General features: G+C 41.3%; 1 protein-coding gene across 9 annotated transcripts; it reads right to left on the bottom strand.

Moving 5' to 3' along the window:
• Nucleotides 1-22,924: 22,924 nt before the first annotated feature.
• Nucleotides 22,925-65,497, bottom strand: YTHDC2 (YTH N6-methyladenosine RNA binding protein C2). Of its 9 annotated transcripts, none has more exons than XM_052776644.1 (30): nt 65,211-65,497; nt 64,758-64,848; nt 59,576-59,772; nt 57,733-57,932; nt 56,953-57,119; nt 47,107-47,209; nt 45,750-45,906; nt 43,373-43,480; nt 42,125-42,273; nt 41,598-41,733; nt 41,107-41,233; nt 39,982-40,047; nt 38,841-39,019; nt 38,570-38,666; nt 38,397-38,484; nt 38,211-38,291; nt 37,181-37,260; nt 36,025-36,130; nt 35,771-35,890; nt 35,151-35,423; nt 34,486-34,612; nt 33,772-33,977; nt 33,030-33,225; nt 31,670-31,779; nt 30,258-30,550; nt 29,656-29,830; nt 28,405-28,608; nt 24,893-25,075; nt 23,571-23,674; nt 22,925-23,411 (listed from the first exon to the last, which is right to left on the bottom strand). In XM_052776644.1, the coding sequence occupies exons 1-29, from the start codon at nt 65,416-65,418 to the stop codon at nt 23,594-23,596; spliced, it is 4,308 nt and encodes a 1,435-aa protein (XP_052632604.1). In that variant the 5' UTR covers nt 65,419-65,497; the 3' UTR covers nt 22,925-23,411; nt 23,571-23,593. The 9 variants fall into 9 exon arrangements, with proteins under 9 accessions (XP_052632604.1, XP_052632601.1, XP_052632602.1 ...); XM_052776641.1 differs by having other exon boundaries at nt 37,181-37,263; nt 65,211-65,496; XM_052776642.1 differs by having other exon boundaries at nt 23,585-23,674; nt 37,181-37,263; nt 65,211-65,496.
• Between the last annotated feature and the right edge of the window lie 6,592 nt (nt 65,498-72,089).

Genomic DNA, 72,089 nt, shown 5'->3' with positions numbered 1-72,089 from the left:
TAGGCATTGTATTTTAATATACATGTACTACCAGGAGTTTGTGGTTTACATGAAAACAGGCTGCAGTAAGCGAGAAGAGCAAGACGACTATAGGAGATTAAATGGGAAGCATACTAATTAAGAACAGGACACAGTTACATAGGCTAGGTTTGTAAGTTATCAGTTTCAGTTCAGGTTTTTCCAGAACAGCAGAATAAAAATACAACAAATTAATCCAAGATGAAGATGGTCCTTTTTGGCTTCCTGACTACAATACCATCAACAACATTCGCTATTACACTTCCTTACAATAGCCCATTACAGCTCTGCTGTGTGTTTATATCACTTTCATAGTACAAAATTAATTCTAGTCCAATGCCTATGGCCAATATGAATTATAAAATTATTACTATTACATTATACCTATAAAGCCTTAAAATTGTGATCTTGCCTGGGCATATTGGGTCTCGTATGCTGGTAGATAAACTTGGAGTGTGAGTACAGGAAAATACGGAAAACTAGACTTGGAGTAAACAAGTCATATTTGGTAGGGAAAGAGAAAGGAAGAAGAAAAGTTTCATTTCGAATCAACCCAAACCACAATGATTTCTCTAGGGTTCCCTTAATTTTCTTGTTCTCTGGGATCAACTTCCAAATAAAGCCACCATTTTCAACTAAAAGAATAAACCTTTAGTTTTCAAAAATTTCTGACAAGAACTTTGCTTGGGTAAATACAAAACAACTTTGCCATACTACTTCTTGCTCCAAAACACCTAAGTTTACTCTTAGACATTAGCATTTTGCTTACCTATAGTCAAAATAAACCCTTAAAATAAATGTACCTATTTTCTTCTCAGTAATGATATAGTAGTTTTATACATAGTTAGAAAGTTCAGCAGCAACCCCTTTATAAGTGTCCTTAAATATCTGTAAATCAGGAGGATAGCAAAGTGACAGAGCTAAGGAAGTGATTGTCTGCCACGAGAGACACCCCGTAGTAACCGGGTCCCCTTTTGCCCCTGCAAGCCTGGTTCAGAGCTGCCTGAGCAAGTACCACGTCTGCAGAAATGCAGATCTGCCTCCCATGGTGCGTGGTGCTGCCAGCTGCGTACCACAGGCTGAAGGGGACAAGGGAGAAGGGGCTTTTTTCTTGTGGCATCTTTTGCCTGGAACTAAAAAAATCTGCAAATTAACTCCAATTGCCAAACCACAGTCCTTATGGAAAAAAGCCTGTTACTGGAGTCTGGAGGAAACATGACTACTATCTCTAACAGCATGATAAGCCTTCAGGTACAAGATAGATTTATGCACATTCTTCTCTGCTAGGTGAGATTTAACGGTCTGTGTTGTACAGGAGGTCAAACTACACAATTTAATGGCTGTTTCTGTCTTTAAAGATTGCATAAAATCTGGGAGCATCCTGAGCAGAATAAACTGGCAGTCTCCCACAGGAAATAGCAGAGAGAAAGCAGCCTTGTGAAGAGCCAGGAATTATCTGAGCCTCGGCTGAAACCCAGAGAAAGGAGGAGGGTCAGGGAGAGGCAGTAATGCATGAGTTCCTCTCCTTTCCCTACCTCAACATTTTTTTCACTAGCCTTAAAAATTCTGTGTACTCACCTTGCTCAAGATGTACACAATCAGATACTATTTAACTGGCTTTTGAAGCCTTTGGGTTATGGTAAGAGCATGCAATACCTGTCACAGGCAGAACAAACAAAACAGAAGCTAGAAGCTTCTGGCAATAAGAAAAAAAATCACTTCTTTGCAAATGGAAAAAGCAATGCACAAGATTTATAACCAAACATTCAAATAAAATATGTGGAAAACACAAAATAATCCTGGCAAGCAACAGCCAGGACCTAATTGTTTGGACTAGCTTCTAGACATCACTCCCCAGTTGTATCTTGGCATATGCACCCTTTTCTTCCCCTGGTACAAGCCTAAGGAACTTCAACCAGATATTTTCTAAGCTTTCACCAAACTTCTTTAGGAAGGTCTATTTGTTTTTCCTACCACAGTAGGCTTCCTCCCACATTACACTTCAATTAGGTCTAGAATCACCACCAAAGGAGCGAGGTTAAATGGCTGGTTTTTTTCCTCTGATTTTGGCATCTCCAGAAGCAGAGCATCAGCCAGATTCATGCCTGCCTGTATTTGGTACTAATTACTTGCAATCCAGCCAAAACGGATTCCCCTGCAGAGCATGAAAGAAAACCAGCTGCAGCAGGATTCACAGACTACGTGTAAGTAAAGGAAAGAGAGAGGCATCTGTTTTAATAAACACAGCAAAGCAGAAAGCACTATGAAACTCCCCACCTCTCCAGCACGGCGTTGGAGCTTAGCTCCATGCTGTACTTGTCTTCACCTGACCTTAAAGCAAGTGCAGTTGACAGGGATCCTTCTGGTGGTGCCTCCAAATTCAGAGATACTATTTTGTTCTACCTCTGCTACTCAGCACCTTCTCTCCATCAGTAAATGCAAACCAAACCCAAACTTTTACGGTTCCCTTAAACAGTAAATAGGTACATCCTAGTTGCCCCACAGGCCCCTGAGACAATGCTCCAGAACACTGCAGAACAATTTGCCGGAGAGCCATCTCAGGCCAGATCAATATGAAAGCTTTTATGTATTGCTTCATTACACAATGCTTCATACAGCTTCCACTTTGACAGCACAAAGACAAAGAAGAAAAAAAAAAAGAAAAAAAGAAAGAAAAGAAAGAGGCTGGAGGTTAGAGAAAGATACCAGTCCACAAAATCTGCAGTTCGTGCCAAGCACAGAGTACATTGCACAATGGGAACACTCAGAGGCTGAAAACTTAGTACAAATTTTCTCTCTCCCTTCAATACATCAGCCAGTGTCAGACCTAGGAAGGAAAAGGCACATTCCACCTTCTACTCTTACAACGAAAGAAATTCATTTCTTAGGGCATAGGGGTCCTTGTAATCACATTTCCTCCAAATGCCACATTAATGAACAGGAACAACCACTTTCATCACACAGAGGGAAAGGGTTGCAGTAGGAGGGAACATGACTAGCACCTTAGTTTTACACAACCAAACTGTAAGTCCAACATAAGCTCAGTCTCCTGGCTCACAGTGTATAAAGCACATGTTTGTAAGAAGGATAACAATTCCTTCCTCTGGTTTCAATGTTAGAGCTGATGCATTTCAGCAAAATCATAGGGAAAAGAGTTGCCACCCTCAGTCCCCATTTCAGGGGGAAGATCCTCCTCACCATATATCCTGCAGTCAGATCCAGATAAAATCACAAGTTACCCAAGATAATCATAGAATCATAGAATCATTTAGGCTGGAAAAGACCTTCAGATCATCGAGTCCAACCATCAACCATGCCCACTAAACCATGTCCTGAAGTACCCCATCTACGTGCTTTTTGAATACATCCAGGGATGGGGACTCAACCACTTCCCTGGGCAGCCTATTCCAGTGTCTGAGAACCCTCTCAGTAAAGAAATTTTTCCTAATATCTAACTTAAATCTCCCTTGCCTCAACTTGAGGCCATTTCCTCTCGTCCTATCTCCAGCCACCTGACAGAAGAGACCAGCACCCATGAAGAAGGGACAGAGACAAATAACGTAGTAGCACAAAAGATAGTAACAGCAAAGCCTTTTTTTAAAATAAATGCCAAAAAACATTCTCCATATAACGAGCTGCCATTTCCCTCCCATCCCAATTCAGGGAATGAGAAGGCTTCAGAAATGCCAGTCAGAAACAGCTCCAGTGCCTCCTCTCCATCCCAATACATAGCATGGTTTTTCTTAATTACTGTTCTGCAGATGTCACTTCGTGGTTTTCCCTGATGATAGGGATCATTATTCAACTTTCCTTTAAAAAAAGAGAAGAGGAAATCTTTGGAGAGTCAAACTGCTTCTGCCCTTAGAGATGACAGGGTGACAGATGGTGTCATTTTGAATATTCATCAAAAGCCAAAAGCAATTGCATGTCCAGTGAAGTGGCAAAACGAATGATGGAGGTCAAGGTTTCTGAGTCTTCAGAAGCAGCAGGGGAAGAGGGCAAATCAGGAGTCCACAATGGAGATGTTCAGTTGTCATTTCCCTTCATTGTGTAGTAGCTGTTTTCTTCACCTGTAGAGCAAGACTTGCACACTAGAAACTGTCTACTTTTTGAACACATCTGATACCAAAAACCCAGTCGAAGAAACTCTGTAAGACTTGTTTTGGAGTTTTAGAAAGCAGGCATTCTTTATTGCAGTGCTGGATGCACGGGGGATAATTCCACCTAGTGTGCATACCACAGCTTTAGCACGAACAGGTTATATAGAATAATGAATTACATATTCATCAGATTAGTATAGATATACATAAAAATGGTTATAACTGATTATCATAGTACTGCCTACATCCAATCATGCACAATGAAGGATCCATTTGAGTCGAAGGGCTGCTTTTACGACCACCAACCCATTTGAAGTTCTTGTTGGCTGTCCCTGAAGTCTTTATTCTTGTCCTTGTTCTTTGACCTTGAAGCTTAATGCAGTTTCAATCACATGTGGTCAGTTTCAACTTGGCTCTCATCTAGCGTACAGGAACATCTAGTCATAAGAGCAAAGAACTGCAAAACTTACGAATAATTACTAGTTAATCACTTGACTACACTTTTGTAATTATCTCCCCAGCTACCCTTTGTCTATTGTTTCAACCATAATGTTAATATATGATCTTTTGTCAAATCTCACTTATACAGCTATCTAGCAGCAAATCAGTTCTCATAGAAGGTACAAAATATTAAAACCATAAACATTTGAGCAAACCACATGAAATATATGGACATATGCTATCACATCCACACCCAAAGTGAAGCAACAGAGGACGGCTGAACCCTTCTGAGCTTTCACAATTCATGGGAATTCATAAAATGCACACTGTCAGGTGTCCTCTATGGCTCACATTAAACACAGTTCAAGCGTGAGTCAAAATAATGAAGAGGTTATGAGCAGTCCTGGCAAGACTACAGCAGTGGAGAACCTATATATTTTTATCTGTGCACAAAATTCAGAAATATTTAATATGATAACTGTCAAAAATGCGTTCAGTTGATTTCCTGTAATCTTTTTTAAATAAATTTATCACAAAGTCTTTTTTGCACTCTCACTTATGCTAAAAACTAATACAAAAATTTTTATTCTTAGTACTTACCGCAAAATTTGGGGGCAGAATAGCAGGTCAGATACCTAACTTGGTGATTTGTTTTTAGTTTTCCTACAGAAATTTTGTACACATCCAATTAAAAGGTTTTTTTTTTTTAGCCTGCTATGTTGGAGTTTCTACTAAGTAAATGCATTCTTTTTCCCTTCTTGATCTGGGGGCTCTTGTCTTCATTTCTCATTCACATTTGATACTCCCCATTTTTTACTTCCAGCATTCTCAACAACTAACTCGCATAAAACCCTCTGTTAAAGAAAACTGACAGAAGATATTCTCACTGAGAGTGCCAGTTTTCCTACAGCTGATTTCAAGAGAGAACGGTTGCAGTGCAGCTAAAAACTGCCTTTGACTTCCAGCTGTCTGCTGCCTCAACCAGCCAGTGAATTCGAGTAGAACCTGCAAGGCACAGCTTCTTCTTGGGAATGTCTGTTTCTGAAAGGATTGCACCTTGATTGGCAGAGAGAAGTAGTAACATACCAAGAATTTTGTTGCTGTCCGAGTACAGGGCTCTTGCAGGCTATCTTCACCATTTTTATATAAATTGAGTGCTAAAGTTGTAATAAATCTGTCCCAAGGAAAAAAAATAGGAGACAAGGATGGATTTTAAACAGCACTATGTGGTGCAAATGACTATTCAGTTCTGGATTCAAGATTAAAACATGTATAAATTCTTTAAAAAAATTTTCTCTTTTTTTCTTCAATGCTTAAAACTTCCTTTTCTTTTAGATCTTTAGATATCTTCTTCCTCTCCTTCTTTCTGATTCAGTGAGCCATTCATATCCTTGGTAGCCTTTTTAGTGACTGCACCAGGTCCTGCAGTAGCCTGTTTTAGGTCTAACCTAACTTTCTAATGATGCTGTGCCAGAGTTAAGGCCCAAAAAGAAACACCCAGTGGTGTTGGTCTGGAGCCTTTAGAGTTGTGCACTATACTTTTTTTGTTGTTCCTGTTTTAACATTACTGCAAATAGTACCAGCATATACTATTGCAAAGTCTCAAGCAAGTACAAGACTACTGAACTTTCTTGTCTCTCTTCTGCCTGTTTATAGTCGTCACTGAGAGCAGAAATGCGGATAGCTTTCCAATGCACACAGAACTGATCTTACCTCTTCTTAAAAATCTACTTACTAACACCCTACAGAAGTAACACAAAAAAAAGAGAAGTGAGAAAATCATAGAATAATAGAATATCTTGAGTTGGAAGGGACCCATAAGGATCCCAAGTCCAACTCCCTGCTCCTCGCAGAGACTACCTAAAACTAAACCATATGACTAAGAGCATCATCCAGATGCTCCCTGCACTCGGACAGGCTTGGTGCAGTGACCGCTTCCCTGGGCAGCCTGTTCCAGTGACACACCACCCTCTCAGTGAAGAACCTTTTCCTAATGACCAATCGGAATTCCCCTGATGCAGCTTCATTCCATCTCCTCGCGTCCTATCGCTGGTCACCACAGAGGGGAGATCAGCACCTGCCCTCCGCTGCCCCCCTTGAGGACGTTGTAGACTGCGAGGAGGTCACCCCTCAGCCTTCTCTTCTCCAGGCTGAACAAGCCAGGTGACCTCAGCCGCTCCTCCTGTCTTGCCCTCGAGGCCTTTCTCCATCTTGGTCGCCCTCCTCTGGACACTGATATCTCAATGTCCTTCCGATATTGTGGCGCCCCAAACTGCACACAGGACTCGAGGTGGGGCTGCACCAGTGCAGCGCAGAGTGGGACAATCACCTCCCCCGACCGGCTGGCTGGGCTGTGCTTGATGCACCCCAGGACACAGTCGGCCCTTTTGCCTGCCAGGGTGCACTCTTGACTCATATGCAACTTGCCATCAACCCATAACCTGCTCTCCAGCCTCTCGTCCCCCAATTTGTACATATAACCAGGATTACCTCATCCCAGGTGGAGAATCTGGCACTTGCTCTTGTTAAAGTTCATACAGTTGGTGATTGCCCAGCTCTGTAGTCTACCCAGATCTCTCTGTAAGGCCTCTCTACCCTCGAGGGAGTCCACAGCTCCCCTTTAGTTTAGTATTGTCAGCAAACTTACTTAATGTACACTTGATTCCTGTATCCAGATCATTTATAGAAACATTAAAGGGCACTGGCCCTAAAATTGAGCCCCGCGGAACCCCACTGGTGACTGGCCACCAGCCTGATATCACCCCATTTACTATAACCCTTTGAGCCTGACCCGTCAGCCAATTGCTCACCCATCGTATAATGGACTTGTTTAGCTGTATGCTGGACATTTTGCCTAGAAGGATACTGTGAGAGACAGTATCAACAGCTTTGCTAAAATCAAAACCCCCCACATCTACTGGTTTCCCTTGGTCAGCTAGATGGGTGACCTTGTCATAAAAAGAAATTAAGCTGGTTAAGCAGGACTTTCCACTCATGAACCCATGCTGGCTATGACCAATTACCACGTTGTGTCTCAAGTGGTTTTCAGTACCTCCCAGAATAACCTTCTCTGTAATTTTACCAGGCACTGCAGTAAGACTGACAGGCCTGTAATTACCAGGGTCTTTCTTCTTGCTTTTCTTGAAAACTGGGACAACATTTGCCAGCTTTCAGTTAACTGGGAGCTCTCCAGACTCCCAAGACCATTGAAAAATAATGGAGAGAGGTCCCACAACAGCATCGGCCAGCTCTTTCAAGTACCCTAGGATGAATCCCATCAGGCCCCATAGACGTATGCACATCCAGCTGGAGCAGCAAGTCTCAAACAAGTTCAGGGTTGGCTGGGAGTTTATCATTCCCCTCATCATGGTCTTCCAACACAGGGTTCCAGGGTCCCAGGGGCCATCATTGGTGTTAAAGACATAGGTGAAGGCGGCATTAAATGTCTCTGCTTTGGCTATGTCCCTATTTGTGAGGCAACTGACCTCGTCAATCAATGGACCAATGTTATCTCTGATCCTCCTTTTGCTGTTAACATACTTTAAAAAGTTCTTTTTGTTGTCCTTCACAGTGCTGGCCAGCTTGAATTCTAGTCAAGCCATGGCCACATGAATTTTCTCCCTACAGTGGCAAACAGCATCTCTGTAATCCTCCCACGCTGCCTGGCCTTGCTTCCAATGTCCATACACCTTCCTTTTCCACTTAAGTTCTAGCAGAAGATCCCTGCTCAGCCCAGCCGGCCTTATGCCCCACTTCCTTGACTTCCGACACTTTGGAATTGCCTGCTCCTGCGCTTTTAATAGATGGCCCTTAAGTTTACAGCTCAAGCAGAGTAAAAGAAAATTGCTCTAGAAAAATTCTGTTGCTAGCAATCTGGGACAACAGAAATAGCAAGGAGCAGATCTCAGAGTGTTACAGAGAAGCCTACTGATGTCTGCACTTCAGGTGGGTGAGGAGTTGCATTTTCCATGTGCTGAGGGACCAAGAGCTAATAAACAAACCTTAAGCCATTTTTATACACAGAATTTCAGTAAGAGGCACATCAGAAGTATTCTCTAGAAAGCTTACAAGCAATGCAGATAAACAGCTCACTAAGAGGCTGGGAAGTTATAAGCAAGTTGAACACTTTATCAAGTTATACAAGGTCACTCACAGAGAGAAGCCACACCAGGGCTGGGAGCTGGATCCTGAACCCTGTCCTGAGCTGACCTTTTTACTTCGAAAAACCATCCTCATGTCCATCATTTCTTGCAGGTAAGTAGTGTTCCACAGAAGTAATGTTTACACAAGAAGAGTATTATTTAAAGCCTTTAATAACTAACATATCCTTTTTGCCCTGGTCTCATAAGGTCTGCTTTCCACAGTGGGGGGGAAGTACTTAAAAAACAACTTTTAAGACATATCTTTTAATATCTACCCGCAGCCTAGTACCTCTTGTCCTCCTCCTCTTTAGAGAACTGAAAACTCATGGATGATTATGTCAGACATAAAGCAACAGGCTACTATACAAATCCTTACCATAATTGACTGCTCTTCCTGGGGAGAGGTCATTTCATTTGCACCTGCTGATAAATCTAGGTTTTGTTTTAAAACAGTCCTCAGCAGATGAACTCATATGCTAGCCAACTGCACCACCTAGCTTCGCTCTGAAGGATTGTTCAGAACCCTATTTTTCATGACACCAGTGTTTAAATTCCTTCAAGGTGTGTACTTCTTCCAGTATCACCCCTACTCATCTGGTGTCTCACCACTGATATTACAAATAATTCAACAGCTTTGATGTGTTCAGAGTTCAAGAAACCTCGCACCTAAAAAAAATTTAGTATAGGTGTGCATAGGAGTGTAACAGAGGTACTTTATTCACTTCTATTCTTCGACTTTACACAGACTGGTGTGACCTTTCAACCCACAGATACTTCCTATAACTCTTTGTGTCCACATTTACCAAAGCCTGACAGCATCTGTTGTTGGTTTGATCCATTACTGAGTGGACCACCATTAATTAAAACAAACCTCAATACATACGAGCTCCACCACTTACCGATTTTGTGTCTGGGAATTTAAAGGCTCCCTTGGTCCCATTTCCAGCAATATGTCTAGGAGTGTTAAAACAGGGTGCCTGTGATCTCTGACTTCAATCAAAATTGTCCCGACTTTTTAATTAAAACTGTTACGTTCCCACTGAGTTTCAATTCTGACAAAAGCACATTTTCTGCAGTTTTTGAACTTGAGTACTAGAAAACAAAATAGCGGACTCGGCGTACCTCCCTTGGGTACATGCACAATGGCATGGTTTTTAATCACTTTCTGACCTCATCCAGCTTCAATGCACTAAAGAGGAATGAAAGCAGAACAAAGTAACTAAGCTATACCTCAACATCAGGCTAAAGAGCAATATAAACATGGCTACTGCAGTCCTCTAATGTCCAGGCTGGGTCATGGTCCTTTGTAACATATTTGCACAGTGCCTCTGAAGACAGAGGACCCAGAGAAATTCACACATGCAATCTATGCTACATATACATTAATTAGTTCAATTCAACCAATGTAGGTAACCAGGAAAATAAGCTAGAGCATCAGTTCATGAGTCTCTTGAAAGCTTCACAGCCTGTTTGTAAGGTGTCCTGTGGCCCTTCTTTTCTCTTTTCTCTCCCCCCTAGATTGGTACTTCTTATCAAGTCCTTAGGCTTGTCCTAGAATGAAAGGTATAACCCTCTTTTGTACAAAAGCTGTGGATAGAGCACAGTCATTCTCTTACAGCAATGACACCTCACTCTAATAAGCTTTTAGGGCACATTAAAACTTAGTGGCTAAGTTGCTGAAAGCAGCAGCCACTGAAATGTTACCCTTGACAAGTTGCAAGACAGATTTCTTCATTACTAACTGCCCTTAAACTAATACAAAAAGTGGGAGTACGAAAAGAATGCCTTAAACGGAACAGAACCATGAAAACAATCAAAAAAGGAAGGTTTGTACTTTTATTTTGACAAGGACGTGCTATAAGCTAAAAGTCACAGCCAGTTTGTCAGCCCACAGTGAGTCGGTACCCTTTTCTGCACAGCTTGCTTTTAAAAAGATTAAGATGTTTTACAAGAGCACAAGATACTCAATCTGTTTTACACGTGTCACACAACTTCACTCTCAGTTTCTGCCAGCGGCCAGAACATCCTCATATAGGAGCAATTTTGGCAATTGTGTTTAGTTCCTTAATCTTATTTGATTGCTGCTAGGCTTCGCCAGATATTCCCTATAGATAGAACAAAGTGATACACTATTTAAGAGCCTCAGGCTACAACCTTTGCTCATACATCAACAGTACCAAATGCAATATGCCCACTCACATAGGCAAAGCTACAAGAGCAGGCTGTGAATTTCAGAGCTGTGCATTATACAACACAAGGCAAAAAATAGTAATTTCACACCGACATGGTATGGAATTAGCTTTAAAACTACTTCTGGACTTGACATGAATAAAAATACAGCCTCCTTTCTGAATTGCCTGATTCAGCTATGTGCCACAGGGTTTAGTATTTTCAAGACTCTTTATTCTCTAATGTGATGCAAGGTACTCCCTCAGTCTGCTTTCCTGAGAATTGTCTTTAAACCCAGACTTCTACTTTCATTTTAGGTGACGCTCTTTCAACATCTGCCAAAAGAATCATAACAACAAATAAAGTTTTTAATCCAGAGCAGCATCACCTACTTTCTGCACTGTGCTACCTGTTAAAAGACGCAACAAAGATAGCAGCAAGATAGCAGCAATGATGGCTGAAAGCAAGAGAGCATTAATCCACAGGGGAGGAAACAGTGCAGCTAAGTGTGAGTAGAAAGATGTAGAGCAACAGGAGACAACCTGCTGATATTATTCAGATAGTAAAAGCTGCGACAGAACACATTTAGAAAGCAGCTGCTCTGGAACAATCACTTCAGCTCCACAGGAAAAAAAATAGAAAAGAAAAAAAAAAATTGAGTCGCTGCAGAAACCACTCTAATTCACTTTAAAGACAAAGCACCTAGGGGTAACTATGAACTGATCCAACCACAACCCAGAGAACTTGGCCTGCCAGGTATGAGCTATGATTTCATTTTGACAATAGCCAGCATCAGGCATTTAAAATGGAAGCTGCAAAAAATACCACAGTAGAAATTTAAGCCACAAGCACCAGAGGAAATGTCTTTGTAGTTGTGATGGTGGAGCGGAAATTATACTAGTTCAATGGCAAAAAAAAAAAGGCAAAAAGGCAAATATTGGAACAAGTAGTTGCAACAAATAAGCAATACAAAATATTTAACAAACTAAATATTTAACATTAACAAAAAAATATTTAACAAACATTCTTTAGTTCCTAGAGAAAGGAACTAAATTCTGCCTGTGGCAAAACAGCTTGCCACCCTTACCTTATTTTCAGAAATCTGTTCCTGAAGAGGCCAGCACACCTCAGCATTTTCTCACATGAGCCACTGGCAAAGCTCTTACCTACTGTCTTGAAGAACATGACTGGAGCTGTCCTGAATCAGCACTGCTCAGATAAGCTTGGCTCATCTATGAACAAACTTTGCAAACCTGTGGCTGTCATCCATAACCCTGTTTCTGTTCCCTTCCTCCTCACTCTGGTGTTTATGGTCAACTGTCTAGCTTGCAAGAACTTAATCTACTCTACAGCAGAGTAAATAGACTCCTGGCTGACAGCCTCTAAGCTGGGATTTTTACTGTTGCACAGAAGATGGTGATGGGCCATTTGTCCCATTTGTCATCATAGGTACAAGGATTCTGTGAATTGTGTGCTGTTGCTGCCCTGGTATCTTTCAAATAGATTCACCTCCTTGCCCTTCATGCTGCTTTAGTTTTCACCTCAGGTATAAGCATATTCAGTCATTATCAGGCAGATGGGGTGTCTCTAAGAATCCTGGTACAAAGCTGCAGCACTGGAGCTCTTCCACAGACTGGCTACCAAAATAACTCTCTCTTTGGAGACCCCACGTGATACGAAGAGCAGAGCGAAAACAGAATGTCAATACGCAGGGTCAGGAAACTGGAATGTGCTTGATGGCTCAAAAGCGCACTTTTCCAAAACATTCAAAGTGGTGGTTTCACAGACATACCATGAAACCAGAGCAGAGGATTCTGTGGGAAGAACTATCAGAAAATTTATTGCTGCACAGTGAAATAACCATACAGACATTTTGCATGAGTTTAACTGAAGTAATGTCTGGCCATAAAGACACCATTATCTCCACTGGATGAAACCTAGAAAAATTTGTATAGATGACAATGCAGAAAATAAAAGGAGTTTACCTGAGAAAACAAGGTAACTTTCCTCTGAGTGTCAAGAGTGGAGTATTTTATTGTAGACATTCAGCCAGACTCACTCGATTTATGCTGATTGATTGAAAGTTACAATTCAGAAACATGTATTATTATGGTATTACCAAGAAACAGTTGTTCATTTTGTATGAAAAAGGCAATGACAGCACACTGAAGAAGGGATGACAGCGCATGTACTTTTATTTAGAAATAAAGTATTTCTGCAAATGACTTTTGTCATGGTTTAACCCCAGCCAGCAACTAAACACCACGCAGCCGCTCACTCACTCCCCCCCACCCAGTGGGATGGGGGAGAAAATCGGGAAAAGAAGCAAAACCCGTGGGTTGAGATAAGAACGGTTTAATAGAACAGAAGAGAAGAAACTAATAATGATAATGATAACACTAATAAAATGACAACAGCAATAATGAAAGGATTGGAATGTACAAATGATGCGCAGTGCAATTGCTCACCACCCGCCGACCGACACCCAGCCAGTCCCCGAGCGGCGATTCCCCGCCCCCACCTCCCAGTTCCTATACTAGATGGGACGTCACATGGTATGGAATACCCCGTTGGCCAGTTTGGGTCAGCTGCCCTGGCTGTGTTTTGTGCCAACTTCTTGTGTCCCTCCAGCTCCCTCGCTGGCTGGGGATGAGAAGCTGAAAAATCCTTGACTTTAAACACTACTGAGCAACAACTGAAAACATCAGTGTTATCAACATTCTTCGCATACTGAACTCAAAACATAGCACCGTACCAGCTACTAGGAAGACAGTTAACTCTATCCCAGCTGAAACCAGAACAACTTTACACAGCTGAACAAGATTAATGTGCATCACATTGTTCTGTGTTCCTTCATTCAAAATAACCTCTTTAGTAATTTAGTTCAATTATTAAAACACTTAAATCTACTATAGATATAAAATATACTATATGAAGCTCCTTGCAGACTGTGGCATAGACAAGTTGCAATATTGCTGTTTACGGAAAAAGCATTTACCTTCAGTTTTACAGAACATCTGTTATTGTTGCTGAATGACAGAAGTCCAAAGGATGAGCAGCAGCAACTACTGGTTGACTGTCTTGTAAAGCTGGTCTCGGAAATCACTAGGAAGTGCTGATACACCGCGGCCACTGATCACACAATTAGAGAGATCAGAGGTAAGCTGTTTGTTTGTTTGTTTGTTTTTTAATCATAATTTAAAAACCAGCATAATTATCTCCTTACAGATGAACTTTTGATGTTTCAGCGGCTTCCAGAAAAGTCCCCTAGATCTGTTCTCTAGCCACTACTCATCCCTGATAAGGTCTTTCCTGAGTTCAGATGCTAACAGCAATCCTGAATGCACATCCATGAAGTTACATACAACTTCATGAGAAAAGGAGAGAAAGCAGAAAATACAAAGAGGAAAGGAAAACAGAGTATAACGGAACAGTAAATTCTCAGCTTATTAGAACCAAAAAGATCACACTGAGTAACTGTCCACACTGTCAACATGGATTTGTCCTAGTTTTGTCAGCATTTAAATCATTAAAGCAAAGACATGTGAAACAAGCAAAATCACTTGAACCTTGTTTTAAAAAACTTGCTAAAATATCTGCTAAAATGAAACCAACTGTATGAAGTCTGATTGCCATGAAAATATTGACAAATCATGGAAGAAAAAGAAAATAGTTTCAAGGGTACTTAAAAGCATCTCAATACATAATTAGCTCCTGTGCTTCTTCACACAAGCTTAGGGGCATTTTTAACTACCTGGACACGAGGTATTAATGGGCACAGCAGAAACTACCTTTTGTGAGAGCTGGGCCCACATGGGCCTTGGTGCTGTGCCTGTAAGGCCAGTGCCTATTGACTTTAAATGGGCTCCGAGTGGACCAGGACCCTTTCTGATTAGTGGGCACTAGTGGGCCACATGGGACAATGTCCACATAGGTCTTCCTCTGCCACAGGGGCTACTCCTAAAGGATGATTGATAACCAGCCTAGCAATGCTCAATTTCAAATCTGTGGGTCTGACCCAGGGAATAGCCAGGGGTCCTGAGTCATCTCAGGGTAGTTCTCTGACTACAGGCTAGTACTGCCCTGAAGACAGCTCTATACTTCCTGCTGGAAGCTATAGTTGCATCCCAGACCCCAAAGTGAGTCCCCAGGCTTTCCAGTCTGAAACTCGGATGGCGTGCCCCCTCATCATGTAACATATTTGCAAGCCAGGTTAAATAATCCACAGTAACAGATCTGTGATAGCACTTGCTTAGTTTGACTAGGTCTGTGCGCATGGAAGAGCATGTAGAGGCACCTGTCATACCTCTAGTAGCATCATACTCCATTTTAATGACTGGTGGGATTAGAAAATTTTCAGGAATTTGACACAGCATGGTCTGAATCTGAATCAGATCAAGTATCATCCCTGTCTTCTGGGTCTCTATATAAAAAAGTTCCCTTTTCTGCAGCTTCCAGACGATGGTGTCCTGGTTTCAGCTGGGATAGAGTTAACTGTCTTCCTAGTAGCTGGTACAGTGCTATGTTTTGAGTTCAGTATGCAAAGAATGTTGATAACACTGATGTCTTCAGTTGTTGCTCAGTAGCGTTTAGACTAAAGTCAAGGATTTTTCAGCTTCTCATGCCCAGCCAGCGAGAAAGCTGGAGGGGCACAAGAAGTTGGCACAGGACACAGCGAGGGCAGCTGACCCAAACTGGCCAACGGGGTATTCCATACCATGTGACGTCCCATCTAGTATAGGAACTGGGAAGTGGGGGCGGGGAATCGCCGCTCGGGGACTGGCTGGGTGTCAGTCGGCGGGTGGTGAGCAATTGCACTGCGCATCATTTGTACATTCCAATCCTTTCATTATTGCTGTTGTCATTTTATTAGTGTTATCATTATCATTATTAGTTTCTTCTTTTCTGTTCTATTAAACCGTTCTTATCTCAACCCACGGGTTTTGCTTCTTTTCCCGATTTTCTCCCCCATCCCACTGGGTGGGGGGGAGTGAGTGAGCGGCTGCGTGGTGTTTAGTTGCTGGCTGGGGTTAAACCACGACAGTCCTTTTTGGCGCCCAACGTGGGGCACGAAGGGTTGAGATAACGACAAACCTGACCAGAGCTTGTTAAAACAAATTTGTTATAAGCATTCATTATATCGGTCTAATAGTCGCTGGTCGTTATGTTGATTTATGTGTTCTTAGAGTTGTTGCTCTGGTTTTTAAAGTTGTTATGTATCACCTCGCTTGCTGTATGTAGTCCCTCTTCTGCTGCTTATCATCCGTGGGAGGTGGATTAAGGTTTTCGCTTTGATGTATTGTATAACACTGGTTTATGGTATGATAAAGTCGTCGGCTGTGGGATTAATCCGGTACTTGCACTCAGCATTGTCACCTTTATACTGTGGAAGCCATCTGTGGGAAACTATTAATAATTATACCATTTACCTTTCCTCCTTTGAAAACCAGTCTATGGGTGGGATACCTTTCTTCCCCTCTCCTTTCTCCTTCAGTCCAGTTACAATGGTGTTTGAGAATTTTGAAAAATTTGAATACTCTTGGGATGTTGGGACCAGCACGGTCCTAGCCCTACTGCTAGGAATTAGCATGCTTCTGAACATGGTTCAGCTCTCGTTTAAGGTTAAACAACTATTTAAGAAATCACCCAGAGATCTGCCCGAAGGCTGGATAATTATGAGTGGCAGAGTGTGTGGGGTAGTATGGGCAAGTACCTAGAAAAGTGGGCACCTCCAATGTTTTGGAAATTCACCCCTGAACAAGTGCAGAATCCAGAAGAACTAGTAAAATATTTGGAAAAGGTATGCTGTCACCCCGGCAGCTCCAGAGAGATACAAATTACTGCAACGTGCTGAGGCCTGGCCCATGCCTATCGAGCCCTGTTCGACACCACTCAGTACCCTCAAGGGGAAGAGAAGGTCTCTGGACCTAACAACAAAACGATGAGCACTGTGGTCACTCAAACCTTGGCAACGGCCGCTGCGGCCCCTCCAGCCCCGGCGACGAGCACTGTGGCTACCCAAACCTCAGCGACAGGCACTGCAGCCCCTCCAGCCTCGGCAATGAGCACGGCAGCTACCCAAACCTCGGCAACGGGCACTGAGGTCCCTCCAGCCCCAGCAACAAGCACAGCAGCTACTCAAACCTTGGCAACAGACACTGCGGTTATGCAAGACCCAGCAAGCGGTACTGCAACTGAACCAGCGGACCAACCTGCACCAGTATCAGTTGCCCCGTACAGAAAAAGAAATATACAAAAAAATCAGTTCGCTTAGCGAAGGATGAAGGCGAACCAGGGTCATCACGGGAACAGGAGGAAGAGGCAGAACCAGAGGTAATAACCCGGTCCCTATCCTTGAGTGAGCTGCGGGATATGCGAAAAGATTTTGGCCGCCGTATAGGTGAGCATATTATCACCTGGCTCCTCCGATGCTGGGACAATGGGGCTAATAGCTTGGAATTAGAAGGTAGGGAAGCCAAGCAGCTGGGATCGCTAGCCAGGGAAGGTGGCATTGACAAGGCAATTGGAAGAGGGACACAAGCCATCAGCCTCTGGAGGCGACTCCTGTCAAGTGTGAAGGAAAGGTACCCCTTTAAGGAAGATGTTATATGTCAATCAAGCAAGTGGACAACCATGGAAAAAGGTATCCAATATCTGAGGGAATTAGCTGTGCTAGAGACAATTCATCATGATCCGGACAACCCACAATTACCCAAAGATCCAGACGAAGTCCAATGCACACGACCCATGTGGCGGAAGTTTGCATGGAGCGCACCATCGTCCTATGCCAACTCACTGGCAATAATGACCTGGAAAGATGAAGAGGCACCGACAGTGGATGAAGTGGCTCGCCAACTCCGTCAATACGAAGAAAATCTCTCCTCCCCCCTACAAGCCTGCATTTCGGCTGTGGAGAAGCTGTCCGAGGATTTCCAGCAATTCAAAGAGGAGATGGCCTGTTGCCCACCTGTAAGGACCAATGTCTCAGCTATTAGGAGTGAGCGCTCCTCTGCCCAAGAGAGAGAATATAGAAGGTACACACCGCGAGGTGCCCTGTGGTTTTACTTATGTGATCGTGGAGAGGACATGAGGAAATGGGATGGAAAACCTGCCTCGGTCCTAAATGCACGGGTATGTGAGCTGCGAGGAAAAAACACCACAAAAGGGGATTCTACCAGGAAAAATGCCGCTCCGGTTTCCAAACAGAGTAGAAGGGCTGATCTTATTTCTGATCCTCTTGAAGGGACTTCTGAGCCAATTTTACGAGAAGTGAATACTGGATACTCTGACCAGAATTAGAGGGGCCCTGCCTCCAGCCAGGTGGAGGAAAGGGATAACCGGGTCTATTGGACTATGTGGATTCGATGGCCTGGCACATTAGACCCACAGGAGTATAAGGCTCTAGTAGACACCAGCGCACAGTGTACTTTAATGCCATCAAGTTATGAAGGGGCAGAACCCATTTGTATTTCTGGTGTGACAGGGGGATCCCAAGAGTTAACTGTATTGGAAGCTGAAGTAAGCCTAACTGGGAATGAATGGCAGAAACACCCCATTGTGACTGGTCCAGAGGCTCCGTGCATTCCTGGTATAGATTATCTCAGGAGAGGGTATTTTAAGGACCCAAAGGGGTATCGATGGGCTTTTGGTATAGCTGCCTTGGAGACGGAGGGCATGGAACAGCTGTCTACCCTGCCTGGTCTCTCTCAAGACCCTTTGATTGTGGGGTTGCTGAGGGTTGAAGAACAACAAGTACCAATTGCTACCACGACGGTGCACCGGCGCCAATATCGCACCAACCGAGACTCTCTGATTCCCATCCACAAGTTGATTCGCCAACTGGAGAGCCAAGGAGTGATCAGCAAAACTCGCTCACCTTTTAATAGTCCCATATGGCCCGTGCAAAAGTCTAATGGGGAGTGGAGACTAACAGTTGACTATCGCGGCCTGAATGAAGTTACGCCACCGCTGAGTGCTGCCGTTCCAGATATGCTAGAACTTCAATACGAACTAGAGTCAAAGGCAGCCAAGTGGTATGCTACAATTGACATTGCTAATGCGTTTTTCTCAATCCCTCTGGCAGCAGAGTGTCGTCCACAATTTGCCTTTACTTGGAGGGGTGTCCAGTACACTTGGAATCGATTGCCCCAGGGGTGGAAACACAGCCCCACTATTTGCCATGGACTAATCCAGACTGCACTGGAAAAAGGTGAAGCTCCAGAACACCTGCAATACATTGATGACATCATCGTATGGGGCAACACGGCAGAAGTCTTTGAGAAAGGGAAGAAAATAATCCAAATCCTTCTGAAAGCCGGTTTTGCCATAAAAGAAAGTAAGGTCAAGGGACCTGCACAGGAGATCCAGTTTTTAGGAATAAAATGGCAAGATGGGCGTCGTCAGATCCCAATGGACGTGATTAACAAAATAGCAGCTATGTCTCCACCAACTAATAAAAAGGAAACACAGGCTTTCTTAGGTGCCGTGGGGTTTTGGAGAATGCATATTCCAAATTACAGTCTGATTGTAAGCCCTCTCTATCAAGTGACCCGAAAGAAGAATGATTTTAAATGGGGGCCTGAGCAACGACAAGCCTTTGAACAAATTAAACGGGAGATTGTTCATGCAGTAGCTCTTGGACCAGTCCGGACAGGACAAGATGTTAAAAATGTGCTCTATACTGCAGCTGGGGAGAATGGCCCTACCTGGAGCCTCTGGCAGAAAGCACCTGGGGAGACCCGAGGCCGACCCCTGGGGTTTTGGAGTCGAGGATATCGGGGATCTGAAGCTCGCTATACTCCAACTGAAAAAGAGATACTGGCAGCATATGAAGGAGGTCAAGCTGCCTCAGAAGTGGTTGGTACTGAAACACAGCTCCTCTTAGCAGCCCGACTGCCAGTGCTGGGCTGGATGTTCAAAGGAAAAGTCTCCTCTACACATCACGTGACTGATGCCACGTGGAGTAAGTGGACCGCACTGATCACACAACGGGCTCGCATAGGAAACCCCAGTCGCCCAGGAATTTTGGAAGTGATCACGGACTGGCCAGAAGGCAAAGATTTTGGAATGTCGCCAGAGGAGGAGGTGACACGGGCTGAAGAGGCCCCGCTATATAATAAACTGCCAGAAAATGAGAGGCAATATGCCCTGTTCACTGATGGATCCTGTCGCATCGTGGGAAAGCATCAGAGGTGGAAAGCTGCCGTATGGAGTCCTACACAACAAGTTGCAGAAACTGCTTAAGGAGAAGGTGAATCGAGTCAGTTCGCAGAGGTGAAAGCCATCCAGCTAGCGTTAGACATTGCTGAAAGAGAAAAGTGGCCAGTGGTCTATCTCTATACTGACTCATGGATGGTGGCAAATGCCCTGTGGGGGTGGCTACAGCAATGGAAGCAGAGCAACTGGCAGCGCAGAGGTAAACCCATTTGGGCTGCCGCGCTGTGGCAAGATATTGCATCCCGGCTAGAGAATCTGGTTGTAAAAGTACGTCATGTAGATGCTCACATACCCAAGAGTCGGGCCACTGAAGAACATCAAAACAATCCAACGGTGCACACCATCCTCCTGCTGCGCCAAATGTCACCTGCTTGTCACACTGCACTGAAGCCCAATTCTGCTCTACCGACTGAGAGGACTTTGCACCATCCCTCCTGCCCAGAAAGACTGGTATGACAGGTGGAGCCCAGAGTCGGAAACTAAATGAACTCAATGAACGTTTTATGAACATGACCCATGAACTAAAGGAATGATATATCTGTGTGTGTATACATATATATATGTATATATCATTGCTCATATGTCTTAAAGGGATGGAAAGGTGATGATTGATCAGGATGTAACTACAGGTATGGGAACTGTGCATGACGTCAATGGTATAGAATAAGGGGTGGGTACTGTCCTGGTTTCAGCTGGGATAGAGTTAACTGTCTTCCTAGTAGCTGGTACAGTGCTATGTTTTGAGTTCAGTATGCAAAGAATGTTGATAACACTGATGTCTTCAGTTGTTGCTCGGTAGTGTTTAGACTAAAGTCAAGGATTTTTCAGCTTCTCATGCCCAGCCAGCGAGAAAGCTGGAGGGGCACAAGAAGCTGGCACAGGACACAGCCAGGGCAGCTGACCCAAACTGGCCAACAGGGTATTCCATACCATGTGACGTCCCATCTAGTATAGGAACGGGGAAGTGGGGGCAGGGATTCGCCGCTCGGGGGACTAGCTGGGTGTCAGTCGGCGGGTGGTGAGCAATTGCACTGCGCATCATTTGTACATTCCAATCCTTTCATTATTGCTGTTGTCATTTTATTAGTGTTATCATTATCATTATTAGTTTCTTCTTTTCTGTTCTATTAAACCGTTCTTATCTCAACCCACGGGTTTTGCTTCTTTTCCCGATTTTCTCCCCCATCCCACTGGGTGGGGGGGAGTGAGTGAGCGGCTGCGTGGTGTTTAGTTGCTGGCTGGGGTTAAACCACGACAGATGGTCAATTTTCTCCCAGACAGATACTGCTACATGGGGGACTATATGTTGCTCTAGTTTCTCTACATTAGCCCTACATCCCTTAACACAGGCAGGGCTAGAGCTTTCTCCTCTATTGCAGCCCCAGTGTCCTACTGGGTATGGGCCAGTTCTTTTCACAGGTAGCCAACTCGGGCTTGGGCTGCTTTCAAACACTGCTAAGTATCTCTAAGGCAATGAGCTAAGAGATATAAGCAGAGTAACTGTCCCTTTGTGTTTCTGTCTTTCTGACTTTCTCTAATCAAAGTAGAATCTGACATCCGTGGGCAGGGCAATGTACCAAAATAATCAACTAAGGCACTCACTACAGGGTCAGGGCTGATCATGATGCAGTATACCGTATCTCACTTCCAACACCAGAGTGTAAAGGCTTATGGCAGCCCTGTCAAGTTACAGGTTCAGGATATGGTAACAGACACCAGACGAACAGCTTCAGGGATAGTTTATCTCTAAATAACAGCACAGGAAAAAACACAGATCAGTAGTACAATTATCTGGGTCATAACAACAGCAAGTCAAGTAATTCACCAAGACTGGGCTAGACCTAACAGCCGGGCAAAGACTTATATGACCATGGCTCTCAGGCAGGTAAGTGACCCAGACCAACCAAGGACCTTGGGGAATGCAAATTCCTTGGCTGGACTGTCCTTTTTATTATCGAGCCACAGAAGCATTATTTGGCTTGTTAACCAAACATTACACCCCACTTCTGCTCCCTCTCTGTTTCAGCTCTGTTCTTGGTGCGCATGGGGCCTGGGAATTCTGTACCCATACCACCCCACATTTCTTTGTGGGCAGGGGCCTGGAAGTATTGTGTAAGGCAATACAAGCCTCATAGCTCTGCTGTATGCACCATCTCCAGAAATACCGTATTAGGCAACACTAGCCTTACAAGGACCCAGTTAGTTTTACAAAGGCATAACCAACTGTTAATGTACAGAAGTCACTACACAGAATGCAAGAATGAATACACAGGGTACTCTGAACTGTGCAAATATTCTTAGCAGACATGAAAAATTACAGGCTCCGAAGCAGAAAAAGCTCGGTGTAATCTAAGAATGACCACAAACATAGCACTGACAGTGAGCAGACTGCATTTATACCAGCCGCACAGTACGTTAACTACTAAGGAGAAGCCCAATAAAACAAAACAATAGTATAGAAGAAGAAGAAAGAAATTGAAACAAGAGGTATAGAAAGAAAGCATGAAGAGTACATTGAAACATGAAGAAAGTTGTACTGGTATTTTTTTTTTTTTAAGAAATAAAAATCTTGTAATAATGCCCAAGTTAGTGAACTATTAGAGTACCATTTGGCAGCAGGCCTCTGAAAGACTGTTTAACCTTGCCAAAGCATGAGTACCTTTTAAATGCGAAAAATAACTGAAACTGGAAACACTGCTGGACCAATCCACTCTCAAAAGTCTCATGTTCCTTTCACTTATGTATTTAAATTAGAATGTTACATTCTCCAGCTACCCAGTTGTTTGTATGAATATATCCTGCCCTCTCGCACTGTGCATATAGAAGTTCAACAAATACTTATGGAATCTTCCAATACATTTGGAGACATCTATTCTCAATTTATTTCTTTTACACAAACTGCAAGATTGATTAATTAACATTACACTGGTTTAACTCATACATTTTACTGTGTTCAGAAAGCTTTAAATGTAAACTGTATACTTAAACTGTCTGCTGTGCTATTTTAAACCCACAAACAACTTGTATGTGGTCCATTGCTTCAAACTTAGTTTTGAACTTAACCATGTTTTTAAGTATCAACTGCACACTACTGTAAAAAAATAATTCAGTCAGAACCAGGCTGGTGAATAATGTTATGACATTTGTTAAGACAAGGAAATACTGAAACCAACATAATTCCATAATTCCTTCTTATTTTTCCACTGCTAGCTGCAAAGCATGACTAACAACTTCAGGAGCTTGTGGCACCACCTTCTTCCCCATCTTTATATTGTAGGCACACTGCTGGTTCTAGTGGTTACAGCTGATGTTTCAACAACCACAGCTAAAAACAAAAAAAAAAAACAAAAGGAAGAAAATATTTAGTACTAAGTGTACCTGTTCTTTCACAAACTACAAAGAAAAGACAGCACGGTAATGATACACTGTAAATAAATAGTTTTTCCTCTATCATAAAACCAGCAGTAATGCATGAAATAACTACCTCTATCGCATTACTTGACACACTCAATCAGTTGAGTTTTTTGCTGCCAAAGGAATACGGTCCCAAAGCTGTAGCAACTGCTTTCCAACTTGTGGCTCCAGCTCCTAGAAATGAGCAGGAAATTAGAGAAGTTAGTTGCACTGCTACTATTAAACATACAGAAGTTATTTATAGCAAAATTGTTAGATGAAGTTACTGTTGATTACTTTCAGTCTCTCTGAGAGCTCATTCCTTTTGCTACTGAGACATACATCAGAACTCCCTGCCCAGGAAGGTTTTTTTCTTAGGGCTCAAGAGGAGATAAACACTTTCATAAGCAACCCTGGCCTACAGGTTGGTTGGGATTTTTTTCATTCACAGCAAGATGTCAGTTCTTAAGAAGAGAATTCTGAGTGAACACACCACCACCATATACAAGAACATATGCACCATATACTTTGTACCTTCCACAGGTCCCTTACTTATTAACTAAAGTTCATTATTCTCCACATCTTCTAAGTTTAATTCCATCAAGTGTGGTGGACAACATGGAAAGGCAGGTCAGGTAAAACAGTGGCGCTTGGTGGAATCATAGACATTAATATAAACCAGTTGTTTTTAAGATCGTTAAGACCCTTTGGGTCTTAAGAGCCATTTACAAGAGAAGCACTGTTAAGTCCATGTGCTACGTTCCTTTCCTCGTTCTTACAGTATGTTCCCTTCCTCATCCTTAAAACTGGAGAGGTTTTGGGGAAGAAGTGAGAAGATGACAGAAAAAGTTTAGCTCTAGAATCTCCTATCAAGGAAATATTTTGGGAGGGGACTGGGGAGAACGCAGAAACTGCCAGAGAGAACTCCTGTGCCAATTCTCTTCCAGCTTTTTGTAGCTGCATTTAGCTTTAACAGGTTGGAGAACTGTCCTAAGCTTTATTCTACTTTAAATCTCAAGACTCTCGTTCAGTCTTTACAGGAAACTCAAAGCTATAATTACGAACAGTTATTTGGGTATGACAGACTATCTTGGGGAACAAATCTGAACCAAACAGGGAACAAATCTCCAGAACCAAAATTACAAATTCCAAAATGCTCGTATTTTTGGAAGCATCCAGCTTTAAATCTTTTTTAAAAACATGTATTAAGCAAGAAACTGCTTTGATTTTATCAAAAAGCCTCCATTACTTCAACAGCAATGCATTAGCAGAATGTACAATGTGCATCAATGAACTGTGATTCATATTAACAAATATATGAGAACAGTTGAGATAAATGTCGAGGCTAAATAAGCTAATGAACAATACACAGTTCTACCAAGTAAAGAAGACTTTAGAAGAGAGTAACTTTACCTGGCCATCTCTGCTTATTTGTACTTTCTTATTGTCATTCCAAGGGTTGAGCAAATGGTGTGCAAAATGAAAAGGAATGCTTTCTTTTTGGATCCACTCCACCTTAAATACACCTCCGAAGCCAGAAGATCCCCAGTCTTGACTTTTCTCACACCCTATCTCTGAAGCCATTCTAGCAAAACCCTGAATTAAAAATTGAAATATGAAAGGAAAGATATAACTAGAGCATATCTGCTTATGCTGGAATTCAATAAAAGACTGGACTTCATACAGAACTTTCAAATTTGTTTCAAAGTGATTCACACACTCTCCCCCATAAAGCTCGATCTTTTAAGATGTTCACATCTAGAAAGTTAAAAGAAGTAGCATTTGTTTTTCCACTTCAAATATGCCTTCCAGAGTTTGACCACAGAGAATGTCTCTCAATCTCTCACAATTACCATTAATAGCTTTTTTAAGCTTTGTAACAGTTTGAAAAGGTGTTGTAAAAACATTTGAAGTGTAAGGAATCAAGATGAATGTTCTACTACATAATAGTCCATTAGCTATTCCTTGTTAGCTGTAGATATTTTTTGCAGAAATCCATCCCTTATTTCCCATGTTCCATCTATATTAACAATTTTCACATAATTAAGAGAGTGTAGCTGTTCTTCAAAGAAGGAAGTCAAAGTTGCTTTCATTTCCTTCTTCAATGAAGCTGGAAGAAATTCCAACACAACAAGTATTCAGAAAGAAAACGAAAGAAACCCCAAATCCCAGATTGCTTCTAATTTATTTAAGAACACCCCTACTTGCCCACACACCAAACAAAAAAACCCACTACACACGCAATTTATCAACGATTCAGGCAAATTTATGCCAGTTATGACTTAGGAGTTCAAGAGATGCAGTGCAGTATATAACTTACGAGCACACACTACTGTTACAAGACATGCAGTCCTAGATAGCTCAAGCCAGACTTAAATGGAAGTTAATAAAAGGAACAGAGGAGAAATAAAGGTGGAAAGTAAAAAGACATGTGGTACTGAGATGGGGGGCTAGAAATTTTAGGAGAAATATATCAGCATGGTTACTTATTTTAGATATAGGTAAGGGTTTTAATGATTATGGTAAAGAATGGATTTGGGTAGGAGCTGTTTAATGATTATCTAACTTGTGAGAGAGTTTTAATGGCAATAGACATAGTTCAAAGGGATGAGGGACAATGATTGATGTATATTTTGTTGTAACCAACTGAAGCAAGGGATAGTTCCTGATGAGAAGCAGGAGTCGACCCCAAGAACCAGCCAAGATTGGCCACTCGATTTGAACAAAAGCCAAAGGGCGACTGAGCCTGCGCAGGAGCAAGAGGTAAAGAGTTCATCCCGAGGAAGACATACAGCCTTCATCTTTACGACCACCACAAGGAGGCATTGCGCAGACTCAGTTAGGAGGGACTTAGGGAAATGACTTCTTGGAACTAATTTTAATATGAAGCGGGGATAGGTCATGCATATGTATAGGCGTATTAGAAAATCTTATGTATATGTAACACTTGACTGTTTAAATTTGAAGTAAGTTGCCATGTCAGGTGCGCACGACTTTGGTGGGACTACCCCCCCCGTGCTGCCCAGCGCTGAATAAACATACCTACTTTACAATCTCACTGATTGTAGAGTCTGTTTCCGCACGTCAGTACAAGAGAATATTAACAGCAGTGTTAATCTCGCATTCCCATGAATGTCCAGTGTGTTGCCAAAACCGGAAGGGCAAGGCAACATCAACCACCTACACTCCTGACTTCAGCATGTCCTCCCCTCCCAGCTTCCTTGTCTAAGAGCACCAATACAACAGCCCGCTTTCAGTATCAACTGGCATGCTGAAAATTACTTTCCAATATTACATCTGCATCTGCCAAATTGTCATATGTCTATCTCACCATAATACTTCAGTGGTATCTCCAAGACAGCTGTATTCGGGCTGGTTCATTAGATTTTAAGTTTAGCTGACTTTAATGAATAGTTTATATATGAAGAGGCAAGTTGAACTTTCTTTACCTGGATGATCCGAGTTTAGCCTGCTCTACAACACAGCTAACCTGCAACTTTGCACTACCAGGTCATCCTTAACTTCAAATTGGCTACAAATTTGTCAATAAACTGTTGACAAATACCTTGCTAAACTTGAATTCAAGACACAGCTCTGGAAGAATCATGGCCACGACTTTCCAGCTTCCTAACCTTTCGAAACTACAGTTCAGGCAGAACAGATTTTATTAAAATTGTAATAAAGACATCTATGAGTTCCCTGGCTTTAGGAAGCTGTGACTTGATTAGAACTGCTTGTTCACTTAAAATATTTACTCTGGCATGCAGAGAAAAGAGTAGCAATCCCCTGCTTTATTTGGATTTGTTTGTTTGTTTTGCTGTTTTTTTAAAAGGATTGTGGTGGTGCAGCCCTCTGCCCCAGGCCACTCTGAGATTTCAGGATAAGCCATGCAAACTTTGGGAAAACATCCCATTGTGCTGTTATCTTGACTACAAGGGCATCAGGCACTCTTTGGCCACACCTGGGCCATCTGCTGCCTGAATGGTCCATCAGGACCACCCTGATATTTCAGGATAAGCCATCCATGCTTTGAAAACCTCCCATTGTGCTGTTATCTTGGTTGCAAGTGCAGCGACTTATGGTCGCCACACCTGGGCCATCTGCTCCCTGAATGGTACATCAGGATGACTCAGCACGAATTGTGGCCAGAATGTAAAACAATGACCAAAGCCAATCATCTCAAGACCCTATGAACAGCGATCCAAGGAGAGACCCTTGGAGCTCTCTAGGACTGCAGCAGGCTGTGTGACCAGTATCTCCCCTGAGCTGGGACACCTCTCAGGGCAGATTTTGCAAGGATTGAAGATCATCGTCTACGATTTCACGAGGACTTAAAAGCCAGATTTTGTGAAGTTTACTGACCACCCGTTGATGAAAGCCAGCACATAAAAGTGAGAAGTGAAACTCATGAGAGTGTGTGTGTGATTTGGTTCAGAACTATTTTATCTGTCTGTGCGTGTGTGATTTTACTTAACCTTCAACCCTGCTGTAAGTTTTGGGTGATCCTTGCCATTTTTGGATCTTTAATTTGCGAATTTCAATGAATCACTCTGTTAAATTGGCTCATAATTAAGTACCATTAAAGTCATACGACCTAATCTTGTGATCTAATCTCAAAAATATTAATAAATCCTAAACTGCTGCTAAATCAAAGCCGTGTAACAAAACCTCTTGAGGCAAGGATTAATGTAGGGTATAAACATTATTCTGACTCAAGATGTTAGGCAATTCAGTCTTAGCCTTTGAGCATACTTCAGAGAAGAATGAAGTACTCTTTTCTCAGCAACCAGATACATTTGCTTGCTACTCTACTTATTACAAGGTCAGTAGCCATAAAAAAACCCCTCCATACTACACATAGTCATTTGCTGCGCTCTCCTAAACCATTAACCAAAGCTAATATTTAGTATTAACTAAGGACTCACCTGAAAGTGTCCAGACCCTTGAACAGAAAATATTAAGTAAACCGTGCTGCTCTCCCAAAAGGCTCTATTTAGTTTTCGTTCATTACTTGGCGTAGTAGACCATATACCCTTCTGCTGAGAAATATCAATGTTTTGCACATTGCTACTTTTCATTATAAAGTACCGAAATGGCATATTTGGTCTTGGTGAAGGAGATTTGGAACCCTGGAAAAATTAAATTAAATTAAGCTATAATAAAATAAAGCGGGCTTTAGTTCTAAAGTTTTGCACACATGAAGACAGAAATCCCTCCACTGCGCTCCCACCCTCCTCCCTCAGATTCTACAAGAAACACAGCATCTATCAGCTGGTACTGTCTGAATTGGTTTTAAAATGTATTTCACATTTATTTTACATTTTTTAAGCACTTTCCAAAATAATAATTCTTTCATGAGGGGCAGCAAGCAAGTATAGCAGAACAGGCCTAAATGGTCTAGTGATTAATTACAATTCTTTGAAGTCTGACACACCTTCAGATGACACAGAAGTAATCATTCTAGACTGTAGCCTGAAGCACACTACTCACATTTCCACCTTCTGGAAACACAGGTTTTCTCCCTTTTACATTGGTTGAATTTAAAAACTAAAAGACTTAAGAGGAATTATTAAATCCTCCAATGAGTGTGTGCCTAGAGAAACAATGGGGTTTCCTCTTAGTGATCTGTTTAACATTACTGCAGTTTACTATTCAAGTACACAGGGAGAATTTTGCCAATAACCTCATTAAAAATGTGTGCTTTGTTAAAATAACTGTCATTAAAAAAAGCAAGCAGTCATAACGCGGCAGATAACACTAAACTTAAAAGAGAATCAGCATCAATGTATGCTATTACAGAAACAGAGGAAGGCAGAATCCAAAGAATTCAGAAGGGCATGTACTATATACTAATTTAGAAAAAACTAAGAAAAATTAACACACCTTCACTGGTTATTATATCAGGTTTAAAAAAAAAAAAGCCCATTTTTTTCTACTTTGGATAGCTTTACCTCAGCAGTCTGCAAAGAATAGTATTTTTACTGTATTAAACCAGCGTAACAAGGATATTTAGTCTCGGTTTTAAGTTCCAGAAAGAAATAAGTACTATCCTAATCTAAGTTAGGATCTTAATTTATCAATATAATATCCAATAGCTGCTGAAAGGTATCAGCAAATTTATTCCCGAAATTCTATTAATTTTGAAGAGTGAGGTGATTTGTTTGCAAGAACTCTACCTTTCCAGATAATGGAGAAGGACTAGCACAGGGGCTAGGATAGCTACTGCTGTCTGTAGACTTCACTGATGATTGATCTGACCTGTCGTCCGAAGTTCGTTTGGAGTGCAAAATGTTCTTTTCTTTGTACTTCTTTGGCTGGTGAAGTGTGGGAGGTGTAGATTTCATTAGAACTCTAAAAAGTAAAGGTAGATACAGGACATACCAGGAGTTTCATAAGTGGTCACAGAACAATTTATATCTACATATCAGCCTATTGCATGACTATATATATTACAGTAATTCCAAAACCCATTGAACACTAACTAAAAAAAAATACTGATCATGCATTGGTTTTGAATGCTAGAGTTAAACCTCTTCTGCTACTTCTTCCCAGAGATCACAATTCACGGACAATATCCTGACTGCTCTCTCAAACGGCAGGCACACATATGAAATACTTCTCAATGAAGTCACAACTACAATGCAGCATAGGACAGTATAAATTCTTTCAGCTGTATTTCTATTGTTTCTTCCTTTTTATTACTAGCAGAAATTCAAGTGATGCTTTTACAGCTAAATAAATTACAATGTACAGTCTCTAGAAGATCTCAAAAGCTTACTTTTCAGCATTAGAGGAGTCATCAGAGAATTCAGTTTCTGCTGAGCTTTTTCTACTGTTGGTTGACTTCCATGTAGATGCTAAAGGAAGTTCTCCACAAGTCACAGGTCTTGGTCTCTGACCAATTCCTGAAGGCTGCTGCAAACCTGCAGACTGTTCTTCAGTACTTAAAACAGTTACAATTGCTCTTACAGTTATTTCATCAACTTGAGACCATGGTTTAGAAGGAGCTCGCATACGACGCAGAAATAAGCTATGCCACTTCTGTCTGAGTTGCAACAACAAACCAGCAGCCTGTAATGAATTTCAATTCTGTTAAAGACTAAAAAAAAATTAGATCAGACAGATAAGGGTACCCTATGTCTTTCCTATCAGGCAGCTTCTGGCATTCTAAAATGAACAGGGTCCAAACTGAAAGGCAAGACTAAAGTGCCGGGGAGGGGGAGAAAACCCCACATTTAAACTAAGCTGTTAAGCTATCTTTTCTTTCCTCAGGTGCAAGATCATTTTTAAAACGTTTTATGTCATCTAGCTCTGCACCAAACTTAAAACTTTAACTTAAAAAAAAAAATAAAAACCTTTTCATGCTTTATGCCCTTCCTCTCAATTCAGTGCTCCATTTTGATCCAATTTCAGTAAACCTCTCAGAGAACGAAATACACAATATGCCATTGCCATGGTTCACTCAACCCCTGCTCAGATTTTGGTTAACCCAGCTCATGCTAAGGCTTGATGTGTGCTGGGAGCAGTGCCATTAGGTCAAAGCAAGAGCACCACATAGGCAGGACAGGCAGCCAGAAACAGCTGAAGGGCCATTATGCAGCCACTATCACCTGCAGCTTGCTGTCTCCTCCAGCCATTGTCTTTTGTCTAGCAGTTTCATCAGAATCTGCTAACTTATGGAAATGGAAAAAACCTCCAAGCTGGAAGGTACAAAACATCAGCTTACCCAAAAAGCTTTTGAAGTGGATCCAACAGCAGCTGGACTGCTGAGGCTTTCCTGCTTCCCAGTGAGATACAGGGGACACCCGCACCATGACAGAGGCAGAAGGATGAGCACTCTCACCGTCAGCTAGGTAACTAATCCTTTTTTTATTTTTGCTCATAGGTGCACAAATTGAGAGTTTTAAGTTATGAACCTTACGACTTGAATGGTAAGTGAATTCAGGTGATAAGACCACTCTGGACAAAAGGGAATTGAGCCCCTCTATTTGTTGTACTTCTTAATGACCTCAGGAAATAAAGGTTAAATCACAGAGTATGTTGTCCTGTAAATTTGAGACCCAAATGGACCGTGACGGCCAGTCTTACAGAAAAATCTTGGTTACCCAAATGTTTCAGAAGTCTTTTGGAGAAGATATGACATAAATATCCTTCTACAAGAAACAAGCATTGAAGTGATACACTACTTACTTCAGGGTCCAGTCTGAGATGGAGCCATTCATCTAACTTCAGTAGTGCCAAATTAGCAGTTGTTTTGTCCTCCATCTCACTATCACTGTTATCATTAGATACCCCATCCCCTGAATTAAATATAAAAGGTGCATTAACATTTCTATATTATTTCCACTTACATACAAAAACCTGAACACTACTGTATTACTAGCAATGAACTCATTTTCCTTCCAAATTTTACTTTTGAATGTAAACATTTGTAAAACCACTTTTTATCTTCAGCACATACACCTCAGTGAAAAGTCTTTGCTTTAGTTAGCAGAACTCAAGTACCCAGACCTGCTGAGGCCCCTGCTATGTAAGTACCTGGATTGGTGTGATCTGACTCACTCGTGTACCTTCATCAGTATCAACAAGCCATTGTCAAACTTTTGCATGATGCTGTTTGCAAAACCACACATTGCTCTACGCTTATTTCCCAGTAAAACAGCAGATTTAAAGACCCATTAAGAAAAAAAAAATTATATATACATATGGCTATTAAGTAGGATTCCAATTTTTTTTTTTTTAAGTGCAATTCAATCAGCATAAACACTCTTTCAAGGGTAACAGTTTAAGAGCAAAACAGGAAAGCTTCAAAAATAATCACAGAATCATAGAATCATTTAGGTTGGAAAAGACCTTTAAGATCATCGAGTCCAACCATCAACCCACCACGACGCCCACTAATAAACCATGTCCTGAACTTGGACTCTCTGATTCAAATTAATATTTCTAGAGAACTGGCAGCAGGATAGATTATTTTCGCTTCTATTCCTACAGCACTCCATTTAAATTAAAAAAATTAAAAAAAGAAAAAAAGGAAATTTATATGTATTTCCTATTACTTTAGTTAATAGTACAGCTAATTGTCATTAAAAGTTATCATTAGAAAATAATCTTTAAAACGCATGTTTCAGCTGGAAGCAATGTGACTGTTTGCCATATTGATAGTTTCTAAATTATTATTTAGTTTGAATAATCTGATTCGAAGTATCAAATAAACTAGTCTTTAGAAAAAACATGCATATTACACTTCTCAGCAATTAGTATTGTCATCAGACATTTTGTTTGCATTTTTTATTTCATTACAAACTATAATTTCTGGGAGTTCAGAACTATGTAACTGTAATTTATGGATATGAATCTACAAGGATTCACAAAACTGAGACATTTATTACAGAGCTTATAAACTATTCTTGAACAGCTATAGGAACTATAGCTCTGTCATTTTAAGAATTAGCTAATATATGTATTAAATGTTCTTGAAAAATAAGCCTTGCATATCACATACTAGTGTATACCAATGGAAACATTCCAAATCCAAACCCTACTATACCTCGAAAGGATGAAGGTTCCTGCAAAGCATTACTTGGTAATCTAGCTGGTCCACAGAAGAGTGACACAGTGACAGGTGTTACAACAGAACAGCATCTGATATTTGCTATCCTGTGAGCTCTCGTCATTTCATCATATATAAGCCAGTCTGTAGGGAGTGCCTGAATGGCTGCAGCTTGCCCATTTGCTGGGGGAATCTGTGCAAGAGCAAATAAGACTAGGCTATTTTACCCTCTACTTGTAACTAAAATAAATCTTAACATACTTCTTGTTTTATATATGTCGAAATAAATATTCATATATGCATAAATTTATACACACAATTTAAAAAGTGAGAGAATTCAACCAGATTCACAATTATCTTACCACCTTGAAACAAAATATTTTGTTTTAAAAAAGGATCTAAAAAAAAAACAAAACCAGTTTCAGAGCAGAACTTCTTCCTGCTATTATGAGCAGAGATTGTTACCTTTTTAAAATAGTTTCATAACTAGTTTTTTATATCATTTTGTTTTATTCCATCTAGAACAAGGACTAACTGAAGTAAGTTTTGATGAAATAATATTGGAAAAATAAACCAACTCCAATTCTTTGTTTTATCAACTGCCAGGAAAAACACGTTCTAAAAACGTAGTGTTTAATGCACATGCTGCTTTTAAAGTACTAACAACTATGAAGAGACATTTCTGAAACTTTTGATATAGCGCTCTTTTTTGGCAGCTATAAATTCAAAGTGATTTTACCTTTTTATACTGAGGTTGACTAAGAACAGAGGTAGGATGAAATCGCACTTTCTTCTCCTTTGGTCCAGTCAAAACCAGGCTTTCTCTGTCTACATGCACTAGATTGGGATACATCCCAGCCGCTAGGGCAGCTTTAACTACAGCCCAGTTTTCAGAATTAGTATTAACATCTCTAATATCGGCTCCTCCTCTGCTTCTAACAAAACCTGAAGAAAGAAGAGGACAAAAACGTACTTGTATTTAAGATCTACTTTTTTGCCTCTGAAAAAGGAATTTGGAAAAAAAAAAAGTGAAATAAGCTACAAATTTGTTACATTTTTCCCCACTGCCAATCTTAACAGCACGAAGAAGAAACCATTATATCCTTCCTGATAAGGTGTTTTATACTAACACAGAATTACTTTTTGTAACATGAAGACATTTCCTACGGAAATAATTTATTAGAACGTAAAAATCCAAGGAAACATATCTCACACTGAAAGCCAGTGGCATGTGGAACAACCAGGGCACTTTCATTTAGATCAGCTGTTCCCTAGCCACACTTCCTCACTCTAGCACCTGCACCATGCCCAGCACCTGTGTGTACTGGTCTGTTGCAAATTAAGGAAGGAAAATTACACCAGTGAATAGTCTTCTTGTTAAAATTTGTATACACTTGTACTAGGCATACACTTGACTCCAAAACTATGTAAAAATTTTTTCCAAGCTACTTACCTGAGGCCCTAAGCTGGCCAAGCAACTGTGTTCTCATTCCTATAATGATTTCCATCCTTGCTTGAGACAGGAAGTTCTTTTCACAGAACGCTCTCTCCCAGCCATCACTGCGCGCCTTCTGCCATGCCTGTAAAGAATATTTTTTTACATTTGCCTATTAATTTAATTAGCTAAAGTTTAAAAATGCACTTTTTAAAAATAAAATTACATGTACATCAATAAAACGAAGGCAAAAATCATTCTGAAAGGAAGAAAATGTATCAAACCAGATTTTTTTTTTCCTGGTTAAGCACTAGATTCTCTTCACCCATTCTCTAAATTAACATCATGATCATTATGTTATTATAAGATCATTATATTATTTTAAAGATCATTATGTTAAGATCATTATTTTAAGTTATCAGTGTCTCAGGATATAAAGTGGCACCTTGTTGGAACATTCAGAATTTAACTAGGTTTGAAAATATAAACAAAAAAATCTGTAGGAAGTGTTCCTCACAAATATATGAGTCCAATATACAAGAAAGCCACTAGGCAAAAATAAAGTTTCTTCTCTAAGGACTTAATCATAGTCTTATCGTTCTACATCCAACTTGATTGGTACATCATTTACTTTGATATGTGATCTATTGTGATTCGTACTCTTTCTGAAGATGAAATAATACCTGGAAAGCCCTGAGAAGCACCATATGGTCACTAAATGTTCCTGCAGTAAAGCGTTTTCTACACAGCATGGCTGCACGCTTTTGAGAGGCCAGTGTAGGTAGGACAAAAGGGTCTCGATATGCAAGAGTGCAAGCAATAGTAAGAACAGGATCCAGGCACTTCAAAACAACAGCACACAACACCATTTTACCAAGGTGTGGCTCTACTGGTAATTCAGTGAGATGATAACCAAGTTCAGTGAGATCTTCCCAAGGGTCCATCGCATCTATTGTCTGCTTAAAAAAAAAAAAGAGGGGGTGGAGGGGGAAGTGGACAAAATTAATTTACAATAAAAGCAGGAAGGATGTGAATACTAGGTATTAACTAGACTTGTTCCCAAACACTAAGAAAGCAAGTCAAACTCTTAACAGTTTGAGATGAGATTTTTAAGCAATCTCTTCCCTTAACACGGAAAAATACATCCACCCACACAAAATTAAAATAGACAACACACAAAAACTCAAAGCATCCTTAAGTAACTAAACAACAGTCTCAGTACAAACAAAACTCAGTAAATATGTTGCACATCACAAATATAGAATCAAATACAATTCCCATCTAAATCTATTCCTCTGCTGACCTTCAGCATTTGCACAGCATTTCTCACAATTAAAGCTGGTGGAGGATCAGGAGCTTTCATAAGAAAGTCAACAATTGGACAGTTTATCGGAGCCAGAAGTTTTGTGTGTAAACAAAGCTCCTGCAAGTTAAAAAGCAAAAAAAAGACTGGTAAGATTGGGGAAAAAAAAACCACCACACACTTTTTTGGAGTTAATAGTATGGTTTGATGGTAATACATTTTTTAAAAGTTATAATTTCTAACTGAACATGCACCTGAAGTGGCATTCTTAGAAGTTCTGGAGTCTGAAATTCCAACATATTCTGAAATCGGAGCCTGCTGAAGAGATGAAAACAGACTCCCGGCTGACAGCGCCCAGCCCTTGAAAAAAAAATACAGGAAGTTGTTGAAAATTAGAATTTCTTAAAAAAAAAAACAAACAAACAAAAAAACCCAACAAAACCACACACACACACACAAAATTAGAATGGAAATGTAGAAGCAGGTCTAAGAAAAAGATAATTTTGTCATTAAGTGTAAGCCCCACACAAGGTGAGAGTTTTGCAGTACATGGATTATTTTTCATAGTATGGAAATTTGTTACTAGATTTTTACCCCAACACTGAAAAATCTGGAGAAACAAAAATAAGGCCTATCTAAAAATAAAGTGATGTGGGGTTTTTGCTAACCTAACATCAATCCAAATCTCCAGTTACAACTTTGCTGTAAGGAATGTAAGTCATAACCTTCATTTCTTCCTTTTCAAATCCCCCAAACAGTTGGAAGTTACTCTGGGAGTAAAAGGTAGAATGAAGACCAAACAACTTTGAGTGAGGGGACAGAGACAGCAAATGCTCACATTCACGCTCAAATTCCTGCAGGTTAATGCCAGTATCGTACCACAAAACATAGGTATTTGTTGCCACATATCCTCTTAGCCCTCACCCAGTGTTGGGAAGAATATGATGAAGGCCTGTTAAGTCATCAATAGTTTGGAGAAGGTGAATAAGGAATCACTCTCAATGTCTCTTCTAATATAGGGATGAAGGGGAATCAATTAAAAACTAGCAATAGGCAGCGCTTTGCCCACAGGTAAGTTGTGAAACACCTTATTGGACACCGTAGCTGCTGGTGCTACATGGGAGAGAGAGGAAGGAGAACAAGTTCATGGGGGGAAAACAACCTAGACCTAATGTAAGCTTTGGGAAATTCCTGAGTGTCACTCTTCTACAACTTGGGAAATGACTCCAAGGAAATACATGCTGACCCTTACTCTTCTGCAGAGAATGAGCACTGGCCATTGTCCAACACGATACTGGACTAGGCTAGTAACATTATGCAGTGTGGCTGCTACTACAGTGTGTAGTTTATCCTTAACATAGAGGATGGTGGCTGTCTGCAAAGTAAAATTCAGTACAAAGCATTTATTACCTGCCTCTTCTCTGGATAGCACTGGCTTTTGAAATCCACACCATTTTTAGCATTGTAACACAACTCAGTGCGTCAAAAGACTTCTATAAAAGCAAAGCAAGGAACATAAAACCAAGATTGAATATGGTACATGAAATAAAAGTTACTAATGATTTAGATCATCAACAGAACTCTGCAAAAAAAAAAAAAAAAAGCACCAGCAGCTTCTGGCGCAAAGGTAAGTTCGAAAGTACTTAGTTTCAAGTGAATTTATGCTACCTCCTTCGCAATACCTTTGTGCTACACAGTTTTCTAAATTAAAGTTTGCTAGTGAATAGGCAATTGTAAGTCAATAAAAGGCATGGATTGTGTTTTGTGGTATCACAAACCAAGCAAAAATATGTTACATTGAATAAAGTTTTCCTCTCTGTCTTACTTGGAAATTACACCTTTATTTTCCTACATTTGATGCAAAACTACAAAAAAAAATTGTATTACCATGAGAACTTCAGAAATTTGGTGTGCCTGTCTCCTACGAAATCCAATTTTATTTTCTAAGCCATATACTAGGTCTTAAACTGCCTCATCATGTTATCTCAATTTTCTTGAACAGGTAATTAGGGAATGGGCATTCAATACATTAAAAACAATGCTTAAAAACTTAATGGATTAGACTTGGGCTAGATACAATAGAAGGACAAAGGGAACTCCCAGTGTTTTCTAAGTCTCAGGAAGATGGTAGTCTAAACTGATGGACTTGTTTTAAAAATCAAACAGAAATACTAAATTTAAAAAAAAAAAAAAAAAAGGACAGATATATCAATATATCAACCTGCAATAGCTTTTACAGGGTTTTTAAACAGCTAACTATTTACAGTATTTATCATAAAACAACTGGATGTCAAAACATCCCAGTAAGTTTTGTTGCTTGACATGCACTAGCTCTCAGCCTGCTATAAAAAAAGAAAAAGTTCTCCAAAATTTATATATTACGTATTTTAAAATAACACTAGGAAGTTTACTTCCCAAAGACAGTTTAAGCCAGTCATACCTCTTTCATCTTGCCTGAGTCAATAACAAATACAACATCATTGACTGTTATGCTGGTTTCTGCAATATTAGTAGAAAGAATCTGCAATTTAAAACAAAACAAAACAAAACAAAACCACTATAGTAACTGTAAAGACAAAGACAAAATAGATCAATATAGTATCTGACGAAGTCCTCTGATACTTGCTATTTTGCGGATGCCAGAAGGTGGACTTTTAAGCACCTTCTTCTGATCCAAAGTCTGCATGTTTGAATGAAGCATGAAAACTTGGTATCTAATGCAAGACAAAGAGCACATTTTAAGGATCTTTAAAAGAAACAATAAGAACTCAAGACGACCATAGAAACTAGAGGTTTTACCTGTGAGCATTATCAGCAAATCTCTTGTCATCAAAAAGAATACGGTCCCTCAGGCTAACTATCTCATCATATCCAGGAAGAAATACTAAAATCGCTCCTAAAAAAGAAGTTCGTTTGCAGACTTGAACAGAAAATTCACTTCAAATGTAAGTCAGTACTGCATATACTAGCACTCGCAAGGTTTTACCTATTTGCTATTACTGAAAAAAGAGCACCATTGATCAGAAGCCGAATATACAGCAATTTATTGGGAGTGTGTGTATATACCTACCAGCATCACAACTACGACAGATGTTATAAAGTAAGTGCATAATCAGGTCCAGATCTACTTTTTCATCATCAAAACTGTGATGATAAGCATTCAATAGTTCTCTGTCTTCTGCACTAAGGTCACTACCACTTGTTTGGACGAGGGAACTTTCGTCAAGATTTCCAAATTCCACTGAAGCGCTGAAACATACAAATACACAGGCCAGAGTTGAGGTTGTTTGCTTCGGGTTTGTACTCAGCAATTGATTCAAATTTAGATCAAGACCAACAAGACTACTCATCTCGAATTTTAATTTTAAAGTTGAGCAGAACAGCATCTCCACAATACTATTACTGTTCACTGATTTAAGTGTTAACCCAGCAAAGCATGCAACTTCAATTTTTAGCGTTAACTTTAATTTTATTATACTTCATTGAAACACAACCATAAGCAAGTGTGACAGAACTCAAAGTATAAAGACACCATTTGTTTATCTGTTAAAGGAAAAATATTTAAAATAATTCTATCTTCCAAAAACTTCCCTACCGTAACAGTTAAGCAGGTACTACGCTAACAGAAACTACACTAAGAGAAATTATAATAATATAGGTCTCTACAAAACTGTAACTAAACTATGATAACTGTAAGTTAATAAAAAAACAATTCTTGAATGGCTTAGTGTACATTTTGCTCATATAAAGTTTCTTTAATATGGCTATCATGTATCAATATACAGATAAAAACACACAATAGATTTGTTTCCAAAATAAGCACCCGAAATTAAAATGGTACATGGTATAGAATCAGTATCTCCTCTGCATATTTATTTGCTACTATAATCACATCCCACCTAGATATATAATCATGATAGGAATGTCCATATCAAGATGATAAATGCTAATAACATAAAAGAAGTCCTACACCACTAGAACTATATCCTAGGAGTTCTGCAGACACAATCACTATGATACTGAATACAAAACAAACTTTTTTTTTTACATAACTCTGTTTTCAAAACATTCCTATTCTCAAATACATGTTGCTATATAGGCCAGATTTTAAAGCATAAAAAGGTAAAAACTGTTCTGATTAAAATAAGACAAAACATCAATTTCCCTTCACCATGTTATACAGCTGTTTCTGCAAAATAGTTATAGCTTACCTGTAGGACTCCAACAGGTCAACAACCTCTGTCTGTCCAAAGCGCTTAGCCCAGTCCAAAGCCATCCTGAAAGAGTTGCATAAAAATCTTTATTCATTTCTCACTTCAAAAGATACATACGAATAGCACATTACATGAGACAACAACTGACACCGCACTTTTCTATCAATTTCTGCATTATTGTTTCATCAGTGCTGTTACTGCTGGATCTGCGACTTTCCATTTTAAAGTGCATACACAGGTGTAATAGCTATATGATTTTTAGATAACTGCAATTCATTACCAAGACCCAGTTTTACACAGAAGTACATGGAAACATGCAGGAGGAAGAATGTGCCATTCCTTCAAAAAACACACACCAATATGCAGAGATAAGCCATGCCTTTTTGCACTACCCTTTACTAGCCCCTTCAAATCATCCTGAGAAGTCACGCCCCAGGCATTTTTCTCCAAAATGTGTGAAAACATTGGGCTTTTTGATGTCTTAGGGAAGTTGGCCTCCACACAATGCAGTTCACTGTGTTTTCCTTTTCAACTGCATTCCTTCCTAAGGTTTTCAAGTGGTAGTACCAAATATCTCATATTACAATTATTTACTATAGTTCCCTGTTTATATGAAGATACAATTTATGGCCACAAAAATCTAAGATTTTACAGATTGACAAATATTTTAAAATGATACAGTGTATTTACAGATATAACACAGCAAAGATCTTTGTACCTGTAATACACTATTTTTAAACCCAATATAGGTTACTCTCTTAAAATAAGAATCACCAAACTTTTTGGGTCTAATTCAGTCAACCCAGTGAGAAAGACCTGACTTTTTCTTCTAACCAATGTGTTAAATCAGACTCATTGAAACCAAGAGTGTATATCTTATATTCGAAACTGTTTAATTTCTAATTTAATTTAGAATTTACAGAATACAATGTGATAAACAGCAGTTAGAAACTGTTTAGACTCCCAAAATCTACTAGTGCTTACAGTAGTCTCATAAATTTACCAAATTAGTATAGAATTTCTAAATTTCTCTCATTTGTATATTGTATATATTGTTTTAGAATTTCTTTCTCATTTGTATATTGACAAATAAATCTTTCAGTTTATCTGTTTTGTTTTTACCAGCCATTGGATGATTTGCAGTGGATACTTGCTCCCATACTGATCAGTTGTTCTACTTGACTCAGAAATCCTCTCCCTGAAGCAATCATTAGTGCAGTTGCACTGGTTTCACTGTGCCTATAATCAACTGAGAAGTTAAAAAAAAAAAAAAAAAATCAGCAAAACCAATACATGTTATTTTTTCACCTAAATGTAGTAAGAATATGACTTTCAAAACCCAGCCCAAAGAGAATTTGTTTCCTCACTTCATCCCACCAGTCAGTTCATGTGAATTTAACACTATTTTAGAAATAAAACATCTGTCAATACTTCAAAACAAGTACAACAACAAATAACTACAAAACTCATTAATTCTACTAACCCTATTTGGTTTTTTCAACAGGCATCAGAATTCAAAGGTAACAACATTTGAAATTGAAGATAAAGTACCCACAGAAATTCAAGTCATTTTGTGGTTGTTTTTTTCATATGTAATACGATGAGAAACTTACCGCTGACATTTTCGGTTAAAATGAGATGGAACACTTGAGCAAAGGCATCAATGTCTTTATGCAACCAGATGTCAGAAAGACAAGAATCCATCTCTTTTATTAGCCACGGTTCAAGGCAATTCGCATCTTTTTCAGTCTGAAGAGAAAAAACAGTAAAGATGAATCTCTTAAAGAGTTGTCTTTATTCTCATACATTAGACATGAAGAATTTGAACAGTTAGGTTTTCCAAGCAACAACCAGAAATACAGCATTCAGGTATCAGTTAAAGCATTTATCATATGCAAGTACTTTAAACAATGGCAGTCTAGTCATTTGATCTAAACAAAAGTTTTGTACAACCATCATAATTGAAAAGCATACTTTAGCTAGAGTAGTTCATGCTAATAAAAAAATAAATCGTTTTAAAACATGTTAATATCCTTCTAGAAGCTCTACAGAATTAGTATCTTTAGAAAACAGTTTTTAAATGGGTAGTAATAATTCAATGCAGATTTTAACATCTCTTCCAACAAAAGGAAAAACATACCAGTTGATTAAATACTGCATCACCACTATCATCCAACAGATTATACTCTTCAGTTGCACTTGGGACAGATCTTTGTCTCCGAGATTCCACTTTGCTATTATTTTCTTGAGCAGAACACCACTCAGTAAGAGTGCTTTGCTGTTTCTCTTCTAGAATGCATAAAGTATTTCCAAAAAAGTTTTACAGTAGTCTTAATTATCCATTGTTTTCAGTTACAAAAAATAGTTATATCAAGTCACCTATTCAATCTCTTTTATTTAACCTAGAACGCTGTTACCAGTCCAATATAAATTCCATGATTAAGGGCACCCAAAGTGCACCATTGCAAACATCTGCTCTAAGAACAAAGTAAAAAATACCATTTGGGTGCTTAATCCCCTAAGTCTCCAGTATTCCAACCCACCGCATTCAAATGAGCTTCCTAAGTATTTTCTACACAAATTCTCAGTCCAGATCTCTCTCCAGAAGTGAAATACCAAAGCGATATAGTTGCTGCATGTAACAACTAATTTTTATACACAAGTAGCAGAAACAGTAGAAGACACCAGTGCCTGAACTGAACTTTTCTATCCACAATGATCAGAGCTAAGCACCATGATAAATGTACAGTTAGGATTGTATGTTACAGCTTTGGGTTTTGCTCCCCCCCCGCCCCTTTTTTTTTTTTTAAATACACACTAGGATCATTACTTTCAGTTGACAGGAAAACTTCTCAAATAATATATCTACTTAATTAATTGAAAAACAACTATATTAAGGTCAAGTGTTTTAATGCTTTGGGGCTATATATATATATATGTTAAATACATCCACGTCTGAAGAATGCAGTGAAAAATGTTACTAATAGGAAACACTTCTGTGCAAGATGTACAAAATCCTGCCCTCTTTAATGGCTGCACTTTAATTTGCACCCAAAAGTCAGCACAGAGTATCTTCTGCTTCTATAGTTTTCATGTGGGCAAAGCCCCCAGTTATATGCAATTCTACTCCGTAATAATTAGGAAAAATATTCCATTTATCAACTAAAAGAAAAAAGAATGCAATCACTGAAAGAAAGTGAAAATATTTTTTTAAAGTTATGTAATCTACTTCAATAATGTAAACACTGAGAGCTTAAAGATACTTGCTGTCACCCAGTCATGTCTCTTTCAATATTATGACTTTGGAATTTTAACAGAGAATCATCCTATTTAGTTGTTCAATCAATGAGACTCATTGCCAACCCTAAAAATTAAGAAGTCCACCAACCTCGCTGCTTCTCTTTTTTGTACTTTATCATCTCTTTGTTTGTATACCCAGTGCTTCGTAAAATGTCCTCCAAAAACATCTCTTTAACTTCAAAAGGTCTTCCTTGTACTGAAAGTATAAATAATTCATAAAATATTAGATATTCCCTAGCTTCATTTATAATCTTAGTTTTTTAAAAGCATTTTTGTAGACACAAAAAGTGAATTAAGCATTATTAGGGCCTGATTTAAGGAATTATTACTTTCCTTGAAAAGTCTTTTAAGAGCATCCTCACTGGAGTTTGTATTCTTAAGATTACTGGGCCACAAAACAAAACATTTCAAAACAGAAATGCCAGCTGGGTACCTTGTTTCTCATTAACCTCATCAATTCTATTAAGTGTTATAGCAAGAGATGCTCGCAAGGTTGACAGTTAATTGCAATTTTATCAAAATGAGAAAAAGAAAATAGCCAATTTTGGTTAGGGTTACAAAAAAGAATTCACTGTGTAAGACTGCCACCTGTAGTACAAAATATAACAGCAATTAATACAGCTTTAGTGCAAGATCCCACAAGCAGACTGCTACCTTTGTATTAAACTACTTTTTTTCACGAGAAGTATATGATGAGATGGACCTCTCTCAATTTCCTCAATCACTTCAGCCAAATTTGGCTTTCTTTACTGAACGCTTCCAGATAAAAGAGATCATTTACTGTGATTTCTTTTTCAATATCACTGTTTTCTAGACCTTATTTATGGACATTAAAGGATTCTTTTTCAGAGGAAGAATTAAAATATCTAGATTGTAATTTCTGGTCCCTTAGCAGACATTCGCCATACCTGAGTTTAAATCACCTACGACTTTTCTCTTCTTCAGAAAGAACAAGCTGCAATTCACATACTTCTAGAAGCTGTCATGGAGGAAGCCTTCCAACACTGATCACAAACTCTGTGTACTACAGAAACCCACAACTACAAAAGGTTGGTTTCTGTGGTCAGGATTCTGTCAGCAGTACTATTGAAGGAGGATCAAATCTTTCTCATTACATTAACAGCTGAAGTATCTAAAAACTCTCTTCTTTTAATTCTGAAATTCTCAAAAATTGAAAAAGGAGTGTCTTTTCAATTGTGATTAGCCTGTGAAGACTAGTATGTGATTAACAGTATAACCACTGAGGTAAACTGGAGAAAGAGTTTGTCACCAGAATTTCCTGAATAAACATACTGATCTAAATGAACAGAAAGGTACAAGAAGAGTAAACTGGAAAGCCACACAACAATTGTAACTGAGGTTTCCCCTCTCCAAAAACAATTTGGAAAACACTGAAATCATGTAATTTCCAGATTCCTGCCTCCAACAAGCTGCAAGCCTTATTTTACTAGGCAGAAATTCAGAACTGGGAACTTGAAATAAACACTTCTATCTGGAAAAAGAGATTTCTTTTTCAGGAACATTCACTAAAATAAACTGATGATTTGTAGAAAAGATTCTGAAGAAAGGGACCCTACCCATGTCCTGGGACTGTTGAGCTTCTTAAAAAAAGGCTGATGTACAGACAGTCTACTTGATTGTTTTGAAAAGAAAGCATTTCTCTTAAAAGCTTCTTTTCAAAACACGTTATACTTAGACATCGCTGTTGAAGAAGGAAGAGCACTGCAAGGTGCCAGAGGAGCTCACCCATGCAGAAAATTTACAAGCCAGGAGGGTGAAGAGGGGGGGCGAAAAAAAAAGCATCTCCCACACTTCCATGTTTTACCTCTACTAAAGATCAGTCAAATGAAATTAAAACAGCAATGATGATAACTTTTCTTTGCATTTGAATGTAAACTAACTGCAGATTACTGAGTCTGAGTGTAAATTAACATAAATTGCCATGTCTTTTCTCATTGTTTACCTAGATTAACAGCTAATAATTTCCTTTAAAATAAAGAATCATGCGATTAAAACATGAAAACCCAATTTGCCTAGGACTGTATTTCTAAAGTGACGAGGTGCGGTCATCTGTATTTTATCCAGTAATGAGTAGCAATCTCTGTGAGCCTGAAGAACTAGAATCTACTGGAATGAATTAATACATATCACACTCTTGTAGATCCTAGGGTCTATTATCACCATGGACATCAGCACTTTAAGAACTTTTTTCCTGCTTCTTGAATTGAACATGGTGGGGGCCAGGACATCCCTGCACTTAGGCAACTCCCTGTGATAAAAACACTTCACTCTGAAGTAGCTGCAGGGAGTTAAGAAACAACAAAAATGAACAAAGAACAAGCACTGCTATAACTCTCAGTGTATTTATCATATTCCCTTACTCAGAATTGTTTGCTACAGTTTAATAAGATCTTTAAGTCCTAGGGCAGGTATACTCAGATTTAAGAGTTTACGTAAATACTTACTGTGTATTACTGGGCAACTTCCAAAATACCTAATAAAGAGATTTGCATCTAGGGCAGCACTAGAAATAATTAGTTTTAGATTAGTCTGGTTTTGCAACACATCTCTGAGTTTTATTAACAAGAAGTCACTGAACCTATCCCTCTCATGTACTTCATCCTATAACAAAAGGAAAAAAAAAAAACAAAAACCAACAGATAAACATCACAGATCCAAGATCCTAACTTTTCACAAACATGAACTTCTCTAAAAACTAAAATACATAATTTGTGGGTATATTACAGATGCATTAAAAAGTGTAAGTCTAGTTTAAGAAAGAATTTTTTTAAAAACCATCCAAAAGTCAAAAAATATTTCAAAAAGTTTTATAAAGATATCAGAGCAGACTGCACTGGTAATGCACAAGCCACATATACCTTCATTTCGGAGGTTAAAGTGAACTTCTGAAACTTTTCTAATTCTCATATTTTAATCTCATTTTCAAGATAATGACAGAAACTGCAAATCCTACAAATCTTACTTTAATAAATTCACACTTCACAATTGATGAACATTTAAAGAAATGTATGATACCATATAATTAGAAAAAAATTAGATTGCTTACATCCATTAAGTCATGCACAAAGCTTATCATCAATTAAGGCACATAACTGATTAAACATCTTCATTGGTGTGTTCTGTTTTGTTTTATATTATGAACTTATGAAGCAGGGACCCAAATACAACATTTTTAGGCTGAAGTCAAGAATGTATAAATCATTCTCACACTTTTTTCCATTTTGATAAATGCAGGCACCTAAAGTTATCATGAATTTTTCCGTCTTCAGCAGTGGAGAACTTAATCTTGCAGTTAACATTCTGGTTCTGCTGCCTTATCAAACTCCACAGTAGCAATATTCACATAATCACATACAAACACACTTAAATAATTTGCTGAAAATTAGACTACTCATTACCTTGAAAACATTTGGGCAAACTGCAAACCTGGTACTGCTAAAACAAGTACACGATACAAGAAATTCTGACACTCACATTGAATCATATCTACATAAGCCTCCCTAAGGCTCTTCTGCTTTCTGACAGAGAAAGTTCAGAAAAATTTAGAGCTCTGTACTCCACAACTGCACCATGATTCCAAAATTATTAGCATGAACCTAAAATAAGATACTTCTACAAAAAAAAAAAAACCCCAAAATGTATATGCTACGATGAAGACTCGGTAAGTCTTTAATGTTAATTCAGATTCTAACCAAACAAAACACCTTAAATGCTCAGCAAACTAATAAAGAAAACTAGGATCTCATCTTCCAGTTAACAATACACACTGCTCCACGTCACATGAAATACAAGGATTCTTACCACAATAATATGCGTCACAGTTGATAGAGTGCTGTCTCCTGCCATTAGCGTGCGAAGCAGTATGCCATTAGTGCAAAACGTTAACAGTGTCTTTGGAGAAACCCTGTTGAACAGTTCATAAAGATACTTCAGTATTTTGCACCATTTAAATGCTGCTACCTTTCCGCTACTTACTGAAAATTAAAGGATTGAACAGCTGCTCACCAGAAGTGGAATGAGATTATAGCTCTCTCACCAAAGAATTCATGCATACTATTTGTTTTTAAACTAAGCCTATTCCCAGGGAGTTCCTACGGAATCTTAATGCTTACACTTCAAAACTTCAGACAATGGATCAATTAACAAAGTGAGATTCAAAATTTATATAAATAACAAAGCAAGTGAAACAGAACCTCGAGAACCTCTCCACATTGTTTAATTTACTGGAAAATTCAGTGTGGACTGCTGTCCTGGGTTCAGCTGGGATAGAGTTAATTTTTACAGGAACCTGGGAGGTGGGGGGGGGGCATAGCCGGGACAGCCGACCTGAACTAGCCAAGGAGCTATTCCATACCATGTGACATCATACTCAGTATATAAATGGGGAGCGGGCCGGGGGGAGGGCGCTCTCGATTTTCGGTGGCGGAGCGTCGGGTTCCGGGTGGTGAGCAGTTGCACTGTGCATCACTTTTTTTTTTTGTATATTCTTTCATTAGTACCGTTGTTGTTGTTGTAACCTTTTTTTTGTGTTGTCCCAGTAAACTGCCCTTATCTCAACCCTTGAGGTTCCAGGGTTTTTTTTCTTTTCTCTCCTCCGTCTCCTCCCTATCCCACTGGAGGGGGGCGGGAGAAGTGAGCGAGCGGCTGCATGGTCCTTTGTTACCGGCTGGGCTGAAACCACGACAGTCCTTTTTGGCGCCCAACGTGGGGCAGGAAGGGTCGAGATAACAACAGATCTGGCCAGAGCGTGTTGAAACAAATTTGTTATACGCATTTCTTACATTAGATAAATAGATGTTAGTCACAATGTTGATTCATTTGTTTACATGGTGGCGTTTTGTAAGTTCTTATATGCTCTATGTATTGCCTGTAGTTACGTTTCTCACCTCTGGGAGAGTGATTGGGATTATGATTTTGCTGTACTGGGCAATGTCGACTTGTGAAATGATTACATCACTGGTCATGAGGTTAAGCTGGTATCTGTATGAGGCAGTGATATCATTTCCATACTTCGGGCACCTTCTATCGGATTTTATTGGTAACTACACTCAGTCCATGGGGAAGTTAGGGGGGGATGCTTCCCCCTGTCCGTTTGCCTCCCTTCTCTCCTTCCGACTAATTACAACAGCTTTTGAGAATTTTGAATATCCTTGGGATGCACAAGCCAGTGTGCTGTTAGTGCTATGCCTCCTGAATATGTTTCAGGTCTTGTTTAGGGCTACAAAAAGGCTCTTTAAGAGTACCACCCAGAGATCTGCCCCAAAGCTGGATATTCATGGGTGGCACGGCATGTGGGAGGATATGGGCAGGTATCTAGAGAACTTCTCACCTCCAGTGGCTTGGAAGTTCACTCCTGAACAACTACAGAACCCTCAGGAAGTGGTAGAATATTTGAAAGAAAAATGCTGTGGCTATTCCAAAGACGTACAAGTCACTGCACCGTGCTGGGCCCTGGCCAGTATCTACCAAACACTACTTGATATTAGGCAGCACACTCAGGGGGAAAAGATGGAAAACAGGACAACAGGCACCGTGGCAACCCAAACCCCGACAACAGGCACCGTGGCTACCCAAACCCCGACAACAGGCACCGTGGCTACCCCTACCCCGACAACAGACACCGTGGCTACCCCAACCCCGGAGACAGATACTGCAGCTAAACCAGAGAACCAACCTGTGCCAGTATCAGTCGCCCCTGTACAGAAGAAGAAACACACAAAGAAATCAGTTTGCTTAGTGAGAGATGATGATGAACCAGGGTCATCGCGAGAACAGGAGGAAGAGACAGAACCTGAAATAATTACCCGATCTCTATCCCTGAGTGAGTTGCGTGACATGCGAAAAGATTTTAGCCGCCACCCAGGTGAGCACATTGTTACCTGGCTGCTCCAATGCTGGGATAATGGGGCTAGTAGTGTGGAATTAGAGGGTAAGGAAGCCAAGCAGTTGGGATCTCTGTCTAGGGAAGGGGGCATCGACAAGACCATTGGGAGAAAAACACAAGTCCTCAGCCTCTGGAGGCGACTTCTGTTAGGTGTAAAGGAAAGATACCCCTTCAAGGATGAAGTTACATGTCACCAAGGCAAGTGGACCACCATGGAGAGAGGTATCCAGTACCTGAGGGAATTAGCCGTGCTGGAGGTGATTTATAATGATCCAGAAAATGCGCAGTTACCCACAGATCCAGATGAAGTCCAATGCACACAACCCATGTGGCGGAAGTTTCTACGAAGTGCACCACCAACCTATGCCAACTCATTGGCAGTAATGTCCTGGAAAGAAGGCAATGGACAAACAGTGGATGAATTGGCTGTCCAACTCCGGCAATACGAAGGAAGTCTCTCTTCCTCCCTACAGGCCTGTTTCTCGGCTGTAGAGGAATTGTCCCGAGAGTTCCAGCAATTCAAAGTGGATATGTCCTCCTCCCCACCTGTACAGGCCCGCATCGCAGCTATTGGGAGTAAGCACTCCTCTGCCCAAGAGAGAGGAGAGAGAAAGTACACATGACGGGCTAACCTGTGGTTTTACCTGCGTGACCATGGAGAGGACATGAGGAAGTGGGATGGAAAACCTACCTCAGTCCTGGGTGCACAGGTACAGGAGTTGCGAGAAAAAGCAACCAGAAAAGAGGATTCTTCTTGGAAAGCTGCTGCTCCAGTTTCCCGTGAGCAGTCCCCCAGATGCAGTAGGTGGGCTGATCCCATTTCTGATCCTCTTGAAGGGACTTCTGATTCACGTGTGCGAAAAGTGAGTAACGGATATTCTAACCAGGATTAGAGGGGCCCTGCCTCCAGCCAGGTGGAGGAGAGGGGCAACCGAGTCTACTGGACAGTGTGGATTCAATGGCCTGGCACGTCAGACCCACAGGAATATAAGGCTCTAGTAGACACTGGTGCACAATGCACCCTAATGCCATCAAGTTATAAGGGTGCAGAACCCATCTGTATCTCTGGTGTGACAGGGGGATCCCAAGAGCTAACCGTATTGGAAGCTGAAATGAGTCTAACCGGGAATGAGTGGCATAAACACCCCATTGCAACTGGCCCAGAGGCCCCGTGCATTCCTGGTATAGATTATCTCAGGAGGGGGTATTTCAAGGACCCAAAAGGGTACCGGTGGGCCTTTGGTATAGCTGCACTGGAGACGGAGGAGATTGAACAGCTGTCTACACTGCCTGGTCTCTCTCAAGACCCTTCGGTTGTGGGGTTGCTGAGGGTTGAAGAACAACAAGTACCAATTGCTACCACGACGGTGCACCAGCGGCAATATCACACCAATCGAGACTCTCTGATCCCCATCCATAAGCTGATTTGCCAATTGGACAGCCAAGGAGTGATCAGCAAGACTCACTCACCCTTTAATAGTCCCATATGGCCCGTGCGGAAATCTAATGGGGAATGGAGACTAACAGTAGATTATCGTGGGCTGAATGAAGTCACGCCACCACTGAGCGCTGCTGTGCCAGATATGTTAGAGCTTCAATATGAACTGGAATCAAAGACAGCTAAGTGGTATGCCACAATTGACATTGCTAATGCATTTTTCTCCATTCCTTTGGCAGCGGAGTGCAGGCCACAGTTTGCTTTCACTTGGAGGGGCGTCCAGTACACCTGGAATCGACTGCCCCAGGGGTGGAAACACAGCCCCACTATTTGCCATGGACTAATCCAGACTGCACTGGAAAAAGGTGAAGCTCCAGAACACCTGCAATACATTGATGACATCATCGTATGGGGCAACACGGCAGAAGAAGTCTTTGAGAAAGGGAAGAAAATAATCCAAATCCTTTTGAAGGCTGGTTTTGCCATAAAAGAAACTAAGGTCAAGGGACCTGCACAGGAGATCCAGTTTTTAGGAGTAAAATGGCAAGACGGGCGTCGTCACATCCCTATGGATGTGATCAACAAAATAGCAGCTATGTCCCCACCGACTAATAAAAAGGAAACACAGGCTTTCTTAGGTGTTGTGGGCTTTTGGAGAATGCATATTCCAAATTACAGTCTGATTGTAAGCCCTCTCTACCAAGTTACCCGGAAGAAGAATGATTTTAAATGGGGGCCTGAGCAACGACAAGCCTTTGAACAAATTAAGCGGGAGATTGTTCATGCAGTAGCTCTTGGGCCAGTCCGGGCAGGACAAGATGTTAAAAATGTGCTCTATACTGCAGCTGGGGAGAATGGCCCTACCTGGAGCCTCTGGCAGAAAGCACCTGGGGAGACCCAAGGCCGACCCCTGGGGTTTTGGAGTCGAGGATATCGGGGATCTGAAGCTCGCTATACTCCAACTGAAAAAGAGATACTGGCAGCATATGAAGGAGTTCGAGCCGCCTCAGAAGTGGTTGGTACTGAAACACAGCTCCTCTTAGCAGCCCGACTGCCAGTGCTGGGCTGAATGTTCGAAGGAAAAGTCTCCTCTACACATCATGCAACTGATGCCACGTGGAGTAAGTGGACCGCACTGATCACACAACGAGCTCGCATAGGAAACCCCAGTCGCCCAGGAATTGTGGAAGTGATCACGGACTGGCCAGAAGGCAAAGATTTTGGAATGTTGCCAGAGGAGGAGGTGACACGGGCTGAAGAGGCCCCGCTGCATAATAAACTGCCAGAAAATGAGAGGCAATATGCCCTGTTCATTGATGAGTCCTGCCGCATTGTGGGAAAACATCGGAGGTGGAAAGCTGCTGTATGGAGTCTTACACGACTAGTCACAGAAACTGCTGAAGGAGAAGGTGAATCGAGTCAGTTTGCAGAAGTGAAAGCCATCCAGCTAGCGTTAGACATTGCCGAAAGAGAGAAGTGGCCAGTGCTCTATCTCTATACTGACTCATGGATGGTGGCGAATGCCCTATGGGGGTGGCTACAGCAACGGAAGAAGAGCAACTGGCAGCGCAGAGGTAAACCCATCTGGGCGGCCGCACTGTGGCAAGATATTGCTGTTCGGATAGAGAACGTAGTGGTAAAAGTACGTCACGTAGATGCTCATGTACCCAAGAGTCGGGCCACTGAAGAACATCAAAACAACCAGCAGGCAGATCAGGCCGCCAAGATTGAAGTGTCTCAAGTGGACCTGGACTGGCAACGTAGGGGTGAGCTATTTATGGCTCAGTGGGCCCATGATACCTCGGGCCATCAGGGAAGAGATGCAACATATAGATGGGCTCGTGATTGAGGGGTGGACTTGACCATGGACACTATCGCACAGGTTATCCATGAATGTGAAACATGTGCTGCAATTAAGCAAGCCAAGCGGCTAAAACCCCTGTCGCATGGAGGGCGATGGCTGAAATATAAACAATGGGAGGCCTGGCAGATTGACTATATCACACTCCCATGAACCCGCCAAGGCAAGTGCCATGTGTTTACAACGGTGGAAGCAACCACTGGATGGATGGAAACATATCCTGTGTCCCACGCCACTGCCCAGAACACTATCCTGGGCCTTGAAGAGAAAGTTTTATGGCAACACGGCACCCCAGAAAGAATCGAGTCGGACAACGCGACTCACTTCCGAAACAACCTCATAGACACCTGGGCCAAAGAACATGGCATTGAGTGGGTATATCACATCCCTTATCACGCACCAGCCTCCGGAAAAATCGAACGATACAATGGACTGCTGAAAACTACATTGAGAGCAATGGGGGGTGGAACTTTCAAGCATTGGGATACACATTTAACAAAAGCCACCTGGTTAGTTAATACTAGAGGATCCGCCAATCGGGCTGGCCCCGCCCAACCAAGACTTCCACATACTGTAGAAGGGGATAAAGTCCCTGTAGTGCGCATGAGAAGTATGTTAGGAAAGACAGTCTGGGTTAGTCCCCCCTCAAGCAGAGACAAACCCATCCAAGGGGTTGTTTTTGCTCAGGGACCTGGGTACACCTGGTGGGTGATGCAGAAGGATGGGGAAGTTCGATGTGTACCTCAGGGAGACTTGATTTTGGGAGAGAATAGCCAGTGAATTAGGCTGTATGATATTTAACTGCTAAATAACCTGCCAATGTATGTCATTGTATCTATAGTGTCTATATGCCATATCAAGGATATTACTGTAAGAATTACCCAAATGACTGAAGGATGGACTTTGAAACTGAGCCAAGTACAACAGTGATAGAACTTGAACTGGTGCCCAGCAATTTCCTCAAGATCAACCTCTTCGACCTGCAGGCCAAGGGTGTGGGTTGCACCAAATGTACCGGCCACAAGTTCCAGAGGCAGCATACAACAACCTAACACCTCACACCATCTCTCTTATCCTGAAGAACTGTTACAACAGATGAAACCCCAAAGTCATGGACTAAATAAAACTGATGGACACATTGGAGGGATAGCCAATCGACTAAGAGAATACTATTTGGGGGGGGAGGGGGGGGATGTCCATATACATACATATATATATATATATATATGACAAGGAAAGTGGTAGTAGTTGATTGGAAAATGTAAGATCTGGGCATGATGTAGATGGTATAGAATAAGGGGTGGATAATGTCCTGGGTTCAGCTGGGATAGAGTTAATTTTTACAGGAACCTGGGAGGTGGGGGGGGGGGGCATAGCCGGGGCAGCCGACCTGAACTAGCCAAGGAGCTATTCCATACCATGTGACATCATACTCAGTATATAAATGGGGAGCGGGCCGGGGGGAGGGCGCTCTCGATTTTCGGTGGCGGAGCGTCGGGTTCCAGGTGGTGAGCAGTTGCACTGTGCATCACTTTTTTTTTTTGTATATTCTTTCATTAGTACTGTTGTTGTTGTTGTAACCTTTTTTTTGTGTTGTCCCAGTAAACTGCCCTTATCTCAACCCTCGAGGTTCCAGGTTTTTTTTTCTTTTCTCTCCTCCGTCTCCTCCCTATCCCACCAGAGGCGGGCAGGAGAAGTGAGCGAGCGGCTGCATGGTCCTTTGTTACCGGCTGGGCTGAAACCACGACAACTGCTTTGGAAAAACAGGTTCCAATTCTTCAGCATATGCTTGGATATAGTCTTTGTATGTGCCTATATGTGGTGGATTGACCCTGGCTGGACACCAGGTGCCCACCAAAGCCCCTCTATCACTCCTGTCCTCAGCTGGACAGGGGAGAGAAAATATAATGAAAGGCTCATGGGTAGAGATAAGGACAGGGAAAGATCACTCACCCATTACCATCAGAAGCAAAACAGACTCAACTTGGGGAAATTAATTTAATTTGTTACCAATCAAATCAGAGTAGGATAATGAGAAATAAAACCAAATCTTAAAAACACCTTCCCTGCACCCCTCCCCTTTCTCCCCAGGCTTAACTTTACTCCCCAATTCTCTCCCTCCTCTCCCCAGCAGCACAGGGGGACGGGAATGGGGGGTTGGGGTCAGATCATCACATGTTGTCTCTGCCGCTCTTTCCTCCTCAGGGGCAGGACTCCTCACACTCTTCCCCTGCTCCACCGTGGGAGACAGTCCTCCATGAACTTCTCCAGTGTGGGTCCTTCCCACAGGCTGCAGTTCTTCACGGACTGCTCCAGCATGGGTCCCTCCCATGGGCTGCAGTCCTTCAGGCACAGACTGCTCCAGCGTGGGCCACCCACGGGGTCACAAGTCCTGCCAGAAAACCTGCTCCAGCGTGGGCTCCTCTCTCCATGGGTCCTGCCAGGAGCCTGCTCCAGCGCAGGCTTCCCACAGGGTCACAGCCTCCTTCAGGCATCCACCTGCTCCGGCGTGAGGTCCTCCCCGGGCTGCAGGTGGATATCTGCTCCACCGTGGACCTCCCTGGGCTGCAGGGGGACAGGCTGCCTCACCATGCTCTTCCCCACGGGCTGCAGGGGAATCTCTGCTCCGGTGCCTGGAGCACCTCCTCCTGCTCCTTCTTCACTGACCTTGGTGTCTGCAGGGTTGTTTTGCTCACGTATGCTCACTCCTCTCTTCAGCTACAGTTTCTCTTGCACAGGTTTTCTTCCCCTTCTTAAATATCTTATCCCAGAGGCGTTACCACCACTGCCACTGATGGGCTCAGCCTTGGCCAGCGGCAGGTCCGTCTTGGAGCCAGCTGGCATTGGCTCTGTCGGACATGGGGGAAGCTTCTGGCATCTTCTCACAGAAGCCACCCCTGTAGCCCCCCTGCTACCAAAACCTTGCCACGCAGACCCAATACACTATACTTGACTGAATCACAAAGAAATCAGCTGATCCTTTTCAAATGCTTTAATTTTTCTCTTCAAGAATTTCAAAATCTCTGGAAGTTACTATTCTAGTACCTGTGGCAGAGTTAGCTGTGCAAGTAAAAAGAGCAATTGCCACTACTTTCTCCAGCACTGCCACCCGCAGTACTGAAAAGTTCCTTTGTATCATACTCTACGGTTCTTTTCTGGAAGACATGAGCTCCCTAGTTATCATATGCGTATTTCTTTCCAAGTTTGGAATTCATCACTCCTTTCAAAACTCCTCCTACATATTCAATTCAAGGAACATATCCAAGATGGAAATGCTTTACTTTACTCATCTTTACTCTTCTCTCCAGCAGCCTTCTAGAAATCATCATTGCTGTCCAATAGTTAATAAAACTTCAAAAATTAGACTCCTGTGTTATTCCTCCTGCCTAAACCCCTCCACTCCACATCTTTTCTGCCCAGAGTTGGAAATACTGTCATGTCTCCCTTTCGCTCTTTCTCTTGAATGAATCTATTGATTCTTCTTAAGCAGGATTTTTTGCACTGCTTCCAGGAATTCTTCCATTTTGATCTGACCTATACTTCGTTCTTCTTCAGACAGCATAATACTTCCACACATTAATCATCCACCTTATTTGCAATTCATCTTTACTAGCTCTTTTAATCCCTTAACAGCCTTAGGAGCTTTTGTACACATATTCAAATTCTTCTTTAACTTGGCTTTGTTGTTCAAGTGCATTCATTTTCATTAGCTATATGATATCTTCATCCACACAAGCAACGTAACCAGCTATACCTTTCACTGTCTTCTTCTCACCCATATCCCAAGTGCTGCCTGCTCCTGGAAATCCCACTATCTACACAGTTCAAAGAATCTAGAAACCACGCACAAATCTTCAGACTTTCATCCATTCCTGCTCTGCTTTAGGGACAAATTTCCCAGGTGACCTAGAAATCTCTACTTTTGTATCAGTTCATGCTTTAAACGTAAAAGCTGAAACAGAATAAATTTAACCCAAACTAGATTGGTAAATAATGCTCAACTTCATCATTCACTTTCAAATTTTGCTTTTTTTTCCTTTTATGTCCCCTACCAACTCTCACTATATAGCATTTCTCACAGCATGCTGGTCTTCCTACTTATCTTCAAAGCTTGCAGAACTTTTGGATCTATACATGTTAAAAGTAGGGAGAAAAAAAAGAGAAGAAAGCATAGACTTGATCTGAAAGTAAGACAAGAAATGCCACACACACACAAAAAGAAATCACGAGAAAGTACCTGCAATTCACTTGTATAAGACAACTTACTACATGAAACTGCCAAATGCAGGATGAACACCGTCCTTTTCACTCTTCAATATTCCATTACTTGAAATAACATATCCTATCTATACTTGACATACTGAGCTTTTCCTAGGCTGTATCCCAAGTATACTGCAGTTTAAATGTACACAAGACTAAAGTACCAAAACAAGATCAATTGACTTTAAGAAATATCATTAGTACCTGCTTTCTAATCGGATCTGATAACCAACTGTCTGGCCAACCTTTTCTCTTCTTTCTGCTGCCACTCTTTCAGCCACACCAATAGCTGCCAAACGTCTTGGCTGAGTGCAAAATATACGACACGGAGTTCCGTTTTTGTAACATTCGTCAAGAAGGAACTGAGGGATCTGTAAAGAAGTGGTTTAAATTTACTTTTTAGTTTGATAAAGTCATCTCTCTTTTACCACGGTGAAACAATTTAACTGCGTCTCAATATTACATAGGTTGTGAAAGGATTCACAATGGGATTAGCATTGCAAACGTACTTGAAGGGGCAGGAAGGCAGAAAAAAGAAATTTCTGATTTCAAATTTAATCTGTTTCAGAAAAAAAAAGTTGAAGCTTCTCTTACTTCAGAGAAATCTATAAAAAAATACCTGTAGGTAATATTTCGTTTACAACACAATAATATTCTACTCTAGAAACTAAGAAGAGAGCTAGCTTTAGAAGGAAAAGGGCTATACAAAATCATAGCTACTCTCCCTGCAATATTTTATATCATTTTAACGAAAAACTAGTATCTATCAGAAAATTGTGCAGAACCATTCGTGCTTTTAGTAAGTATCTGCTGGCTTAGTATTTCAAAAGCAAGAAAGTGAATTAGAACACAAGACTTTTGACTATATAGGAAAACAGAAGCCTTAAAACTAGCATAAAGAAATCCCTTACGACATAAGTATTACAAAGTTGGCGTGTTTTGTATAAATACTGTTATCTTTTTTATTTCGTTAAATAAACTTACTTGAGTAGTTTTTCCTGATCCAGTCTCTCCTACAACCAAAACAACTTTATTGTCCTTTATTATTTTGACAATTTCTTCCTGTTTCTCAAAAACTGGTAGGGATTGCCTGACGGAATCAAACTCCGATTCCCCTCTTTTCACTGGAACCTGGGGGATACCATTGTTAAGCCGTCCACTTGTCTTGTTCACGTCTCTGTTTTCTGTGAAGTTAACAATTTACTTAGACAGATACAAAAGAAAAATAAATACTAAAAAATTTCTTTAAAATCGTACATAAAAACGAACATTCCTAACTTTATATGCATCCCTATAGATAAAGTGACAAACCCATCACACATTTAAAAGCCATATTCATAGTGAAGGTCACGAAGAGCAAAAATAGAACAGAAACTAAAGCCCAGAAAAGCAGCCTGGCGTATTTGCTTGGCCTTTGTATCATGTCCACACATTCACACCTCCACAGTTTGTCTAGAAATATTCACTGTACAGTTAAACCTTTAAGTTATTCCAAACTGACAAGCAGGACTTCTGAGAAAAAGGTACCTTTACTGTGATTCATCTGCCTTCTTTCTCATCCTCTCTGATCTTTTATGACCTCCTTTCAGACAGTCTTACATAACCTAATGCTCTAGTCTGTAAGATTTGTCTTAAATCATACAAACTGAACCATGCTGTACCTAGACCCCTGGACCCATACAGCACAGTGCAGTGTGATGTATTAGAAAGCAACGCATTAGTAGCCAAAGAACCTGCACATCTTCAGAGGAGACTACTTCAGATTCAGTATTGTAAATGCTATTCCAGAATTCCTCAATAATTATTTTCCAGAACAATGAAAAACTTGCTGTAAATTCAATTATATGTATTTAAGGTGATAATCAGATTAATATATTAAATTACAAGCACCATCTTACCAAGACAGACACAAATTAAAAGAGCCAAAAACCATTCTGGAGAAGTGAAGAAAGATAAATTTTACACTATTCATTAGTTTATATGTCTTACATCCCTAAGGAATTGCTTTTCAGTACTTTTATTACAGTTGCCCTCTGTTCATTGAACAATCCTATTAAACAACTGAAACAACTGAAAAAGAAAACTAGCAAAGGAAGCACTTAAAGCATGAACTATCATAAATCAGAAATATCCAATGAAACAAGGCATACTGGTACAAGTGTTTTCTGTGCGCTACACCCAGCTTTGTGCACAGAAACACAACGTAACTCTTACACTCATAACTGTTAAAGCAATAATCTTGTTGACAGCACTGTTTAAAAAAAAACCCACAATATATCAGAAGTTTGTATTCCAGTGAACTCTTTCATATTCTAGAAATCAAGAAGTCCAGAAAGTAGTCTTAGGGACCAGATCTATTTTAGAAGACAACGAAACAAAAAATAAACTTATTTTATCAAGAACGTGAATTTCTATAAGCAGAACAGCCAGCCTCATTTTCTCATAAGGGTGTTCTCATACAGCAGTCATGGTAACACTTCTCTTTTCAATCTCACCTCATGGAACTTGTAGGAGCTCACATTTCAGAAAAGTGCTTCCAAATAAATTTGGCTGGAACTAGCTTGAAGATTCAAAAGTAACTTGGTGCAAGGCAGGCATTGGAATGTGGGTGACATGACTGCCTAAGTTTCTTATGACACTAGTTATAAACCCCCCTATATTAACAATTAAAAGTCAAGAAAATTAATGGGTTTGTTTTGGGGGGAGGGTGTCAGCTGGGACAGGAGAGGAGGCAGAAAAGAAAGGTTTTTGTTTTGTGGTTGGATTGTTTGGGTTTTTTAAGCAGTGTTGATTGACAAGTCCATATCAGAAGACACACTGAACATACCAGATTCAACAGCACATGCATTTCCTCGCTCTGTCTTTGGCAGAAGTTCTGTTCGTTCTTTATTTGTGACAGGAAATCTCTGAATTAAACTCCGAACAGTATGTTTCGTACTGGGAGCCAAGCCGCAAGTCATTACTGCCTGTGTTAGTTCTGATCCATCCTTCTTCCTTACAGTCAGGTATCGATTTGCTCCTTTCCTGGAGGAAAAAAGAAAAATGTATTTTAGGAACAAGTAACTTATTTACCTCTACGTAATCAACTTTGACCATAATTTTTTCAAGATGGCCATCAGATTACTTTCAAATATAATGTCATAACTAGAAAATTGCAAATAATGTCCTATGTAGCATAACACACACCAAAATAACAGAAGCATCCACAACATCCATCATCAAACCACCGCATTCACACACTGTAGTGCAGCACTGCAGACTTTGGATGAGTACACTGAGCACAACTTTACAATTAGGCCTCCATAATGTAACACTGTTATGCTACCTTTCTCTTGAAGGTCTATCACTGCATTTGCTTCCCAAAAGACAGCCAGCTCCATCAATCACTCTATCAATCAGTACTGAGAGGTATGACACAAACCTGATTTCTAGAGTAATTTAAGGGAGTTAGAGGTTAAAAACCAACAAATAGACACAACAGACAAACAAGTAGCCTTCTAGTGATATTCCAAGCCTTAATAAAATCCTTTAAAACAAATTAAGATTCCCAGGATGTTCATTTTCAAAGATTTACAATGCAGAATTAGAGCCAAAACACTTAATCATAACGCCGCATTTGTTCTCAGACTGAAGTCTGATACTGAAATGCAAAGAGCTGTTGTATATAGGTTTGAAACTGAACTATCTTGTGCCTGAGCTACAATGACATATCAACACTTTGAAAATTACTTCTCAGGATAAGAACGGAAGGTCACCCTACAAGCCCAGCACCCTGTCCCTGGCAGGGGTGGTATCGTGGCGTGTATGAACGGGGTGCAGGTACCCAGGAGCTGGCAGGGCAGCCTCTGTGAGGAGAGGCCCGGGCTGCCCTGTATGGGACACAGCTCGCTCCAACAGACCCACCACAAGGCACAGCTGAGCCCCTCAGTCATGATGGTGGTGACTCTGTAATAATGTATTTAAGAAAAGGAAAAAACGCTGCACAGCAGCTGCGAGGGAGGACTGAGAAAAATCTGAGAAACAGCCCTGCAGATACCAACGTCAGTGAAGCAGGAGGGGGGAGGAGGTGCTCCAAGTGCTGGAGGAGAGATTACCCCGAAACCCACAGAAGAGACCTCAGTGGAGCACATTTATCCTGAAGGAACTTCAGCCTGTGAGAGAGAGACCCCATGCTATTTTCTCCCCACATCCTGTTGAGGAGGGGGAGTGACAGACCAAGCTGGCTGGGCACCTGGCAGTTGGCCAAGGTCAACCCACCACAACATGGCTGCTTTCTAAGTTGTTGGCTTGGGTTCAGCTCTTGGTCAATGCAACGCAACATTTCAGAACAGCAAAAATACTAAAGCTGGAACAGTACTTGAATGTGCACGTCCAGGGAAAGGGAAAGGTTAGCAGAATTGGAAAAACAAACTGCAATGCTTTCCATGACTATGCTCCCAGTCTTCACTAGTTTGTACCTGAGCAACTTAGAACCACAAAATCACAGAACCATTGGGATTGGAAGGGACCTCTGGAGGTCATCTAGTCCAAACCCCTATGCAAGCAGGGGCACCTTGAGCTGGTTGCCCAGGACCACGTCCAGACAGCTTCTGAATATCTCGAAGGAAGGAGACTCCACCACCTCCCTGGGCAACCTGTGCCAGAACTCGGTCGCCCTGACAGTGACAAAGTGTTTCCTGATGTTCAGAGGGAACCTCCTGTGTTTCAGTCTGTGCCCATTGCCTCTGGTCCTGTCACTGGGCACTACTGACAAGAGCCTGGCTCCGTCCTCTTAGCACCCTCCCTGCAGGTGTTTATATACATTGATAAGATCCATCCCGATCCTTGTCTTCTCCAGGCTGAACAGTCCCAGTTCTCTCAGCCTGTCCTCACAGGAGAGATGCTTCAGTTCCTTCATCACCTCGCTGGTCCTTCACTGAACTCTCTCCAGTACATCCACGCCTCTCTCCTACTGGTGATCCCAGCACTGGACACAGCACTCCAGGTGTACCCTCACCAGTGCTGAGTAAAGGGGAAGGATCACCTCCCTCAACCTGCTGGCAACACTCCTAACTGGGGGGGTAGGGGGGAGCTGGAAAGACAACCCTGATGTTGTACGAGCAGTGCTCAGCAGAAGCCCAAATGCTGGTGTGTTATCAGATGCAAGTGTTATCAGCTACAAGTACAGAGCACAGCAACTCAACCCCAGCCAGACCCGACACAGTACACTCATAATGTCTAGAGGAAAACGTAATAGCTATGAAGAGTCTATAGTAAGTTTTCTGTAAGCATTCAACATATGCTAGCTTAACTCAAAGGAAAAAACTAAAGACACAAAATATCATCCTACGGTGCCCAAGCAACAGCTTCCCTTATTTTTCCACTCTGTGCAACAAGTGCAGATACAGTAATGAATATTAACATCAAAATTATACCCTAGCTAAAAAAATCAGTTATGAAAGCCAATCATGATCAAGCTTTTTGTCCTGGTTTCAGCTGGGATAGAGTTAATTGTCTTCCTAGTAGCTGGTACAGTGCTATGTTTTTGAGTCAAATATGAGAAGAATGTTGATAACACACTGATGCTTTCAGTTGTTGCTAAATAATGTTTAGTCTGAAGTCGAGGATTTTTCAGCTTCTGACGCCCAGCCAGCAAGAAGGCTGGAGGGGCACAAGAAGTTGAGAGGGCACACAGCCAGGGCAGCTGACCCAAACTGGCCAAAGGGGTATTCCATACCATGTGATGTCATGCCCAGTATATAAAAGGGGGGGAGTTGGCCTGGGGGGGATCGCTGCTCAGGAACTGACTGGGCATCGGTCAGCAGGTGCTGAGCAATTGCACTGTGCATCACTTGTTTATTCCAATCCTTTTATTACTACTATTGTCATTTTATTAGTGTTATCATTATCACTATTAGCTGCTTCTTTTGTGTTCTATTAAACCGTTCTTATCTCAACCCATGAGTTATACTTCTTCTCCCGATTCTCTCCCCCATTCCACTGGGTGGGGGGAGATGTGAGTGGCTGCGTGGTGCTTAATTGCTGGCTGGGGTTAAAACACGACACTTTTAAAGACTAATCATTTCAAAAGTTATTGCAAGCATAAATACTGAGGAAATCTGGGGAGACTAAACATGAGTAGAACATTTGCATTTATTTTAAAAGGAAATTTATGTTTCTGAAATGTGCAATGCATTATCATAGTGAAAAAAAAAAAAAAAAAGATACAGTTTAGGTCTTCCCAGCTCAATATTTCCTTTTTCTCAGCTATTTAAATTTCAGTTCAACTATTCTCCAAGCTTCATGTCACCCTGAACACTCCACATTTAAAAAAAAAAAACCAACACAAAACAAAAACAGGGGGTGATTGTCCCACTCTACACTGCACTGGGACGGCCCCACCTAAAGTACTGTGTGCAGTTTGGGGCACTGCAATATCAGAAGGACATTAAGATATCAGTGTCCAGAGGAGGGAGACCAAGATGGAGAAAGGCCTCGAGGGCAAGACAGGAGGAGCGGCTGAGGTCACCTGGCTTGTTCAGCCTGGAGAAGAGAAGGCTGAGGGGTGACCTCCTCGCAGTCTACAACGTCCTCAAGGGGGGCAGCGGAGGGCAGGTGCTGATCTCCCCTCTGTGGTGACCAGCAATAGGACGCGAGGAGATGGAATGAAGCTGCATCAGGGGAATTCCGATTGGTCATTAGGAAAAGGTTCTTCACTGAGAGGGTGGTGTGTCACTGGAACAGGCTGCCCAGGGAAGCGGTCACTGCACCAAGCCTGTCCGAGTGCAAGGAGCGTCTGGATGATGCTCTTAGTCATATGGTTTAGTTTTAGGTAGTCTCTGCGAGGAGCAGGGAGTTGGACTCAATGATCCTTATGGGTCTCTTCCAACTTGACATATTCCATGGTTCTATGAAAACAACGACCAAAACCACCACAGAATCTACTGGGGAGCCACTCAGAGAGACTTGCAAAGCTCTACAAAGAATCAACAAGGATTCAAGCAGGCATACCAGTTACAGTTTAGAGCAGGCACCGTACAACACAAGCATGTTCCTGCTAACCACTTGCACACATCTGACAAGGCTTTCTAACACTCCATGTTCACAAAATATGATGCAAAGGTCCGCAAGCTCAAACAAATTTATTGTCTCAGGCAAATAAATGTAGCAAAAATGAGCTACACAACTCCCGAGACTGGAACAACATTGGAAGAATAACTTCACTTGAACAGCACTATACTTGAGTAAGATCTTCTGAAACCAAGCTACACATTCAACACAATCAGTGCTGAATAGCACTTACTCCCTAATTAAGTATAGATCAGAGAACTAGCATTTTACAATATTTTTGCAAGAATCGTGAAGTATCACCAAAAATGAGGAATAGCAAATGCTGCTACGGTTTTACAACAGTCCACACACGCACACACGTTATACATGTTACTCCATGTATCTGCATTTTTCCTGTATCTTTCCCTTTCCTGTTGATTTGCCACCTGAACTCCCAGGGGAGCCGGATTCTCAGCTTTCATGCAAGCTCATCACATCAATGAACATGGGTTTTCTCTTCAGAACATCAGAGCAGTGTAAGAGAAAGAAACGTCACCATACCTGCATACGAACCCTCTTCTGCACTTCTCAACAAAAGCACTCTCTCGGACATGCTACTCTAGGTTACATTTTACCTGTCAAGGTATGAGATTCTATTCAAAAGCCCTTGGGCACACAATAGTACATGAAAAACAGAACAGATCTGGGTGAGAAGTCTTTTTTATGGAGCCATGAAACCCACAAAACAGTATGAGGGCAAGCTATCTCAAACTAAGCACGTCACAAGTTTAAGTACACCTAAAGCAAAGCGCAAAGATACTCATTTTTACCTTACTTTTTAAACTTTTTTTCTCTAGTACTGTTCCCTGCAACAGTGCAGGGCACGCTAGAAACACAGATCACTTTAACGCTAGTCATGAAACCCCGTACACTGGCAGCCAAAAAAGGCAATAATAAATAAAAATCAGACTCCGACTTACCCTTTACTTTTAGATATCAGTCCGAGAGACTGACAGAGCCGGTGAACGAATGCTCTTTCGGTGCTACTGAAAGAGGAAGGAAACTCCATTTCTGGAAAAACAATAAAAAAAGCAAACATAGCAACTAAAGACGCAGTATTCTTGACATATTACGGCACGGCCGTACCTTCACAGCGGTAAGCGAGGCAGGGCTCGCAAGCAAGCCACCTCATTCGGGCAGAGAGGAGCCGAGGGGAGGCTTCTGCCGGTGAACCGGTGGAGAGCCTCCGCGCCTCGATGTCCGTCACCCCCCACGCCGGGCCTCGCCTCCCCCCGCCGGCCCAGGCCAGGTGCCCACAGCCGCCGCCCCGGCTCCTCGCTGCCGGCCCGCCGCGACGGGCCCGCCCGGGCGCACCTGCCAGGCGGGGCGCCCCCCGCGCCCTTCTCCACCGCGGCCGGGCTGCCGCTACACACCTTTCTCCTCTCCGTAGCGGAACCGCTCCAGGGCGAGGTTCACCGCGATCTCCACCTCCTCGTCGACGCGGATATCCTTCAGCCTCTTGCCGCGGCCCGCCGCGGGGCCGGCGGCGGCGGCCGCGGCGGAGGAGGCGGCCGCGGCTGAGGAGGCCGCGGCCGAACCCTCGCCAGGCTGCCGCGACGAGACGCTACTGGGCCGCGACATGGCGCGGCAGCGAGTGCCGGTGGCGCGGGGAGCGCGGCGGCGGTCGCGCGCTGCGGCTCACGTCTCGCCGGCGGAGGAGCGGGTAGCGTGCCGCCGCAGCGCCGCGACGTCACTGCGCGGGGCGGGGCGAGGCGAGGTGAGGCGGGGGTGGGAGGAGCTGCCCCGCCCCCTCCTCGGCGCCCGCCCGGCGGAGGCTCTGCCCCCATGGCGGCGGAGAGGGCGCGAGCTCGCACCGCCTTCCCCCGCTCGGGGGCAGCAGGGCGCCGCGCGCCACGCGCCCCGCCCCGCCCCGCGGCGGCCGTTGGGCGCCTCTCCTCAGCGCCGGGTGCGGCAGCGGCGTGGTGGAGGCCCACGAGTGGCTGCGGGGCGGCTCTTCCTCGGGCGTGGGAGGCGCAGGGCCCAGGGAGCTGTGGGGTTGTTTTCAGTCACGCACTCCTTTGGGGCGGTTAGCGCAAGTAAATGGTGCGGGCGGCGTGACGCGTTGCCGGCAGCTGCCAGCGCCGTTGCTTGCGTGAACGTGAAAGCTGAGTAACGAAACCTGCCCTCCTCAACTGGGAGAGGCGGCAAAAGTGGTCTCTGCTGACCTAAGTGCAACTAACGCTGCATGCCCCAAACTGGCGTCCGCTAAATACGAAATTGTATTATAAACGGAAGGGGGTTGGGTTTTTTTCATGAGGCTGGTAAAGTGTGTTTCGTTGAAATGGGGTACAATTGGCAGTGACTACAAAGTAGCACTGGTATCTGTCTGGTCATAAATTACATAATTGAATTGAATGACATTAAATGTAGGTGGGTAAGATCATTGCAGTCCTCGGCCTCTTCACTGTGAAGTGTTACTTGCCCTCGATTTTGTAAAATGCAAGTAATTTTTCAAGATGGTACTCCAAGGCAAATTGTTTAGCCATTTAGCATTAAGGGGGATTTGATGGTGTCTTGAGTATTCTTTAGGTCAGTAAATAAGCCTTTGGCTGAAACGATCCTCTTTTCCTGCTGACGCCACACCAAAGATATAAAAAACAAACAAACAAACACCACCCCCCCCCCAAAAAAAAACCCCAACTCTTGGCCACGACACAGGATTAACTGTTGAAGGTTGCTACTTTGGAAATATCATTCAGTCAGAAGGAGAATACTTCGAAGAAGAGCAAACTTCCTCAGGTGTGAACTTAAGTGGAGAACTGAATAAATAGCAAATAAACACTCTCTGATGCAGCTGCCTGAAAAATGTCTCTTAAGAGACCTCTACCAAAGCCCTATACAAAGCTCACTTCAGCATATTTCTGCACTGAGAAGTGGCACTGGAGCTGAAGGTTTGCTCTGTCGTAAGGTTGTTTTTTAAATTTTCTCAGTTTTTTTAATCCAGATACCTTCCTATACATTTTCAACCGAAGTACTTAATGCTGTTTCCTTATAGCTGTTTCTGTGACATTCAGTGCTGTCATGTTAGAGCACATCACATCTACTATGAAAAATTAAACTTTTAGCTTAACAAGATAAGGAATCCTCTTACCTTCCTTAGTATCAACAGTAATAAATGATAGATTGTAACTCGTTTGAGAGAGTCACATCAGAAATCTTTAATTATGAACCCAGATCTCTCACCAATTCTTATGTCTTAACAGCATCATCTTGCCTTCCTACAAGGAAAGCATGTGATTCTGCAGAATGATTCCTCAGGGCCTGTTCTGATCTCAGTTTGCAATCTTGTGTATACAACAGCTCACAGAGATAATAACTAGCTGTTATGTTAGGTCTCATCTATATAGTGAAGAGCGCAAGGAAGCCTGAGTGCATCCTGCATAACAAACTTCTTGATACATAGCTTGCTTCTTTCATTGCTCTGTTGACTCTCCAATGGTATTAAGTGTGAAAAAAACAGGAACCTGCAGTCACTCAGGTAAAAAGACATGACTCAAAGCATATAGTCAGGATACACATGGAGAAAGAAAGAATCATTTTTATATATTCCTGCTGGAAAATAAAGTTGCAGCCTGAATTCACAGCTAATGTAACTCTGTTGGTACCACTATGCTAGAGGTTAATCTGTCTTTAGGAGTTTAAGACAGGAACTCATAAAATATTAGTGAAATAAAGGGAAGCCTGACTCAGTAAACTAATAGTGTTTGAATTTAACACATTGTAAAGATGAGTGGAGCGCTGGCACGCTGAGCATGATTTAAACTATCTGCTTGCTATATATTTTTGCTATAAATATACCTTAAAAAAACCCTCAAACAGCCAATAGATCATTCTTCCCAAACTGCTGAGACAAATTAGAGGGGTCAGCATTTAGGTAACAAAACCCACTGAACACAGAGTAGTTCCATGCTACAGTGAAGCAGGAGGAAGATTTTCTTGAGAAGGAGTTGTCACCCACATACTGCATGCTGCAACAAGTGCTGTGCCCTGCTAACTAGCTGATTGCAATCCGCACTGAGCATACGAAAAAAGTGAAGACAGAATTGTGCCTTAAGCCCACGTCTTGGGGCAGCTGGGCAAAGTGGTCTCCTGTTTTGGTGAATTTACTTCCAAAAACACTGAGGGTGATTCTGGACCACCTTTGAGGTTGCCCTCCAGCTCCGACTGGCCTATGTGCAGGCGATGGCCCTGGGAAGGAAGAGCAGCAACGTACTTTCTGATGCACGTGGGATCCAAACACGCTGACACTAGCGTGGCATAGGGCATGTCTCGTGGTGGTGTAACACAGGTCCAGCTTCCCATTAGTTATGTCTTCTTTCAGGCTTTTGAGAAAGGACCTTTGCAGACAGGTCCGTGTCTACCAGCAAAGGAAGTGCTCTTCTGCATTCAGCCAGATTTTCACTCAGTCTAGCATTCCAGCTCCAGCTCAGGTCCATATTAGATGCAGAAGTACAACAGGAACACACAACAGATCGTTCTGAAAAACATATACACGGAACAGCTTTTGTCTTTGTTTCTTTCCAAGTTCTTACACATGGTGGTTTATATATATTCTTTATACATTTTCTGTTAATAAAAATTACTAGCTGTAGATTTTCTTATTAGAATTAACAACTTGTAAGACTTTTTAAAATCGTTTTTCATGGTTGGCCTCAGAAATACCTTCTGGCTCAGGCTTACACAAAACAAATATCTCCTGGAGTAAGAATTATTTCCTTCTATCACCATATGTCCAAATGCCCATATTTTTTTTTATGAGAAGCATTAAGAGGCAGCAGGGTTTTATGCTAAAATATGCTAAAATCTGCATGTTCAAATACAATTATGCATTTTTATCTTACCCTTCTCAGAGGTACTTAGGTAGCAGTTTTTGCTGGCTTCCTTTTACTTTGCAGAATATTTTCTCTCTTGTGAATACTATAAAATTCCACAAAAGATGCCACTACTGAGAGAAAAAGAACTGTGAAGTAAGTTTGTAAAACAAAATTATCCATTATGTACTGTGTAAGTGTAGTGTGTCAGATTTGACTGCAAAATAATTAGTCTTTTTGTGAATTTTTTTTTAAGAATTTAGTGTTGTAAGACTTGTTATCTCTTGAAATATGATGCAAGAATCACTGATGAGCTAATATTACTCTGCAAGAGCAGGTTAGTGAAGGAGCACAGGATTTCTTTTTTTTCAGTTCCTTGATTACAAAAAAGGCATTGTGATATGTTTTTATTTTAGGCATCATAGTAACTCTGAAATCCAGATAGGTATTGGCTGTTATGGTTATTAATGATGCCATAAAATGAGATACATACTTACGCGTACTTAGGGAAGTATGGCTAATGTGAAATTATAATGGGAGGTATTTGTTTAATAAATAACCTGTGGTGAAAACGGGCATCTGTTGCTTTACTGCGCACAGCTGTATACACTGCCAGTTCCCCAGAACTTTTGCTGCTGATGTGGGCTGTGTGGTTGATTGCCTCCTCCCCATTTATGTTACCCCTTGTATCATGTACTGACACATAATTTCTTGTTCATCTGTCTCTTCTATTGCCCTTATTTGCTTTATTTTTTATTTATTTTGGAGGCATAAGGGAAAAAGTCTATTGATCAGTTTAATCAATGGTGTGTCAGTGTGTGTGTATAGATAAATATCTACATGTGTGCTTCTATCTGTCTGCTCTCAGTCCTTCCTTAAATAATGTTTGAACCTTTTGAACACTATAAACAAAAAATGAAGGAGGGGGTGAAAGTCTTAGATGCCAAATTCCTCAAAGTTTCATGAAAATGGGCAATGGAGTAGAAGATAGAAATCCTACTCCTATTCGACTAAATAGAAAGGCTGCAGCATGAGCTCACAGTCCTTATTACATAATGGAAAGACTTAAAAAATGCATCAAGTCCAGGTTAAATTTTGATCAAAGTTTGTGTCTTATTAACTCTAGAAAACCCAGCTAACCACACATCTCTGTTAGGGATTCATGGAACCAATTCTTTTATTCATTGCCACTCTTCTACAAGTTACACTAATTTTTTCTCTGCCCTCATTCACTGCCAAAACATGTCCTCACGAAGGGTTTCAGGACAAGGATGGTAGGAGGCCTCAGAGGCAGGGCATCTGGTAACATCCAAGTTTGTTGGCCATAAGGTAAAGAAGAAAGTGACAGGCTATAGTTTAAGTCTGCAGCCTTTTTCCTCGAAAAATACTGCCATGGCTACTTACATTTGAGTCTGTCTAAAGGCACAGAAGCTGTGTCTGCATGCACAAACCACACTGTTGTTCTGAGCCAGGACCTGGCAACCAGAGGAATTCAAGGAACCATCCTTACAGACTCACACTCCCAGCTCACCTCTATTTCTGAATCATTTGGCTCACTTAGGTGTCATTTTATTTAGGTTCCAGAATAGGAGCTTCTTTTCTTTTTCTTTTTCTTTTTTTTTTTTTCTGAATAAAACATTCAAAACAACTGTATGAATCTAGAAGGTAAAGTAACATTTTTCTGTTCAGTGGAGAGAATTGCTGTTTATCACTGCCTCCTGTTCCAATTTATGAATAAAATTATGTCCTCTACCCTATTTTGGAGAGGGGAAAATGCTTAGGTTTTGTTTGTTATATATTTTTTGTTGGTTAGGAAAAAAGTTATAAAACTGCGTTGTCTAGCACAATTCCCTGTCTTCTATGATAAGATACTGTTTGTCAAACAGATTTCACAATATGAAATCTAATGATGGGTATGCACTTTTTGTTGGATCTTAATGAGTTTTCTTTGCCTATTTTGGGCTTCATTAGCCCATTTTTGTATTCTTTCCTTTTTATATCTTTTCCATTGTCAAAAATGGTACCTTTTGATACAAAATAGAAGCCATGTAACTGTTTCCTCATTGATGGGTTATTTGATGGTCTTCCCTTCAAGATTAGTGCTTTGAAACCAAGTTGTAAACCCAGGAATATGTCATAATCTTTACTTATAAATAATCTCTCTCTAGTAATAATCATATATTTGTCTTTGGTTTGCCTATCCATATCACGATCACCCTTTTAAGTATGTCTTACTACTACATAGTACAATTGTCTCTACTATATCTAGGGTTTAGCTTTGAAATGTAAAGGATATTAGCTACAAGAGGCTTAGTTAGGGCATCATCTGTTTCACCGTAGCTGATTCAAAGTATATATTGTCTGTATAGACACCCCACTGACCTTATTGGGGATTTTTACTTTACCTTGAATACCCCATAACACCTGTCACCCAAAATCACTTTCAGTTCTGCACAAATCCTGCATGCTCAATAATTTAAGGCAGAAATCTACCATAGCAGCAGCAAAAGGTGAGCAATATTATACATCAGTATCTTTTTGTTCTTTGTAGTTTTCTCCTTTAATATCCCGTGGAACTTGGAAACTCCATAAATACTGATGTTGAAGGTTACACGGTTCTCTAATTTATTTTGTCATTGCAGAACTACCTCTCTCAGATCCCCATTTAGAGCAGTCCAGAGCTTGGGTTGTTGAACCTTCAGGGGAAAACAGCAACCTCCTGTGGAGCCCAAGGCATCTACAGAGTTCAGCAATATATCCAGAATGAGGGCTGGGAGGGTTCCCAACCGGGTCGAATATGCCCCAGTTCTTCCAGCTACTGTCTCTACTACTCCTCCCTCCTAAAATGAGAAGCTGTAGTTTCCAGGGTGAGCAAATGACAGAGGGCAGGAGGGAGAGGGGAATGATGCTGCACTAACAGATTTTACTATGCCTGGAACATATCATAAAGGCAGCAAGAAAACTGCAGGGATCCCGTGTCTTAACATGTTGAGGGGTAGGCTGAAGGCAGAAGGATTTTGTAGCTGTCATTCATATGCTTGTGTCTCTGCTGAAATTGGAATTCAGTGGAACTGGTATGTTCCCTAGAGACATTTGTTTACACTGAATTGTCATTTCCTGGTAGAATACTGTTTCACTGAAATATTTTGACCAAAATTATACCTGTGTTGCAGAAATTTTCTGAAGCACAGAACATGTTTAACTACTGCAGCCATCTGCAGTCTGCAGAAATAAGAAGTCATCAGGGTTACCTCATAGTCACAGCCTACAAAAAGGCCATTTATCTTCACAAGCGTCCCCCTTTTTTTCAATCAAAGTAGTATTTTGTTAACAGAGATTCAAAAAATAAACTTTGATGAACAACAGTGGAAATATTCAATACCTTTGTTCACATGTACATAAAAGAAATGCAGGAACTAAGTGTTCTGTCGTGTATGCAGA

This window comes from Harpia harpyja, chromosome Z, assembly GCF_026419915.1.
Source record: "Harpia harpyja isolate bHarHar1 chromosome Z, bHarHar1 primary haplotype, whole genome shotgun sequence".
Classification (NCBI taxonomy): domain Eukaryota; kingdom Metazoa; phylum Chordata; class Aves; order Accipitriformes; family Accipitridae; genus Harpia; species Harpia harpyja.
This window is presented reverse-complemented; position numbering and strand designations above follow the sequence as displayed.

Excerpts from the sequence above, each read along its gene's own strand:
- YTHDC2 (XM_052776641.1), bottom strand. The coding sequence starts at position 65,418 with ATGTCGCGGCCCAGTAGCGTCTCGTCGCGGCAGCCTGGCGAGGGTTCG. Across the intron at positions 38,485-38,569 it reads TTTGCTGATAATGCTCACAG|ATACCAAGTTTTCATGCTTC; the intron begins GTAAAACCTCTA and ends GTCTTGCATTAG. Across the intron at positions 30,551-31,669 it reads ATCTCAGACTGGACCCTGAA|GCTGCTGGTTTGTTGTTGCA; the intron begins GTAAGTAGTGTA and ends AATTCATTACAG.